This window comes from Peromyscus maniculatus, chromosome 5 (genome assembly GCF_049852395.1).
Source record: "Peromyscus maniculatus bairdii isolate BWxNUB_F1_BW_parent chromosome 5, HU_Pman_BW_mat_3.1, whole genome shotgun sequence".
Taxonomy (NCBI): domain Eukaryota; kingdom Metazoa; phylum Chordata; class Mammalia; order Rodentia; family Cricetidae; genus Peromyscus; species Peromyscus maniculatus.
Genome location: NC_134856.1, coordinates 63,484,716 through 63,545,663, shown reverse-complemented (window position 1 = coordinate 63,545,663; position 60,948 = coordinate 63,484,716). Strand labels below are relative to the sequence as shown.

The 60,948-nt window shown below is 43.2% G+C and overlaps 1 protein-coding gene and 1 pseudogene across 2 annotated transcripts; one reads left to right on the top strand and one right to left on the bottom strand.

Moving 5' to 3' along the window:
- Positions 1–2,701: 2,701 nt before the first annotated feature.
- Positions 2,702–48,025, bottom strand: Itgb1 (integrin subunit beta 1). 2 transcript variants are annotated; one of them, XM_006982513.4, is made up of 17 exons: positions 47,697–47,918; positions 29,822–29,888; positions 27,809–27,894; positions 25,194–25,416; positions 22,726–22,896; positions 21,926–22,164; positions 19,587–19,742; positions 18,571–18,666; positions 18,203–18,292; positions 16,277–16,417; positions 15,697–15,896; positions 13,737–13,975; positions 13,321–13,543; positions 11,377–11,609; positions 10,113–10,279; positions 9,006–9,086; positions 3,232–3,869 (listed from the first exon to the last, which is right to left on the bottom strand). In XM_006982513.4, the coding sequence occupies exons 2-16, from the start codon at positions 29,886–29,888 to the stop codon at positions 9,012–9,014; spliced, it is 2,406 nt and encodes an 801-aa protein (XP_006982575.1). In that variant the 5' UTR covers positions 47,697–47,918; the 3' UTR covers positions 3,232–3,869; positions 9,006–9,011. The 2 variants fall into 2 exon arrangements, with proteins under 2 accessions (XP_006982576.1, XP_006982575.1); XM_006982514.4 differs by lacking the exon at positions 9,006–9,086 and having other exon boundaries at positions 2,702–3,869; positions 47,697–48,025.
- LOC107401876 (large ribosomal subunit protein eL21 pseudogene) lies at positions 46,920–56,356 on the top strand (annotated as a pseudogene).
- Positions 56,357–60,948: the final 4,592 nt, after the last annotated feature.

Genomic DNA, 60,948 nt, shown 5'->3' with positions numbered 1-60,948 from the left:
CTGCCTATCCCGACAGAACCAGCAGGAACCAGCTCAGAGTGAACCGTCTTTCCAGAAACTCTTAACAGTGAGCTCAGGGACTCTAAAACGCTACTAGAGAACACACTGAGTCCCCTCCTGGCCACAGGGAGCTGTTCCTCTACTTCTCAAGACACTGCACCTGGCTGCCCTTCTGTCCTCCCTCTTCATTCATCATGATCCCGAGACAGACACCTGGTCCAGCTCCACACACAGGGCATCTGAAGCCTAACTGTGGACTGCCTCAGCCCTCTGCCATCATCACAACTTTAAAGCATCTGCAACAGCAGTTATTGTGCCAACATGTGAACGCCATTCTTCCAAGAAGAAAAGGCATCCCGCTCTTCACATGTGGAACTCAGGGTCTTCTTTCACCTAGTAGAGTCATTTTTATTCAGGCTGCTTCTGTGTTATTGCCACTGATGCAAGCCTCTCCCCACACTTCCGCTGGGAGAGCCACGGGGGTGGGGGTGGGGGTGAGGGTGATGCATAAACAGGATACTGCAAGTCACAATAGTGGAGCAGACTGAAGGGTGTCCGGGTAGCTGAGAAGTGATCCCAAGATGGAGCTCACTCCACATGCCACCTTGACATTGGAGGTACAAAGACGGACCAGTGGGTGACTTAACAGGGAGTAGTCTGTGCAGTGAAGGAAAAGCAGGATTTGAGTTGAAATGTAACATAAAGGGCAGAGCTAACCAGATTAAACGCTAAGAGGTCAAATAAAGACATCTTCCCACCTGATTTAACACTGGAAGAAAATGAAGACCTTCACGGTGTTCTATTTATTTAATGTGAAGGATATGTGCATGCTATGTAGAGGTCAGAGGACAAGTTAAAGCAATCAGTTCTTTCTCCCCACCAAGTGAACTCTGAGGACCAAACTATGTCATCAGGCATGGTAACAAGTACTTTCACCCACTGACACATCTCACCAGCCTGACAAATTTTTGTGTGTGTACATGTGTGGATGTGCACGCACATGCTAACAAGAGGTTAATGTCAGATGTCTTCCTGAATCATTCTCTGTAGTAGGACAGGCCCAGAGGGTCGAGGAAATTGGCTCAGAGCAGTAGCCAAGGCATACACATAACACACTCCTTAAGAGCCAATCTGGAGTCTGCCTGAGGACCTAGCAACAGTCGATGTGATGTCAGAGTTCCTGATCGTGCCCAGCCAATGAGGAATGACCACACAGACTGGGCGCTGGGAGGAGGATATATAAGGCCTTTCCTGTTATTGAATAAATGAGTTTGTAATTTGCTTTCAACAGACTCCCAGTGTCTGAGTCGTTAACAACTCGCCTTCTTAGCCCCTCCCCCGGGGGAGCTGTTAGAATCCAAGCAATAATTCTCCACTTTTGTTTTGGTTCCAAACATCTCTACAGTCAGAAAAGTGGTTTTTGTTTTTCCTATTAGATGTAATACAAAATGTAAAAAGTCACCATCCCATCCTTAAAAAACAACATGTGTGTTGGGGAGGGGTGGGTGCTGTAGAAAACAAACTTCATTCTTATGGTATGAGATTAAGAGCTGCATTCTAGAAATGAAAATGTATAAACCATATACATATGTGCTTATTATATAAAAGCACAAGGAGATTTGCTAGACTAAGCAGGGGCATGAACAGTAGAACACAGGATCCACTAAAGTAACACAGGGCAAAACATGAACAAGACCTTTCTCATGGATCTTACAAACTAGTAAGAATGTAAATCCTACCATCAAATTTGTTTTTAGTCAAAACTAGGAATCACATTTAAGAGAAATAAATAAAAATACCACTCAGCATAAACAGTTAGTGAGTTTGAAGCTTTTTAAAGTTATGTTTATTTATTTATTTGTTGTGTGCCTGGGGAAGGGGTGGTGTGTGCATTCATAGATTCTCATGTGTGTGCTTGTGGGCACATACATGAGACAGGGGACAACTTTTAGAGTTCTACTCTCTGCTTCTACCATGTGGGTCCTGGGAATCAAGTTCAGGGCATCCATCAGGCTGGGTAGCAAGCATCTCTACCCTAACACCTCAGGGAGCCACGGTGGAAACTTCAAACCATTCCTTCCTCATATATCGTCCTGTCAACTGTTGCATATCCAAGGAGGAAACAGATACTTCTATTTAAAGTTTTTAAAATATATTATTATTGTGTGTGCATCTGTGGCGGGAGGCACCTGCCACAGCACATGTGTGGAGGTCAGATGGTCAGTCTGTGGGGTTGCTTCTCTGCTTCCCCCTTGCATGGGTTCTAAGGACTGACCTGCAATCAATCACCAGCCTCCACAGCAAGAGCTCTTCCCCACCAAGCCATCTTGCCAACCCAAGTCCTTCTAAACCTTCCACAAGTGTTTTTATGGAAATCCAGTTTTACATTAAATAAACTAAAACCAGATGGAAGTAAGACTGATTTCCCTAGTTCTTCCTAAGAACAAAAATCTCACCCCTCTCCTAAATATTAGTTCCCCAGCATCTGGTCGTCTGTGGTGTTCATAAAAAGTTCTGCTTAATATAAGAATGAAACAGCTCCCAACTCCGGGGGACACGAACTGCGATTTGTTCTACAGACTGCTCCCCACGTCTAAAATGAATCACTGTGCCTTAGTAAGCAGATTGAGATGTTTCCCCTTTTAACACATAAAAACTACACACACAAAACTAACAAAAATAGAGAGCCAAAACAAACCACTTAAGTATTTTAGGCCTTTTTATTTTAATAAATAACTTCAGTTAATAGCATTGTCAAAATTAAAAGGCACTTAAAACAAGATTGTGACTAGTGTGAGACAGAGCAAGCTCAGAAGGGAAGGCGCATTCAGAAGGCGCACAGTGGTTGAATCGCTGCTGAGGGGCCTGCCCAGGTCCTGTGGCCCTGCAAGCAGCAGGACAGCTTCGAGTGTTTGTGAAAAAGGCAAATGTACAGCCAAGTAAATGAAAAGGTAATGATACAAAGTCTTAACCCCAAACTGCAAACAGACACATTAAAAGATGAGAGGAGGTGATAAAGGAGCACCAGGAATTAAACAAAAACGGTGAAGTAAAATAAACTCATCCAAAAGGTTCCCGTTCAGCAAATGCTTTGAAAATTATGGCCTTTATGTGAATAGTGCTACATCAGGGACTCCTTAGCAGAGAAGTTCCCAGGACTTTTATCCAAGCTTGGATTTATAGAGAAGGCATCAGAGTTACGGGATCAAGTAACTCATAATGGCACACAGGTTTTAAAGCTAAGTTTTTCCTTCCACCTCTCTGAATTTTCCCAATGGCCTCTGTAGATCAACTGTGTCAAAATTATTTTAACTGGAAACTGTCAGCATACTTGTCTTTCCGGTGCATCATTGGGCATGCCCAGCGGGCAGCAGCAGGCTGAAGCAGGCCCCAAGCCGCCAGCCGGACTGCACTGTGGACTCCGTGCGAGCAGCCCTGGCTGAGCTCGGTGGCTGGGTGCAGACACTTGTGAGGCTGCTGCTTCAACTCTGCCCTGCCTTCGCCCCAGCAGTGTCACGGGATGCACTAAGAGCCTGATCCCAAGGATCCGGGAGGAAGGGTTAAAAAGGCACACTGTGACCTCAGCTGACAAGGATAAAGATCCTTTCTCAAGTCTTCTGTCAGTCCCTGGCAAGGATTATAACATTATTTTCAAAATAATAAAAAATTAAAAATTATACATATTGTACATTTTCCAAACCTGCACGTGAATGAGCCCCTGGCCACAGAGCCCCAAAGCTACCCTACGTGACTAAGACGACGCTGCTGTGAGCTCGGTGTGGCAAGCCCGGCCTGAGGAGGACTCATTTTCCCTCATACTTCGGATTCACCACAGTTGTGACGGCACTCTTGTAAATAGGATTTTCACCCTAAAACAAACAAAAATCACCAGTTACTCTCTAAAAATCAGCGTCCCAAAACAGTATTAAAAGCTGCAGTTTTCTTAAGAAGTCACTTCCAATGTCCAGTGTCACTGTGTTTAGGTGGCAGAGATAATGTCTGACACAGAATAGGACACCCTTGCCCCAGGAGTCCTGGGCTATTGGAACATTGTGCTCTGACTCCAGTCCACCGTCCCTGGAGAGCTGCATCACAAATGGCCTCCACAGCTGCCATCAGAGGCTCCTCGGAAGGTCTGGTACCCAACCTGAAGAAGCACTGAGGACCTGACTCCACACCTTAATGCACAGGAGCACTTGATAATCAAACGGGGCGGCTGGCTTTGTCCCAGGGAAGGCGCTGTGCTCCTGGGATCTGCTACAGACCTGACTGATTCCTGGGCATGTCTGTCAGTGTCATCCACGGCACTGTGCAAACATACGCTAGAATGTTAACTAATTACCATTCTTCGGGAAATTACTAGTCTTCAACAGCCTAAGGATGCTGCGGATCACAGTTGTCTTGAGTGAGGACCGCTGCGAATTCAGCAAGTGACTCAAAGCCACAAACATTCCTCAAGATTGAACAACATACTGACTGTGGTGTCTTAAGCAGAGCAATAGCAATCATAATTACACAATCACAACCCTACCCTGGATGAGAGTATAGTATATGGTGTGTGAAGATATGAAATAAGGTGATCTGACAGTTATATACATGAGAACAGTACTGGAAAGGGTGATTAACATGAGAAGTTTTGGAATACTTTCACAGAGAAACTGACTACAAATAAAGTATTGAAAAACAAATGGAAATATAAACAAAGCAAAGGTATAGAGCAAAGAATGTCATATCTAGGTAGAGATACATACAGTTCATACAACATACATACAATGTGTTCTGAGGTGCTGGGAATGGAGCAGAGACAAGAGAGGAAGGCAGTGTGGACTCAGCCCTGAGGGCAAGGTGAGCACCTACAAGATGGCAGCAGCTCTGTGAATACAGTCAGAGCAAGAGCAACACCTGACACTCACTCCCACTCCTCAAAACCTAACTCTTCCGAGCATGGGGGATCTTTGCTGGGATGCGGGTTAGTTTTTGTCAACTTGACACAAACTACGGTTTCCTCGGGAGAGGGAACCTTAATTAAGGAGCTGTCTCCATCATACTGGCCTGTGGACGTCTTTGGGGCATTTTCTTGATTTCTAATTAGTGTAGGAGAGCCCAGCCCACAGAGTTGGGGGTGAGGGTGGGTGCCACCCCTGGGTAGGTAGGCCTGGGCTATATAAGAAAGATAGCTGGGCAAGCCAGGGAAGTACGCCAGTGTACAGCAGTAAGAATTCCTCTGGTGGTCTCTGCTTCAGTTCCTGCCTCCAGGTTCCTGCCCTGAGTTCTGCTTTGGCTTCCCTGGATGATGGGCTATAACCGGTAAGCCAAGTAAACCCTGTCGTTTGCTTCTCCAGGGTGCCCTGGGTCACAGTGTTTATCACAGCAACACAACACAAACCAGAATAGATGGTTAATGTCAATGTCAATCTAGTGACATAGAAAATCATGTGGGAGATGAGTCGTGTCTGGGGGTGGGGGGGATTATACTGATTCAGTTAATGAAGGTGGGATGCCCACTGTGGGTAGAATCATTTCTTGAGCTTGAATACTGTATAAAATAGAAAGTGAGCTGAGCCCCAGCCTTTGTCACTCTGTCTTGTGGCTCAGATACAATGTGACCAGCTGCCCCAAGCTCCAACTGTGGCTTCTCCACTGTGCAGACTGCACCCTCTAACTGTGAGCCGGAGTACAGCTTTTCTCCGCTGAGCTGCTCATGGAGTGTATTTTATTAGAGCAACAAAAAGTAAGCAACACAAGACCCTGACACAAACACCCCACACTGACAACTAACGCTCAGACTCTCAGATCCTCAGCCCTCGGGCGGCCGGGCCAAGTGCAGCCCTTCACATAGTCACAGCACTCCCCCTTCAGGAAGAGGCTGCCTTCTTGGAAACCCATCTGGGTGGGATACTAGAACTTCTGTTTTCAAATACAGTAAGGCTTTAAAACTTCCATTTAACTGTCTTTAAGTTTATGCACTTAACATAATCTAATATTTAGTGCTTAAGAATTATAAAGGAACAAAACAAAGCAAAACATAAAAAAAGAGAAGTTCAATATTTATTGCCACAAAGTCTAAGGCAGAATTTATACGGGGAAAAAAAAACTTACCTTTGGAAAAGTTTGCTTTGCTATACACACAAACATATTTATTATTTCAAAGTCCAATCACACAAAAGTTTAACATGCAAGTTAGAGATAAAATTAAACTCACTATGTGTATTAGGCATCAGTTTAAATGGAGGTAAACTAAAGTAATTCAGATTAGTCGAGTCACTCAGGGCACAGCCCCTGCCCAGGAAGCCAAAGCACGTTTGCATCTGAGGTGGAGGCTACCCTTGGCCGTGCATCCGTTTGTCCACTCGGAGCAGCTGACAGTGTGGCTGTAAAATGCTATGTACGTGGTGTTTGAGGTATACAATGCACCTGGGGGTTTGTAATCCACAGCAGGGAAGGACAGGCCTGATCATCTTTTCAGTGTCCCCACATGGCAGTATTATATGCTCACATAATTACAGTGTCTCCTGATGGTGTAATTAATTGGTGGGAAGCCTTGGTCCCATATCACAAAAATGTTTTTGTATGATTTTTTCTGACCTATTGACTTTCATTAATCTTTATTGTTAATTTCTACTATAATTTTTATTAAGAAAACATCTTAGGCTATATAATCTATAGCCATAAATTTTCCTACATTTCAATAATATGCAAATAAAATTTAAGAGACCCTTGCTTTTTTAATTGTTTGAAATCCTTATTTTAGCTGAAGAAGGTATACTATAGCTAAAAATTAAATCAAGAATATAAACATTAAGCCGGGCGGTGGTGGCGCACGCCTTTAATCCTAGCACTCGGGAGGCAGAGCCAGGCGGATCTCTGTGAGTTCGAGGCCAGCCTGGGCTACCAAGTGAGCTCCAGGAAAGGCGCAAAGCTACACAGAGAAACCCTGTCTCGAAAAACCAAAAAAAAAAAAAAAAAAAAAAAAAGAATATAAACATTAAGTATAAATAGTAACTACTGATTATTTACCCAAAGTGCCATTAAATGTACAGAAAGGGCAAATATTCACCTCAGTAAAACAAGTGGAAATTCTTCTGTGAGAAGTAACTATATGAAATTGTTAATACTTGACTGTTTCCACAAAGGAAAGAAATAAATAAAAACCCTAGTAATTTGACTAGCTAATCAGTTTTCCTACTTCTGTAAAGTGAGACTGAAAGAACCCATCAAGTTTTCAAATACATGTGAGCTTGACAATAACTTTCTACCAACAAGTTAAACCTTTAATAAAACCTTCTTAGCAATAAAAGAGATCCAGCAAGTCATGATTTCTAGTATTATTGCTACTTCCTGTGTCCCTTAAACATACAAAACATTCCCATAATTGGAGTTTCCTGCAAGTCCATTTTTATTAATTGATTGATTCATGACTGAGTAATTATAGGGCTGGGGATGGAACTGCAGGCCTCCCACAACACATCTGCACCCCTCAATTTTGCTTTCCAAGTTCACTAACAGGTAAGTAATCCTAACAGTAGTGCTGAGTTCTGTGTAGGAAAGTGATCCCCCAGGATGCTTGCCCAGCAGCATTGCCCCAAGTCACATCAGAGTCAAAGCGGGCAGCGCTGTGAAGTGCTCTATTCCTTCCTAACCAGGTAACCCTCTCCTAAAGAATGCGGCTGCTAACCTGCTAACAGGTGCAGAGCAGAGGACAGGGAATAAGTACTGGAATCCGACAGTCTGACTTGAATCTCATTTCACTAACCCTCTGTATGAACTTGGCTTCTCTGCCTTACTCTTCTCTTATATAAAATGGGAATAAAGATAGTTCCCACTATTTTATGATTAACAAAGAATATGGGGTACTGAGAAACATTCCTGAAACACAGGAAGACCCTGTAGCTATCACCAACACTATCACTGTCTATAGAAAGTAGAGACGAGAAAACATGAATCCTCCCAGGCTCTATCCAATCTGAGAAAAGAATTTGATACTAATGCAATCCTTTTTACGGGAGAGTTTTTTGTTTTTTAAGATTTATTTATTTATGTGTAAGAGTGCTCTATTTGCATGCATGACTTTATGCCAGAAGAGGGCATCAGACCACACTATAGATGGTTGTGAGCCACCATGAGGGTGCTGGGAACTAAACTCAGGACCTCTGGAAGAGCAGACAGTGCTCTAACTGCTGAGCCATCTCTCCAGCCCAGGTAGAGTTTTAAGAGAGGCAAAAAGGGGTGTGTCTCTGTGAATTCAAGTCCTGCCTGGTCTACACAGCAAGTTCCAGGCTAACCAGGACTACAAATAAGGCATTGTCAAGCAAAAATTAAATAAAAAATAAGTGACAAAAATTTTCAGTTTTAAACTTGGAAGTCAGAACCATTTAATAACTAGTAAGAAACATACAGCAGTATTTTGCTTCTCAGTAGAATTCCCACATAATCAAGAACTAAAAACTCTCTGAATCTTTCTAGAATGGGTAATATGAATTGTAACTGTGAACACTACAAACACTACACTATGGTTTTAGCCTTGGTTTTGCAATTTTGATTTCACATTCCATTTCACTATTCAAATCCAAGAGGTGATTCACTATGTAACGACCTTCTAAAATAGGACTGTATCGGAGATTGGGTGGACTGTACTCCAACTGCCTCATATAGCCACCCCATGTGACAGTTAACAGCATTAACCCCCCCACTCCCCACCCCAAAGATAAGAAGGGCAGCCCCAGGAGGTGACAGAGCTCAGGGCTGCTCTGTTCACTAAGCAGAAGGCCTAGGGCTGAGCAGGCTGCCTGGCTGCAAACGTTCTCTTCTCTCCACCAACATGGAGGCTCCTTCTCTAGCTATGTCTTGTAAAGTCCTTCCAAGCACTAAGTTAACACATGAGAGAAGCCACAGACAGCCATACACATGAAGGCAAACACGAGCAGCAGGAATGCTGAGACACACAAGGTGCAGTAGTGAAGACACAAGTCCACATGCGAGGATAGAAAGTGGAAGGAAATACGAACGGCAACTCAGAGACCAGCTTTACGTCCATAGTTTGGATTCTTGAAATTATTAATAGGACTCTTGTAAATCGGATTTTCTTGCTAAAGTGAAAGAAATAGTTTCTAGTGATTTCATCAGAAAGAAAATTGGTATGTAGTGTGTATAAATACCATAAAATGAAACTCTATTTCTACACTTCTGAAATTTCTAAGTTTTAAAAAAAAACTAACCTAACTGTAGTAAAAGGCACATGACTATTTGTATTTGCAATTTAAGAATACTGACTGAAGACATCAACTCTTTCTTGTGTCAAAATGTGAATAGATAAGGGCCAACATTTGGCCAACCACCTGACTCTATTCTGAAAGCACTGAATTAGCACACACCAGTCAAAGCCTGTGTTTCTATTAAAGTAAGTTTTACAGACATACAATCGGAACAGAACAAAATATACCTTAAGTTCAGGCCAAGTATTTCCAAATGCACAAACACACCTACTGTAGAACTCATCCCAAGAAGGGCCCAAGAGGGCCTTCTGGTCACCCTCCCATCATTCTATCCCCAGAACCACTGATTGGTTGTGTTTCCCAGAAGTCATGTGAAGAGAATCATGTTGGATGCATGTAGTGGGGGTTGGGAGGTTCTTTCTTTAGTTGAGACACTGGTGAAGTCACTTGAGATTCTATTTTACAGTAGACAAATGAGCAGAGTATATCATACCTATTAAAGAACTAAAAACACTGGCCACTACATATGTAGAATATATATCCTCGCCGGGCGTTGGTGGCGCATGCCTTTAATCCCAGCACTCGGGAGGCAGAGCCAGGCGGATCTCTGTGAGTTCGAGGCCAGCCTGGGCTACCAAGTGAGCTCCAGGAAAGGCGCAAAGCTACACAGAGAAACCCTGTCTCGAAAAACCAAAAAAAAAAAAAAAAAAAAAAGAATATATATCCTCATAAATGTTTTACTGCAAGAAGAAGCTTCTAGTTTTCAGCAAATGCAAACTCTCTGAATAATGAACTCTGGGGAATGAAATATTAAAGAGGACTTTAAAGGTCAGTTTCACCGTTAAAGTTACATATACTTCATGAGCCAACCTACTTCTCAGTAGCTGTTTCATAACTTACCGTGTCCCATTTAGCATTCATTTTCTCCTTTTCAAATTTAGCAAATTCTCTTCTGTCATGGATTATCATTAAAAGCTTCCAAATAAGCAGCAAGGCAAGGCCAATGAGAACAATCCCAGCAACCACACCTGCTACAATTGGAATGATGTCAGGACCAGTAGGACAGTCTGCAAATGAAAAGGTTAAAGGTGAGCATACAAGGACTGAGTATACACAAAGTTCTCATGACCACAAAGAGCTTGCTGGGATCTTAAAAAATTAATATTACTAAAAACTCAAGAGACTGCACACTACCCCCAAAACCTATCTAAAAGCTACTAGGTTATAGGACCAGTGTGGTGGAATGTACCTTTAATCTCAAGACACAGGTGGATTTCTATGAGTTTGAGGCCAGCCTGAACTACATAGTGAGACCCTGTCTCAAACAAACAAACAAACAAACTACTAAGGTTCCAACAAGGGAACTTACAAGACAACAGGAAATACAATCATCAAGTCATTTATTTGGGGGTTATAGAATATATTTCCTTCCCTAAAGACTGAAATATTTAAGAATCCTAACAGCATCAAAAATGATGACAAGCTTATATGTAATTAAGAAGATTATGTTCTCTGGGCAGTGGTGGTGCACACCTTTAATCCCAGCACTCGAGAAGCAGAGCCAGGCGGATCTCTGTGAGTTCGAGGCCAGCCTGATCTACAAAGTGAGTTGTCCCCCGCCCACCCACCCCCACAAGAAATATATTTCTTTTTTTTTTTTAAAACTAAAAAGTTGGACAGTTTTTGTAACATTAAGCAGATGCTTATCATATGCTCTAAAATATGTTCACCAAAAAAAAAAAAAAAAAAAAAAACCAAAACTATGCACTAATAATAAAGAATGACAAAGAATCTACAAAGGCTACTAGGAAAAAAAAGGTAAAATGTGCTTAATTTGGGGGAAGTTGAACAAATTCAACATCAGTAACATCTTTAAGAAAACCTCTCCCAATACCTAAAGCTGAATTGAACTCAGATTTAAGTAAGTATCACAACATTGTTGTGTCTATGGACAGATTACGGCATTTAGTGTTTAAGTGCTCCACTCAGGAAACTTCAAACTTGATCTCTGTCCTCCTTAGTTGTTATATAATTAGCTAAATTCTACCTTAAGCTTTTAGAGAGAACTTCCCAACGTAAGCTTAAATAGTAAGAACCCAGGCTGTCTCTGATGTCAGAGGCCAGCAATAAGCCAGCACAGAAGCAAGGCATCTCCCCACTTCACCTGGAGTCTCCACCACATGCACGATGGCTTCGCTGTTGCCATTCACCGAGTAGGTGAAATAGAACCAGCAGTCATCCACGTCCTTCTCCTTGCAGTGGGTCACGGGGTAGACCTGCACCGGCTGGGGCAGCTTGTCTCTGCTTTCCACCTTCGTGAGATTGAAGTGGGAGCACTCCTGCGCACACGTGTCTTTCTTTTCTCCTTTATTGAAGGCTCTGCACTGAACACATTCTCTAAGACAGAAATTGGTACACTTAGCATGTCGTAAGATGTGTTTAGAGTACTTCACAGGCTAAACCAATGGCCACACCGATCTGAGGGCAACGGAAGCTCAGAGGGAATAGAGGCAATGGGTTCCACAAGAGAGCCCCATTTTCAGCAGCCTCAGCCAAGGCCAGCACCATCCTGGGTGGCAAAGCTGCTGTCCAAAAGGAAGGGGCAAATAAGGTGTTCTCCAGACCCACCCTGGACCAAGTCCACTGGCGGCAAAGCACCCAAGAAGCCTCGGCTACAGAGCTGCCTGCAAGCACTTGTCCTCCACTGGCCAAATACAGAACTTCAATAAAGGCCAGTGCCTGTGGAGCCTGGTAACACCAGGCCTTATCAAGGGTTCACCCAACATCTGACCCACAAACCTTACTTCCTATTGGCTACAGACCTGACGTCCACAGCACAGCTGTGGGTGCTGTGCAGATGCCAGGGAGGCCTGCACAGTGGATTCCTTTTGTAAAGACACCCACATGTCCATGACAAACCTGTAACAGGTATCCCCAAGACCACCAACTAGCATACTGCAGACCTGGGGGACAGATGTAAAAATCTATTTGAGCCCTTGGTGGTGTGAAGCATGGGTCCCAGCAGTCCAGCATGGGGAGCTGAGGCAGAGGCATCTCAAGTTCAAGGATAGCCCATGCTCAATAGCAAGGTCTCTCATTCTAAACTGTGTAAATTTTATAAAAAGTATTAACGTGATTCAACATGTTTCAGTGAACAAACCAGCAGTTGAGCTTTATAACAATTATAAGTAAACCGAATCCATTTTCCAAGTCAATGCTAACACTTGGATTTTTCTTACAATAAATTTCCCATTAATAGGTTTAAAAAAAAATGCCAGTCTCCAAAATGATAATTAAATCACAATAAAAAATAAAGGTGGGGCTGGGAAGATGGCTTAGTTCGTAAGGTGTCTGCCTCACAAGCAGGAGGCCCTGAGTTCAGATCACTAGAACCCACATAAAAGGCCAGGCATGAGGGCACACGTTTGTAATTCCAGGGAGGGAAAAAGAGTAGGTGGATTCTTGTCCTAGCCTACTCGACAAAGCTCAGGTAAATGAAAAACCCTGTGGTAAACAAAGGTAGAAGCTCCTGAGAAACAACTACCCAAGGTTGTCTGACTTCCATGTACACACATATACATGTATGTATACCCACCTCCATGGCATAAAATTAAAGTACAGGTAACAAAACTGGACCTATGTCATACATTAAATATGTAACATAAAACCACAATAACTTATGCAATGTATTATTAGTGTAATAGTTTACTAAGGAGAAAAACCTTCCATTCTCCTGAAACAAAGGTAGCAACTAGGCCAGAGAATGCCTCTGTGATAGAGCTCAGAGCTCTATCCCTGCCACTAAAGCTTAAAAATGAACAATAGTAGTGCCAAGTACATAAAGTAACATCACAGGCTCATCATATAGTGACTTCAGATTAAAATCAGAAACAAAAACCCAGCACACCTCACATGACACTTCAGTGTTACACAATCCACACTCACTATGAAGAATTTTTAGGACATAAAAACTGGGCTACAGGAAAAGCAGCAAATGTTCTCCTTGAAGTGTAGTGTGCTGGCACTCTCCTTTGGCTCTTGTGGTACAACAACAGATGCGGGGTCAGCAAAATGAGTGTAACTATGGCAACAGCTAGGCAGTACTTACTTGTGCTCTGCACAGACACCAAGGCACGTCTGACACGTCTCACAGGTTGGCCCTTGAAACTTGGGATCTGTGCACTTACAGGCACCACACTCACAGACGCCCCGGCCATTGCAGATCTGACCATTTGTTGCTACACATGGAGTAGTGTCCAAGGAACAGTCACATGCACTGCCAGTGTAATTGGGATAGCACTCACACACACGACACCTGCAAACACCGTTTCCTGCAACAAAAACATCGTTTTTCAAAATTATGATAAAATGTACCATCGCAATTCTCACACCACAGAGAAAGCAAATCTAATGGAAGGCCTGCCCTAACTGCTGCCCCTTTCTGTGTGTTCACCCGGTGACTCTGGAGATAGCTGACCTCACCAGAGGACCTGCACTGTGTAGCTACTACTGGTGCTTACTCACCCCCACAAATTAAGCCATTGGATCTATCACAGTTGAAGTTATCACACTCGCAGAATTTGCCAGAGTAAATTTCATTTGTATTATCTCTCTTCCTACACACACACTGTCCGCAGACACATTCTCCATTGTTGCTGCAGATTTCTGAGCTGTTCTCTTTCCTGCAGTAAGCGTCCATGTCTTCACTGTTCACTTCATCTGTGCTACATTCACAGTGCCTCCCAACACGCCCCTCATTGCACCTGTGGGAAGATCCAAACACAGTCACATAAAGCAAAATGTAACAATCTCCTCACACTAGCAAAGTATCAGGTAAAGACAGCCACCCCACATATGCAGACATGAGAGAAGTGCACTGTGTTTACACACACATACACATGCATACACACAGCAGCAACTCAAGTTCTTATGGAACGCAGCCTTGGGGAAATTCATCTTCAGCAAGGAACCATTCTAACCAAAATGAAAACACTCTAGCAACAAACAAGCAAGCAAAACATATGGAAAAGTAAAACAACTCATTTTTCAGGAAATAAGGTTCTTTGTATACTAGCTGGCTTTGAACCCAAGAGATCTGCCTGCCTCTGCCTCCCCGTGCTGGGATTAAAAGTATAACATCACTACGCCCTGCCTAAAAAGACCTTAATTACTCAAATAAGATATATACAATACAGAAAAATACAATATTTACATTATTAGTTAATGGGCAACTAAAAATTGATGGTAGCCAGACTATGGTTGCACACACCTTTAATTCCAGCACTGGGGCAGGGGGGGGGGGAAGCAGGCAGATCTCTGTGAATTCAAGGCCAGCCTGGTCTACAAAACAAGTTCCGGGATAGCCCAGGCTGTTACACAGAGAAACCCCTTCTGGTGGGGGGGGAGGGGGGCGCAACTTAAAACTGATAGCTGTTCATTTTTCTTGGGCCAATAATCAAAACCACAGTGATGTAGGACTGACATTTAGATTTAAATGTTCTATTATTTTAAAGAAAAGGCTGTATTATGAACACAGTTTAATTTTTAATTTAAAAAGTGGCCAAGGGGGCTGGTGAGAGGGCTCAGGGGATAAAGGTACTTGCCACCAAATCTGACAACCTGAATTCAATCCCTGGGGTTGACATGGTAGATGGACGACCAACTCCCAAAACTGTCTTCACCTCCACAAGCCTGCCATGACATGTGGGTGTGTATACACACACACACACACACACACACACACACACACACACACACACACAAATAAATAAATGTACACTTTTTAAGTACTGTTTTCTCCTTATCCCAGCAATACAAAATTAATGCAGTACAAGGTAAACATTGCTTTTCCTTGCTAACTAATTCATAGACAAAACTGTCAGTTACACTGGCAGTATTGGCTTCTGCCTATAACCTAAGTATTAAGACAGTGGAATCATAGACTTGGGGTCATCCTAGGCTACAAAGCAAGATCCTTTCTCAAAGTAAAACAGAATTTAAAAAGAAAGTCGCCCCTACCAGTTTCACCGTTTCTAGGAAACATATTCCTGTCTTTTTTTTTTTTTCCCCATGTGTGTTTTGCTGCAGAGAACTGGGGCTGCCATCAGGAAAGCAAAGCCCAAAGGCTGCCCTGAGAATCTGGGACACACGGCTTCCCCAGCTAAAGCTTCACTGTGGAGAACAGAGAGAGCCTAGTTTTTTTTTTTTTTTTTTTTTTTTTTTTTTTTTTTTTTTTTTTTTTTTTTGGTTTTTCGAGACAGGGTTTCTCTGTGTAGCTTTGCGCCTTTCCTGGATCTCGCTCTGTAGACCAGGCTGGCCTCGAACTCACAAAGATCCGCCTGGCTCTGCCTCCCGAGTGCTGGGATTAAAGGCGTGCGCCACCACCGCCCGGCCGAGAGCCTAGTTTTATGATCTGATTTTCTACAGGCTCCCCAGTCAGGCTGCCTAGAATGTGTGTGTCCTGCTGCAGCAAGGCCGCACTCACCTGCAGGCTCCACACTCGAATGTCCCGTTCCCCTCGTGGCACTTGGGACTTGCTGGGATGCCATGGCTTTGGCAATCGCACTTGCAGATGAACTGAAGAATAACCTCTACTTCTTCAGTGAAGCCCAGAGGCTTAATTTTAATGGTTTCAGACTCCTTATTTGGACATTTATTTGCAGTTATACTTATTTCAAACTGAACCTTAAAGGGGAAAAAATTAGATTAACAAACTTAACAATGAATATAAAAAATATTTCAAAAACTGTTTAATTTTTCTCATATACAAAATTAATTTTTTTAACTTTGTAAGATTAATTTATGTGTATGGTGTTTTGCCCACATGCGTATCTGGCACCATGTACATACAGTGCCCACAGAGGTCAGAAGAGGGCATCAGATCCCCTGGAACTGGAGTTATAGGTGGCTGTGAGCCACCATGACCATATCCATGCTGGGGATCAAACCCTGGTTTTCTGCAAGAACAACCAATGCTCTTAACCACAGAGCCATCTCTCCAGCCCCGAAATTAAATCTTTTTACACATATCTTTTCTTTTCACAGAAAATGCTTACACAACATACCTCATCTCCAATGGAGATGTTGGAGCACTTTCGTCCATTTTCTCCTGTCCCGTTCACCCCATTCTTGCAGTAGGATTTGTAATTTACTGTTACTCCTTCTGGCAACTTGCTGTTTTCCAGAATGACTTCTGAAGAAAGGGACTAAAAGAAAGACTAACCATGAACAGGGAGGTAAAATAAACTATGACTTGAATACACACGAAGAAACCAATGGATGGAATGAGATGTCATAAAAATACTATTGTTTCAATACAATTCAATCTAACAGGGTGTTAGAAGATCTAAAGTAACTGACTCCAAAATAATGTAGACAATGTAAAAGTGTTTCTTTTTATTATTCAGCTAAAATTCGAATGATGTCAGAGCAAATGGCCTGATTATGAGGAATCCTAAGAACACAGAACACAAGCTTGCTGTGTTCACAGTCTCGCACAGCTATCCACAGCTTTCCTCTGGCCTACCCCTTCCAGCTAACTAGAGACCAGACAACAGAACACACAAGTTTACTGGGGACCACTCTTATCTAGTCACCTGGTACAGCCCCTAGAGCCTGAAGAATTGGAGATTAGCTCCATGCTCATCAATGCCCAGCAGCCCAGGCCCTGGGCTTGGTTCTCAGCACTACAAAGATAAAATCTGGCCACAGCCGACAAGCCAGAGTGCAGCCAGTGCTTCTTTACAAGAGCAGACATCTCAGGACAGTGAGCAGTGAGGAAAACAACCTCTCAAGACAGACAAAGGCTGGAATGGGAGGATGTGAAACAACTAAAATCTTCTGTCTTTGCCAACCCCCTCTGAGTCAAGTCTTTCCAAAATGTCTTGGCACGCTAGGCACGAAAGCCGGGAATGATGGAACACACCTGGGAGGTGGAGGCAGAAACATCACAAGTTCAGATCCTGAGGAGTCATAGCAGCCTGGGCCACATGATACTGTCTCAAAAAAATTCTAGGGCTGGCAAGATGGATCAGAGTGTAAAAGGTCGCAAGCTTGCGACCTCAGTTTGATCCCAAATCCACATGGTAGCAGAGAACTAACTCGCACAAGTTATCCTGTGACCTACACACACACACACACACACACACACACACACACACACACGTGTGAGCGCACGTCCTCTCTCCCTCCCCCCTCCCTCCCTCTATCTATCTATCTAGGTCAAAAAAATTTTTAATCTAAATTTAACCTACCAAAGACTGGACACCTAGGAAATGTGCATATAGTGCATAACAGTCACCACAAAACTCCAGGTGCCTGTGGGTCATTTTAAATGACCACTGCTGGTACTTACTGGGAATCATCACAGGCATTCTGACTTAAGCTCCCAAATGGAGAGAATTCTGCTAGTTTGAGTCCCCAAATGGTATGCCTACGTATGTACATACATACGAGAGTGTATGACTACTACTAAAAAAAGAAAAGCATGTCCTTTGAGTTTGTCTTTTGAAAAAGAAGTAAAAAAAATCCTTCTCAGGCATCATCCATCAAAAAAGGAGAATTCAGCCAGGCACAGTGGTACACGTCTTTCATCCCAGCACTTGGGAGGCAGAAGCAGGTGGATCGCTGTGAGTTCAAAGCCAGTTTGGGCTACATAGTGAACTTCAAGTCAGCCAGGGCTATATACAAAGACCCTATCTGGGCGGGGTGGGGGTGGGGGGCTGTGTACATCAAAATAGTTGTGTTTTACTCTTGTTCCAACTAGGAGATAAATGGCCTAAACAAGAACTTGGAAATTACCCATAGCCTTTACCTAAATATTATTGTTTTGTTTAAATTACGCTTTCATAAGACTAAGACAATATCAAGTTTTTTCCTCCAGGCATGGGATTTAAACCACGTTTTGCCCTGCCCCTTCAGCTTGCTGCAGTATGTATACAGGTGTTTCCTTAGGCACGGTGTGATGCTGCCAGCGTTTAGAGTACACTCACATTGTAGGCATCAATGATCAGCTGGATCACGTTACTGGAGTTTCCAGACAGTGTACCCACTGCTGACTTAGGAATCAAATTCTTCAATTCCTACAATTAAACATAAATATTATTTACTCAACCAAGTAGAATCCACTGAAAAGTAACAATTCTTTTGACACCTTGGGTCTCTATTCATTTCCTAAGCATCTTTCAAAGTCAAATCAAAAAAAGGTAACAATCCTAATAATATGAGATTAAAATGAACATAAACAATGTTTGTCAAATATAGTCTGGCTACCTGGTAGCATTTTCCTACATTTCAAAGACATAATTCTGCTACTAATAACTAAACAATAGGGAAGATCTAGAACTTTCATTCTTTTTACCTTGTAAACAGGCTGAAACTCTTCAGTAACTGCAAAGATTGTCTGAATGTTATTTTCGCTTAGTTTCTGGACAAGGTGAGCAATTGAGGGGTAATCCTAAGGAATCAAGTAACATAATTTAGTATATAAATACACTGTATAATCAGTGACAGCCCAGGCTGGATTCCCAACTGCTAAGATTACAGTATTTGAGTTGATATGCATTCATAACCAAATCACTCACATACAACTACTTTTAAGTAAGAATATCAAACATCAAATATCAAATAATTGCTGCGCTGGGTCGCGTGTACATTTAAGTTCCTCTCTTTTATGTATGTTTGAGTACTTCCATGTTTTAAGAGATTGTATATAATTTATTTTTATGTTCATTGGTATTTTGCCTGCATGTATGTATGGGGTGGGGGGCAGGCAGAGCCTGCAACTGGAGTTACAGACAAGTGTGAGCTACCATGTAGGTGCTAGTAATTGAACCAGGGTCCTCTACAAGAGCGGCCAGTGCACTTAACTGCTGAGCCATCTCTCCAGACCCACTTTAAGAGGTTTTAAATGTGAGACAATCTATGTACATTAAATGTGAGGACGGTGAAGTTAACGAAAAATAAAGGATTCTGTTATCTAGCACTTAAGACCAAGATTCACCAATACTGGATTACTCCTAGACCATGGGTGATTTGTCTGTATCTACTTCCAATGAAAGCCAGAGTGCATATTTTTAAGTGATATACATAAGATATAGAGGGTAAGCCTACTTAAAATGTACACTTAGAAACATGACCAGGAACTTGACAAATGATGTATGCAAATGAGGAACCAGATGGGTCTCAGCACCCCTGCCACCCAGACAGAACAGCACACTGCCAGAGTTTCACAAACAGCAGTGCAGCTCTCCCGGCAGTCAGCAGGGCCCACACTTGCCAAAATAAGAAAGCTGCAAACCCACTGTCCCACATGCTCAGTATTACACACTAAAATCCACCAGAGCCCACTCACTAGGTGAGGGCTTCAGTACTTACATAGTAATGGCTCATTGTGTATACGTTATTTTCCAGGTGACACTGTCCATCGTTTGGTAAAACAATACCACCAAGTTTCCCATCTCCAGCAAAGTGAAACCCGGCATCCGTGGAAAACACCAGCAGTCGTGTTACATTCCTCCAGCCAATCAGTGACTAAAACAAGAAGAGGTCAACCGTCAACACTGCTCACAGTAACTCAACATAAATCCTTTCAGCTGCACTGCACTTTTAACCTAATTCTGTATCACTGTCTTTCTCGTCCATGCTAATGTTGCGATCAGAGCAGAGCCTACGCAATCCTCCTCCAGCACTTCATAGCTGCCTCTTGCTGGTCATTCATCATGACATCTCAGTTCAGAGCCTGCCTTTAGGGGGAACTGAGTATGTGATGAATTTACACAGAGAGACAGAGTCCACACCTGCCGGTCCCGTCTCCGCCCACCCTGATGTGCGCCCCTGCTGCCTACTATACCGTATGATTCCTTTACCGGCCCTCTCCTCTACACTAGGCTTTACTGAAACATGCTTTCATGCAACCCATGCTAGCCTCAAACTTACTACTTAGCTGAGGATGGCCTTGAACTTTCAACCCCCCCCCTACCCCTAACTCCCGAGTGCTGGGGTTGCAGACTTATGCAACCATGCCTACCTTCCTTTTCTTACTGCGGGAAAATCTGTTAAAGAACTTGACCTGCTATACATCTCTTCATTCTAGCTCATGAAATCAGTTCATTTATGTAATTTCACTAGCTTATTCAACAAATAATGTAAGTAATATGAAAATCCTCTTCTATTATGGGAAAATACATTTTTTTCCTAAATTTAAACTGACTCAATACGTTTGTAAATTCTTTGAAGGTAGAAATTAAGTTTCTTTTTTCTTCCTTCTTTTTCTTAATTGTTGTTTTTTGTTTGTCTGTTCGTTTGTTTGAGACAGGGTTCTCTGTGTAGCCCTGGCTGTCCTGGTCTGTAGACCAGGCTGGCCTCTGACTCACAGAGATCCACCTGCCTCTGCCTCCTGAGTGCTGGGATTAAAGGCAGAAACTTCCAAAGGCAGGCTACCTGCTCTGTCCCTGAAGTACAACAACTGCAGAAACAGCAGCAGCCGGAGTGGGAGTGGCGTGGGCACTAGTTTCATCCTGTTAGTTAAAGCAGAGGCAGCCCAGAAAATGTTTACCAACAAAGAAAGCTTTTGAGAGAGGATACGTGGAATACTACTTCTTTAAACTACAAGCACTCCACAGACAAGTCCAAAGTAAAGACAGTGGTCAGTTACGTGCTGAGTGTCTCTGCGGACTTCACCTAGATCACTGCAATGGTATCTTACCACTGTCCTATGAGCTGTCGTGATCCTTTCCAGAAGACACAGCTCCAATGACACCAAGTCACTGCCTGGGAGCAGGAAGGACAGAAAAATCCTCCCTCCACACTCCCACAGTGCTTTACTTACTATCTGGGATACCCACACTCCCCCTTTACTACAGTAAAGTACTCCAGACTAGCTTTCTTGACGTAACAATGCTTCCTACTCTTGGTCTCAGTTCTCATTAAGAGATCACTGAGGGTCTGGAGTGGTAGAGCACACCTGTAAACCCAGGACTCAGGCAGCAGAGACAAACACATCTCTACAAGTTCAAGGGTAGCCTGGGTTACACAGCAAGACCATGTCTCAAAAAAACAAAACAAAATCAATCAAAAATACCCATGGATGTAAATAGTGGTCCCTAGTCCAATAGAAAATAGGCTTACTAACCCTGAAAACCTTACAAGTAAACCACAAACATTTCATTTCTCCTTTTATTACAAGCATACGCTGTCATATAGCTCAATCAGGCCTTTGAAAGTTCTTTCCTTTTATTATTAAGACAGAAGAGGAAGATGTCTCAAAGGCAAAAGCAGAGCACAAAACTGCCCTGAGGAACATGGTGTGATGCACTATTCCACACAGCATGTTCAGTGCATAGTGCCACCCAAGGCAATATCAGTGACATCTCCAGTACGGAGCCACCAAGTTAGGACACCTCAGCCTCTTCCAAAAACCCAATCAGCTAAAGTCTATGCTCCAGTTTTGAATTATGCTCCAGTTTTGAATGAATAAAATACTGGCCTTGAAAGCTCCTTAGGAGTGAACTCCTACCTGGCACAAACAGAGATGCACTGATTAGGGAGAGCCGAGAAAGCAGCAGCGGAGGGGAACCTAAAAGACTGACAGCAGTACCCCAGGGCGATCGTGTAACAGCAGCTTAAGGTCATTCTGTTCTAACTTTTCACCACTGGTGAAAACACACTTAAATCTCAGTAGAGAATGCCAACAGTCCCCTGTAGAAAACACTTACTCCACACACGGCAACCTGCATGATTGCATCAAAACCACCTTCTGGAGAGTCCAAGTTTCCAGATATGCGCTGCTGACCGACCAGTTTATTGAAATACTCTCCTCTGTCAGTAAGACTGAGCACATTCTTGTAGCTAAATGGGCTGGTGCAGTTCTGTTCACTTGTGCAAGGGTTTCTGAGCTTTGCTGGGGTTGTACTAATATACGGCATCACAGTTTTCTCCACAAATGAGCCAAAGCCTAGAGAAAAGAATGCACTTGGATAGGTGAATGGGCAGACAAACTCACAACACTTTTAATTGATGTTTATTTATTTATTTAAGGGGAGGACGCGCACACAAAGACCACAATGCACGTCTGGAGGTTAGAGGACAACTTGCAGGAGTTAGTTTAGAGACTGAACTCAGTCACCAGGCTTGGAGGCAGGGCCTTTAACCACTGAGCCATTTGACAAGTCTAAACACACATCTTTTTCTAAAGCCCGGGATGGAGGCTGCAAAGACTGTGCCATGGGCAGGAGCTCGTGCTGAAGCAGCACGAGGATGAGATCAGATCCAGCACCCAGTAAAAGGCCAGGTGCGGTCACACACACCTGCACCCCAGCACTGCTGCAGAAGAGGTAGGAAGAATACAGGCCACCAACCTAACTTAGCAGTGATAAACCATGTCTCATGGACATGAGACAGACAGTGATAGAGCAAGACACTCAACATCCTGCTCCGTATACATGCAGAAGCCTACACACACACACACACACACACACACACACACACAGACAAACTATGTTCCAAACATTCCTACCAATTCGGAAGTCTGAGGTAATCCTCCTCATTTCATTCATCAGATCTGTCCCAAGACTCTTCACATTCTCCAGATCATCTTTCATAGAGTAGGAGAGATCCATAAGGTAGTAGAGATCAATGGGGTAGTCTTCAGCCCTCTTGAATTTTAATGTAAACTTCTGTGGTTCTCCTAATTAAACAGATTCAAAATTGAGATTAGGTAGCCAGTAATCAAAATCAATTAGAAAAATAGTTAAGTCCAGTTTACATGTTCAGAACTGGTCCCTAAGAATTCTGTTAGAGCCTCAACAGGCACACACTTGATTTCATTTAACAAACTACTTAAAACACCAAGACTTGGGAGGAAAAATGAATGCAACACCCCCTACCAGTAACCCGTAAGACACTAATAATTCTGCTACAGCTTAGATCTGCCCATGTGTTGGCACCAACAGGAGGCAGTTCGAAGTTTGAGAGGTGGGGACCAGCAGGAAGTTTGGGTTACAGTGATGTGCGCTGGAGTCTACAAGACCTCCTCGCTGTAGTATCACCTCCCAGATGCCTCACCACAACATATCTATCACCTCAACACGAGCTTAGCACCAGGCCACTCCCCTAGATGGAAACTTCTAAAACTATGGGCCCAAACAAGCTTTTTCTTCTTACAAGTTATTTCAAGTAGTTGTTACTGTAATCACAAGCTGATCCAAACACAAATTTATGAGGAAAGCAGAACACCATAAACACTGGCAGAATGAAAGCAAAGCACACTATAGAGTCCAATAGACAGGTAGAAATTAAAATTAGGAGCGGGTGTTCTCTGTGTAAAAAGACACTGTTAATGTTAGGTGAATAACAATCTAGTTTTTTCTTTTTTGGGGGGGCAGGGGTTTCAAGACAGGGTTTCTCTGTGTAGTTTTGGTGCCTGTTCTGGATCATCGCTCTGTGGACCAGGCCTGCCTCTGCCACCCAAGTGCTGGGATTAAAGGCGTGAAGCCCCCGATGCTCGGTTCACAATCTAGTTTGACTTTAGAGTTATAAAAATAAGTTACAGGGGCCAGGTGGTAGTGGCGCACGCCTTTAGTCCCAGCACTCAGAAGGTAGAGCCAGGTGGATCTCTGTGAGTTCAAGGTCAGCCTAGTCTACAAAGCGAACCAAAACTACACAGAGAAACCCTGTCAGAAAGAAAGAGAGAGAGAGAGAGAGAGAGAAATAAGTGACGGTAAAGAGGTTAGTTAGAAACTACAGGAAGGTCAACTGCAGGAGACGAAGGAAGGGGAGAGGTAAAAGACGTTCCATGTTCCTCACTCACAAGCACAGAGCTGAGGCAGTTAGTGGGGGAGCATCTGTCCAGCACCTGAGAGGCCCCAAGCTCTCTCTCCAGCACACAAACAAACACAGCCATGGGAGAAAATGAAGGCTTGGGTGCAGAGATCAGTCTGTCTGGGTGAAAATCTACTAGTCTTTTCTCCACGGTCTGCTGGCAGGCAGCTGGAAGGGGGTGCAGAGCTGAGCTGAAAAGCCTGTGTTGTTGCAGACTATGAATGAGTTTCAAGGACTTGAGAGGAAAACCAACTCTTAAGTGAAATGCAGAGGGATGAAGAAGAGAAAACACAAAAAGGAATCTGGAAGCCATGGAAGGAACTGAGAAAAACAAGGAGCAACACCCTGAGCAACTGAGGTCCAAGCACAGAGCCTCTTTCAAGTACCCCATAGTGTAGAAAGGTTTGAAAGGAATAATGATGTGGGGGGAGCTGAAGAGAGGGCTCAGAGGTTAAGAGCACTGACTGTTCTTCCAGAGGTCCTGAGTTCAATTCCCAGCACCACATGGTAGCTCACAACCATCTGTAGTGAGATCTGGTGCCTTCTTCTGGCCTGCAAAGATACTTGCAGGCAGAACACTGTATACATAATAAATAAATCTTAAAAAAAAAAAAAATGATGATGTGGGGCTGGAGATGGTTCAGAAGTTCAGAGTACTTGCTGCTCTTGCAGAGGACTCAGGTTTGTCCCCCAGCACCCATATGGTGGCTCACAACCACCCCTAACTCCAGTTCCATGGGACCTGATGATTTCTTCCTACCTCCACAGGCACCAGGCACACACATGGTACACATATATATTTTCATACAGGCAAAAACAAACATCTAAAAAACGTTTTAAAGTAATAATGATGGCCGGGCTGTGGTGGCGCACACCTTTAATCCCAGCACTCGGGAGGCAGAGCCAGGCGGATCTCTGTGAGTTCGAGGCCAGCCTGGGCTACCAAGTGAGTTCCAGTAAAAGGCGCAAAACTATACAGAGAAACCCTGTCTTGAAAAACAAAAACAAAACAAAAAAAAAACACAACAACAATAAGAAACAAAAACAAACAAACAAGCAAACAAAAAGGTTATGTCTGCTAAAACTTTAACTTGTATCATCTCTTAGACTGGAGGAAAGGCTTGTATGAAGTTGCTATGGAGACTCAAGTGGGGATGGAGGTACCTGAGCGCAACTTCAGAAGTAGCTGCTGTGGTTGGATCTGAGTTATGTCCTCTGGCCGGAGCTTCTCTGCCATTCCTTTGCTGCGGTTGGTGACATTTTTATTTTTCTTTATCGTTTGGGAGCCTCTTGGGTTTTCTATGTCACTTGGTTGGCAGCCCTTCTTTTTTAAAGCTTCTAAATCATCACAACGTGCAGAAGTAGGCATCCCTTCTTGTAAAAATGTCTAAATGACATGTAAAATACTGACATCAGCAAAAAGTAACAACCATTTTGACATAATTATTATTGCATGTAAACAAATTACAAAAATTGTTCATTTCTAGCTTTTTAACAAGATTTTCCCTTTATCCACATCATAGTAAGTGCTTTTATACAAAACCAAGTAAAATCAACTCTGAGAAAGGACTATCTTTCCCCAGACTAAGTCCCCCCTTTCAAGTTCAGAGTGTGTCATCACTAACCAACAATACCCTTCAGTTCTCAGGCTCAGCTTCGAAGGCCCTCTTATAGATGAGCCCAGACACCAGGCAGACTCTTTTCTAAAACTTTCTCTTAGAAAAGTCCTCAGAAGGTCTTTCGTATTATGTACTACCTTCTCAGTAGAGCATTAAACAACTAGGTATTTAGGAAAAGCACATTAGCCTAAATATACCCCTATCAATAATGGGTGTGTGTGTGTGTGTGCACGCGCGTGCGTGCATGTGTGTGTGTGTGTAGAAAATATAGCACAAATTTTCCTGATTGAATTTTTTTTTTTTTTTTTAAGGAGATGGGGTTTCTCCTGTAGTTTGTCCTAGAACTCACTCTATAGACCAGGCTGTCCTGGAACTCAGAGATCCGCCTCCCCCTGCCTCCCAAGTGCTAGTATTAAAGGTGTGCCACCACTGCCTGGCTGAACATTTTTTAACTGCTGGCTATTAAATGGGCTTTTTTATTGCTTTTCTTAACTTTTATTTTACTCGTAAAGGAGTTTTGCCTGCCTGTGCATCTCTGCATTGTAGTGCCCACATAGGCCAGAAGAAGGTGTCACATCTGCTGGTACTGAAGTTACACATGGACTGTAAACCACCATGTGAATGCTGAGAATAGTCTGTCTTCTGGAAGAGCAGGTAGCGCTCTTCTCCAGGGCTCTCTCCAGACTTTTATGTTTGACCTTGAACTCGTTTAAATTAAAGGTCCTGACACTTTACGACTGAATACACAAAACCTACGGTGGGGACTAGGGAGGTAGGTGGCTTAGTGGGTAAAGAGCTTGCTCTGCAAACATGAGGACCTGAGTTCTGATCCCAGCACCCACACAAGAGCAGCACAAGGCAGTGGACACCTGTGACCCTGGCTCCCAACAGTGGAGCACAGAACAGTGGGTTCTCTGACCCACTGTCTGGGACCCCGTGTTCAGCCAGTCTAGCTCCAACAGCAAGCTCCGGGTTCAGAAAGAGATCTTGTCACTAAAAAATAAGCTGGAAAGGGGAAGACACCCTGCTGTTTCCTCTCACCTCTAATGCAAACACCTATGTGACACAAGACAAATGTAACATAGCAAGAGCGTTTATACAAATATAGAGACCCCTGGAAGGGCATGACCAGGGCCAAGGGGTCAAAACTGAAATACATTATTTCAAACCTCAAAATCCAACACAGTACAAGCTCCTAGGGAATTCTTCATTTCCAAGTATTTAGCCAATCCAGGGAGCCTCATAAAACCCAAATAAAATTCCACTGAACACTTTCCACAAGAACCTTAATAATTGAGAAGTTATGCCCCAGATTTCAGAAGCTAAAGTATGCAACTTTGGTTAGGTAAGTTTCAACTACAGATAAACTTGGGCCCATAAAATGGATGCTGATGTTGTCAGTAGCTGCCCGATCAAGAGAAACTGTGACGTGAACCTGTCTCTTTTGATCCACCATTTCTAACCGCAACAATTGGTAAAGCATGAGTTATGTTCCTCATTTTCTGGAGAAGGAAGGCAAGAGCTTCCGTTAGCCTTTCCTAAATGTCCCCAACTTCACCCCCAGCATACCATTCTGAAATAAAACAAAAACTTCTCATTTTATCTTTCACTTTGTCACATCATCATGTCGTATCTGACATTTGATCAGTTAGGCCTTTTGGGTCCAAACACCGGCATGAAGACATACACAATGACCCTAGCATAACCTAAAACTGACTCACTGTAGTTTTAGTAAGCTTTCTTTAAGGGATCACATCAGGCAAAGTACAAAAATCTTTAAAGGAAATAAATGCAAATCCGAAAATCCTGGACTCAGATTTGCATTTATTTCCTTTCACTGAGGCTACGTCATTCCCAGTCAGCTCTCTCTGCCTCATACTATGGATCAAGATGTGAACTCTCAGCCACCACTCCAGTGCCTTCGAGCCCCAAGTTAAATGTTTGTTTTATAAGTTGCCTTGATCGTGGCGTTTTGTCACAGCAATAGAAAATTAGCAGTGTCTAGTGGGTATTGTGTCAAACAGCACAGTTCTGACCACTACACACTACTCAATAAATGTTGTTTCAAATGTTTATCTTATCAAGTACTTCCCAACGATAAGGCTCTGAATGTGAGACTCAAAAATCAGAGAAGAAATCAAACAGTAGCAGAAACCTTACCGTATTTGTACACCACCCACAATTTGGCCCTGCTTGTATACATTCTCCACAAGATTTGGCATTTGCTTTTAAACATCTATTTTTATCTGTAAAAAAAAAAAAGGGCAACTTTAACATTTCAAATAAAAAAAAAGAATAGATCACAATGAAAGACAGAGACAGACGATATGCAGATAAATATATGTGTTAAATATGAACACTCAGTCTAGTTACTAAGCTATAGTAGCCTAGTCCAAAGAAAACCTAATGGTCTGGGATTCCCTTGACACTGAGAGTCACAAAAGGGCAGTCACTTTGTCTTTTGTATGACAGACTAGGAACCATTAGCCTAGCTGAATACCAGTGGATCATTCTGTTGAATTTCAGCCTCTATCATTCTGAATAGCTATAGATGTTCTGGTATTCTTACACCTAGGTCAGATTTCATCTATTCCTACTACTTACAATCCCACACCCATAAGTATCTTCTGGGCTTCCACTCCACTTTTAGCATGTAAATAACTCAGAGTCCATATTCATCCAATACAAAACCTGCTGTGGGATATCTTTCTGTATGCTGTGAATATGTGTGGCTCCCACTGGATAATAAATAAAGCTGTTTTGGCCTATGGCAAGAAAGTCTACAGCCAGGCAGGAAATCCAAGCAAAGACACAGAAAGAAGGGCGGAGTTGGGAGAGACTCGAGCCACCGCCCTAACTAACAGATGCTAGCAGACCAGTAATGCCACGGCCACATGGCAAAACATAGATTAATAGGAATGGGTTGAATGACGTTAAAAGAGCTAATTAATAAGCCTAAGCCATAGGCCATACGATTTGTAATTAATATAAGCCTCTGACTGATTATTTTATAAGTGGCTGTGGGACCACGGGGCCAGGTGGGACTGGAGAAACTCCAGCTACAAATCTTCTTGAGTTTGCATTTCTTTGATTCAATCTAGACTGGCACACCTTTCTTGTAGTAAACACTAGTAGGACTGTCTCCAGTTTATCTTTTCTGATTAGAATACAAACTATGCTTGAATTAAAAACAAATTTAGAGATCTCCCACAATCAACTCACTAAAAGAAAATTCCTCTAATAATTTTTTTAGGTGTGGTCCTTGGGATACAGGTTTTGGGTGGTTGTAGATTTTCTGTATCCAATGTATCAAGTTTCCTATTCAGTATCTTTCATCATTTTCACATGTCCATCCTGAGGTCAGACCATTCTAATTATTCTATTTACTATGCTTTTTTGAGATTTAGACAGTAGAACCAAGCATCCATTATTCCAGATGTAGATGGTCATGATTGCCAGAGAAATGCAAAATGTCTTCAGCTTGCCCCCTGCTCTTATAGATATGCTAACACTACTCAAGACTTCTTGATCACAAAATAAAAGAGTATCTTCTAGAAAGTAAACTGCTCCTGGCTTTTCTTTTCTTTCTTTTTTTTTTTTTTTCCCTGCCTGCTCAGAACCTAGAGCTTTGACTGAACTATATCCCCAACCCTGTGAGGGGGAGTGGCTGTGTCTGGCCCAGGCTAGCCTAAAACTCATGATCCTCCTGACGGTCTCTGCTTCCCAAGTGCTGGGATTACAGGCATATGCCCCTATGCCCCATCTAGTTTCAGTGTTTAAGATGCCAATGGACACTCACTTCATAATCCACCACTGTCCATGTTTATCTTATTTGCTAATGAATATATTACATGCCTCTGCCTTCATTCTGGCCCCCTCAGCACTCTCACGTTCTCCCAAGTGTTGTTGTGTGTATGACATGCTGTCATCTGGGATCTCACTATCCTCACAGTGAAGTGAGGGGTGATTAAGTGATGGTGAAAACCCCTACAGACCCCTTGGAAACCTCTGTCCCTCACTCACAGTGACACAGCCTGCTACAAAACTTCAGGAGTAGTGTGATCTAATGGAGGGTTGTTTTCCCACCCCACTCCCCCAGGAATCTAACTGACCAAAGACTATTGATACAAGATGCTGAAATAAAAATATAAGAAGAAAAACAAAATTTTTTACCTGTTTGGCCAAATACAGAACAAATCAAGCTGATGAATCCAATCCAGAAGGCCAGTTGCAAATTCATCTATAACAGAAAAGTGTGCATCATTACTGAGAGAAAATATCAGATCTATTATGTCAACCTTCCCTTCTTTCTCCTCTCCAAACTTCTCTACACTGTCATCTGCCTTTCTTCCCTAAGTGCTTACCACACCTTTCACCCACATCATCCAACACTTCACACACTTGCAGAATGCGTTCCTGTCTTCTCTAAGTGAAATGTCTTAGCATTCAATTAAATATCACAAAATTATACATCAAGCCAGGCAGTGGTGGTGCATGCCTTTAATCTCAGCACTTGGGGAACAGAGGCAGGTGGATCTCTGAGTTCAAGGCTAATCTGGTCTACAGAGCTGGTTCCAGGACAGCCAAGGCTACAAAAAAGAAACCTTGTCTCAAAGGAAATAATAATAATAATAATAATAATAATAATAATAATAATGCGTATGTCCTAAAGGAACCAAGTTAGTATTCCTAAAAGCAGAAAGCTACAGCAGATTATCCTGTAGATTGTCCATCCTCACACTCTCCTGGGGCTCTTAGCCCAACAGGCATATCCAGAGACCCAGTCACCTCAGAACTGATGTGATGGTACTTTCCAGAACTGAATTAGTCATCTCCATACTGACATCTCCTCTATAGTTCTTATTTCTCCTCAAGCTAAAACACATTACATGCAAGACTCTGACTCAACTGTTTAGTTTGCTTTCTTGTTATTTTTTTCTTTTACAAGAAAATCAACTATGCATGGAATTGGTAAAATATTAAACTTGATTCCCTCAACTTTCCACAACAACGAAAGGCCTCATTATAGACCCCGAGTCTGTAGTGTCCTTCAGAATCTCTATGGGGGGGGGGGCGGGGGGAATGACACAACACTCAGGTATTAGTCTGTATGCTAACCAGGCAACTTCTAATCATTACCTATACTTCTTTTCTTTAAGATTTATTTATTATATATAGTCCTCTGTCTGCATGTATGCCTGCAGGCCATAAGAGGGCACCAGATCTCATTACAAACGGCTGTGAGCCACCATGTGGTTTCTGGGAATCGAACTCAGGACCTCTGGAAGAACAGCCAGTGCTCTTAACTGCTGAGCCAACTCTCCAGCCCATTACCTATACTTCTATTCGACCAATGTTTTCAGTTCCAAGATTCATTCCTAATCAAATATACTCAAAGATGGCTGAGATCAGAGACTAGTCAGCTAACACTTTAACTGTCTGCACCTCATGGACACCTCTAGTTTAGTATACATGTATATGCATCTGCCTCACCCAAAGAATGAAAAGGGAGCAAGGAATGTTGGCATGAGCATAGTCCCAAAACCTAAGAGGCAGAGACAGGAGGATTACATGAGTTCAAGGCCAGTATGGTCTACATGGCAAAATCACCGTCTTGAGAAACAGAAAGAGAGAACACCGAGAAGGTGGAGGTAGGAGGACCAGCAGGAGGATCAGAAGTACAAGGTCATCATCCTTCCCTACATAACAAGTTCAAGACCTTGTCTAAAAAAGAAAAGTTCTTTAAATTCCATGTTAACACTGAGTATTTTTTTAAAAGCTCTTCACCTTCAAGCCCTTGTATCTCGAACAGCTCTTCCCAAAGCACAGAAAACTTTCTGTTCTGGTCACAGGCCTCTTTCATAGGAAGAGTAAAGACAGGTATATTACTGTGCCATGAGACCTGGTCCTAACCCTGGGTTGAACACTTGTGCTCCTCTGCTCATGCCGACTTCCCAGAGACATGAGAGGGGTAGCTCTAGGAGCCATCCACCTGCAATCAGGCTTACTCCAAGAAATGAGTTCTTCTTGGAGCTGACAGGTTGCTGCAGACGGCTTGGGACTGCATCCAAGTGGTGACTAAAACCTGAGTGTCACAAAAGCACGATATTCTAAGGTTTGTCTAAGATCAGTGTAATTCTCAACAGTTCAAATACTGCCACTGGTGACTAAGAACAGAGAACATGCCACTCCTGTGGAAGCAGATGATCAGTATCTGCATGAGGATAAATACATTCCTTCAGGCTACTTTGATACTTGCTGACCAGCCTTGAGAAATCTTTCAAAATACCATACAAGGCAGAGAGACACACTATGATCCAATGAAAATGATGCTTCCCAATATACTGCACTTTAAGCCATTACTGTGAGCTGATAGGTCAAAGAACCTACTAACGCCCTCTGGAAGTGTGCCAAGCCCAGAGGCAGACAAAACCAAGTTCCAGTGCTCAAGAACAGCTGAGAGAACACGGGCAGCTCTGGACACAGCTTGGAGCCAGCCATCAACTCTCCTGTAAAGGTCTGTAAGCTGGCAGAGGCGCTGTTGGTGCTTGGCATCCGTGAATGCTGGGTTTTAGGGACAGGAAGTAGTTAGGACTCCAACAGGCTCTAAGGACAATGGCAGTAACCAGAAAGAGCACGCGCTAGGAGCACGAGGCTGGGACCACACTTGAGAGTGACCCCGAGGGAGGCAGCACGACCGGCTTCTGCATGAGGCGGAGTGGGGGAGGCTTGAGAAAAGCAGTCTCAGTTCACCTCGGTGTCCTTCCCAAGCCTAAAGCCATAACCTTGGGGTAGCAAGGCCTGTTCAGCAGGGGACCCTTATGCTGAGAAAAGGGGGGGATTAAAGGTACCCTATCAATGGCATCTCACTGAAGACAAATCATCATCAGAGGGGACAAGAGAAAATGCCATGAGACGTGGTCCTAATCCTTGGTCTGCTTTTCTTAGACAAAGGTTATTAAGTGGTCTGATCTGCATTTCATCTCCTGAAACTGCTACAGCTGACAGATACTCCTTACCACACATGAACTAATCCTGAAAAAGACATCTTCTCAGGCCTTATCTTAGAGTCTACAGTCGTTCACTTATAAACTTGACTATAAGGTACACCCTTCCCCAGACTGCTTTTAGTCAGTGTTTTATCTCAACAACAGAAAAAGGAAAAGAGGACAATCCTTTCCAGGCTTCCTTGCCAACACCTCTTCTCCCTGGACTCTACTGGCTCGTTCTCTTACTGTCTGAAGGTCCTTCTTCAGATGGTCACATCAGGCTTTGCGTCATCTCCAAAATACAAATCCTCAAGGAACAACAGTTCACAGACAAAAATGCAAACAATTACAATACAGTATGATCACCTCTGTGAAGAGGATGAGTATGGATAAAGTCTCCAGACAGCGCTGCATTTCAAAATGAACCCTCTGCAATGCTGATTAGAACTTTAACAACTGTGGAGGGCTTGGAATGTTGCAAGTTCAGAGCCAAATTATCTTGAGCCAAGTTTTTTCCTCGTAATAGTCATTTATTGCCCGATATTCTACTTAGCTTTCTATTGCTGTGTAAAGACCATGACCAAAGCCGGGTGGTGATGGCTCACCCCTTTAATCCCAGCACTCGGGAGGCAGAGGCAGGTGGATCTCTGTGAGTTCAAGGCCAGTTTGGTCTACAAAGTGAGTTCCAGGACAGACTCCAGAGCTACACAGAGAAACCCTGTCTTGAAAAACCAAAATATATAAATAAAAAGACCATGACCAAAAGCAACTTAAGAAGAAAAGGGTTTATTTAGCTTACAGGTTACAGTCCATCATCAAGAACTCGACAGGAACTGAAGCAGAAACCATGGAAGATTGCTGTTCACTGGCTTGCTCTTTGTAGCTTGCTCAGCCTGGTTTCTTATACACCCCATGACCACCTGCCCAGGGGTGGCACCCCACATACAGTGGGCTACACCTACCCACATTAATCTCTAATCAAGGAAATGCCCGCAGGTGGGGCACCAATCTGATGGGAGCATTCATTCCATTGAGATTCCTTCTTCCTAGGTATGTCTAGGTTTGTGTCAAATTGACAAAAAGCAACCAGAACGCCTTCCTCTATCCATGACTTATCAGTTTTGTGACCATTAGGTAAATCCTTCCCAATGGAGAAAAAGGGCACTATTATCTCTTAGAATGTATTTACTTAGCAGATTACTTCAACAAGCCCCAAAACTAAGTGTCACCGTGTATCCGTTACTTTTCTACTGTTGTAATACAATACCATGACCAAGGCAACTTTATTTGGGGCTTAGGATTGCAGAGGGTTATAGTTCATGATGGCAAAGCAGAAGTTATAATTCTTCCTATCAGATAACTGTCCTCCTTTGCAATGCTCAACTCTTTACTCAAAGGATTAAGAGGGTGATGTATATTTATCTGTGTACTTTAAAGTATGTATGTGTATACACATAATATTGTAAGCATACACATACAAACATTAAGGGTATTTTTTACCAGCACTTCCTCTCAATAACAACAAAAAGGTTTTTCAAGGTCTCTATCATAGCCTATGTAAGATACAACTCTAAACATTCAAAGGAAAAAAATGGTCATTTGCTAAGAGATGGTGGAGTACACCTTTAATCCCAGCACTTAGGAGACAGAAGCAGGAAGATCTCTGTGAATTCAAGGCTAGCCCGGTCTCCAGATCGAGTTCCAGGATAGCCAAGACTACACAGAGAAACACTATCTTGAAAAAAAAAAAGAAAGAAAGAAAAGTTTGAACTTTTGCTGGGTGTGGTGATGGTGCATACCTTTAATCCCAACACTTGGGAGGCAGAAGCAGGCAGACCTCTGAGTTCCAGGCCAACCTGGTGTACAGAGCAGGATCCAGGAAAGCCAGGGCTACACAGAAAAACCCTGTCTTTTGGCTTGGGGGGGGGGGTCAGATCTGGATCATAATGGCTAGTAGATTTTGATGATATAATTAATCTAGATTCTTTTTTTTTAATGGCTTTTACCAGGTGTCTGATTTGCTTTCTGTTGCTGTGATAAAACACTGACCAAAACCAACCTGGGAAGGAAAGGTTGGCTTACATTTCCAGGTCCAACACTGGAGGAAATCAGCACAGGAGCTCACTCATATGGGAACCAGGAGGTAGGAACTGAAGTAGAACCATAGCTGGGCTGCTTCCTCTGGCTTGCTCAGCTAACTTTCTTATGTAGCCCAGGTTTACTAACCTAAGGATAGCACAGTAGACAGTGGGCTGGACCCAACTACATCAGTTAGCAATCAAGAAAATGCCCTGAAACACACCCAGAAGCTAATCCAATGGAGGATATTCCTCCATTGAAGTTCCCTCTTTCCAGATGACTCTAGGTTTATGTCAAGTTGGCAGCTGAAGCTATGACACCAACCATTTCTCTCCCCTGAAGAGTGCTCACCTGCCTACTATTCAACTTGATCTACATCAGATTCTATCAAGCCTTTCCTAAAGATGGGAAATGTGAATAATATTTAATAAATAAAATGTGGCTACCACATATACAAAATGTGATGCCTGCCCAAGAAGAGGAACTGTAAGTTAAAGTCTCCAAAAGAAACTGCATTTCAAACTGAATCATCTGTGAGGCTGATTAACTGATCAGTGACTATGGAGAGTCTGGAATGCTGCAAGTTCAGAGCCAAAATATCTTGTACCATCTTTAGCCCTCTTAATAGCATCTATTGCCCTTATGGTGGTTTGCTTTAGAAATGCACCCCCAGGCTCAGGACACTTGGTCCCCTATGGTGGTATTTTATTTGTACTGAAATATGATTTTAATTGTATGTTAATAAATAAAGTTGCCCGGGGGGTCAGAGCTATTAGAGCCATAGCAAGAGCATGGCGGTGGTGGCGCACGCCTTTAATCCCAGTGCTTGGTAGACATAGCTAGGTAGATCTCTGTGTGTTCAGGGATACAGCCAGTATTGGAAACATACGCCTTTAAGACCTGGAGGGCTGTACTTACAACGCAGTCATGTGTTTGGGTTTACAACCAATGAGAAGGCAGAAGAAAAAGACTGTATTAAAGACAAACACACAGGAAGTAGCTCTTTTTCGGAGAAGTAGGAGCACCGCAGGAGGAAGGGTAAGATTTAGCTCTGAGCTCTGACCTCTTGGCTTTCTCTTTTACATTGGTTCTGTGTTTATTATTTAATAAGACAGTTGGTTACATCTACAGTCCCCATATGGTGGAAATGTTAAGGAACTTTTAGTCTTGCTGGAGAAAATGCATCACTGAGGGAGGGCTTTGAGATTGAAAGACTTCCACCACTTCTGGTTCGCTCTCAACTTCGTGTTCGTGGTTGAGGATATAAGTTCTCAGCTTTTCTATTCAAACTACCATGCCTACTATTTACTGCCATGCCACTCTGGCTTGGTGACTCTTACTCTTCTGAAACTATGAGCCAAAACAAACTCTTCCTTAACTTATATTGGTCATGGCATTTTATCACAGCAACAGCAAAGTAACCACTACAGTTCTCCAAAGTTATCTTATAGAATGTATTGACTTAGCTAATGACTAGCTTCCACCAACTCAAAAGCTAGAAGAATCACCAGCTAGCATCTGAGGCCAGCTGAGATTTCCCTGCTTTGCTATAACCCATCTCTCTAATGTTTCAACCACTGTACTTTGAAACTATCTTGATTTACAGTTTTCTTTGTTCTGTTACATAAAACTATTATCACACTGGAACATGGAATCCAGAATAACCTAAAATCTGTGTTGCCAGGTCATGGTCACTTGTATTTGATTCTGGAATACACTATCCTTTTTGAGGTCAAAGTTGTGTTTTACATCAACAAAGGACATGGTGCACAGAGCACAGGCAACTGTCCAACTGCATGGAGATGTCAGGGTTTCAGCCAGAATGCAAGGCTAAGGGAGATGTGCAAAAGACGAATGGCGAGGAGACATTTCAGCAAGCCTGCACATGCAATGCTGGGAGGCCTGGGGAAAATCCATACAGTCTCTTCCTAATCCTGGGTCTAAGCATGTATGTGGGGATGTCTCCCTTACACTGGAACTGTCACTTTTTCTCCAGTATTTATGGTTTTGTTGTTACATGTTGTTGATGAGATTATTTATTTTTTTAATTTTTTTTTCCCGGAGCTGAGGACCAAACTCAGGGCCTTGTGCTTGCTAGGCAAGCACTCTACCACTGAGCTAAATCCCCAACCTCACAATTATTTTATTTTTAAAAGTTGTCTTAGGGTTTCTATTGCTGTGAAGAGACACTATGAACGCAGAAACTCCTATAAACGAAGGAATTTAATTTGGACTTGCTTTCAGGTTCAGGGGTTTAGTCCATTTTCATCATGGTGAGATTGGTGGCACACAGACAGACATGGCGCTGGAGAGGTAGCAGAGTTCCACATCTGGATCAGCAGGCAGCAGGAAGAGAATGACACTGGGCCTGGCTTGAGCTCGAGCTCATGAAACCTCAAAGCCCACCCCCAAAGACACACTTCCTCCAACAAGGCCACACCTACTGCAACAAGGCCACACCTCCTAATTGTGCCACTCCCTATAAGCCTATGAGGGGCATTTTCATTCAAACCACCACAAGTCTTTACCATAAACATACATTGTATTTTAAAATCTTAAAGTACTTCTGAGAGTTGAATTATGAGCTAACAATAGCAGGAACTGAATAAGAGCAACCATGCAGGCAGGAGCCAGATTACAAGAGGTTCAATTCTGTTTACTGTCATAGCAGACAAACAGAAAAACCTGGGATAAGATAGAACATGATTATATAAACACAGCAAGAAATTAGTCAGGACTAGGATGGGGGGCAATATAGATGCCTCACAGACAGGCAGAGTTGACTACACAGTACAGGTATGTGGTGACTCATGCCTATAATCCCAACACTCAGAAAAATTGAGGCAAGAAGAATGCAAATCAAAGGCCAGTGCATAATATATGGTGAGTCTGTATGTTAAAAAGTACAATGTGTCCAAATGTACACAATAACAACGGAGGAAACACAAGCAAGTCTACAACTGGGTGGCTATTTACAGGCTTTGATATTTGCTTAGTTAAGGAAAGTGGGAGAAAGAAGAGTTCACTTCTAAAGCAACTGGGTCAACAATGGGAACGAAGCTGGGGGAGGAAGTGATACAGTTGTTTTAGAAATGTAGAATGTAAAAGGTCTGGATGACCTAGGAAAGCCACCTCTAGGGAGGAAAGACACAGATACGGATCTCAGGAGATAAGTTGTGTTGTGGAATATTACTTTAACTAGGCAAAGATGTGTTACATTTGTTCATGCTGCATTTAATTATGTAAAGATGTTTTGCATTTGTTTATGTTGCATTTAATTATGTAAAGATGTGTTGCTGTTTCCCCTTGCCTGCCTAAGGCACCTGATGGTCTAATAAAAAGCTGAAGGGCCAATAGCTTGGCAGTAGAGGGATAGGCAGGGCTGGTGGGCAGAGAGAATAAGTAGGAGAAGAAATCTAGGCTGGAGACCAAGAGAGAATGAGGAAGAAAGAGAGGGAGAAGCCCGGGGTCAGACAGCCACCAGCCATACCCAAGAGGCAGTGAAAGTGGGGCACACGGAAAGAAAAGTAAAAGGTCCCAAGGCAAAACACAGATGAAGAGAAACAGGTTAATTTAAGTTACAGGAGCTAGTGGGACAAGTCTAAGTTAGGGCTGAGCATTCACAGTTAATAGTAAGTCTCCTTGTCATGATTTGGGAGCTGGTTGGAGGCCGAAAGAAAGCCTGCTACAAGGTTGGGGTTAGAGACAGTCACACTAGAGATCTTCATCCAGGTGAAATTATGATGAAATGAAAACCCAGGAAAAGGGGGGGTGGGGTGGGGCTGAGGGCAGACTTAAAGGAGCAAAGACATGGAAAGGGAAGAGACAGAAGATAAAGCAGGCCTCCCTGCAGCAGAGCAGTTACCCAGACTATTATGAATGGACCACCCTGAATATGGGCACTAGTCTTTGCCAAAGCAGAGCCACTGCTCCATCAATTCCTTCTCAAGTTGGAAACCAAGATAACCGAGGACACAGGAAATGGGTAATAGCATTATGGAGCAGAGCTGTGAGCCCAGCAGCCACTGTACACCCTAATTTATAAAGGCACATTCTAACATTTTGCTCATCTGTAACTACTTTAATCCCTGGATCTTCCCCGATGATCTGGGGCCCCAAGAGAACAAGAACTTAGGGTCTTATCCAGATACAGCGCCAGAAGTACTTGGCTCAAAGATAATGCTCAACCTGAATGTCCCCACCCTGAGGACTACCTTTCATGGTACCAAAAGTCACCATGCAAGCTTCCAAAAGAGGGAGGCAACCAACAGTCCTGCTCAGCTATGGTGCCTAAGAAACACAACAACAACCAGGATGGCACAGTAACTCCAGCGCAGTAGTGGCATGCATACCTTGGCAGTAATCAGCAGCTCTCTAATTGAACTTAACACTTCACAAGAGGGAAACCATGCCTGGTACTGGAAACCTAGCAAACTACTCAGTCCTAGTGAAGTCATTCACTAGCACAGAGTTATTGGAGGAGAACTTACAACCTCTAATTTACTAAACCTACATAACTCCTACGAACAATCTATAAACATCTGTTCTTACACCCACAGATAAGTGTAGTCTTCACCCCTCACCAAGGAAACTTCCCTTTGCAACAGAGACCACTACAGAAAACAAACCAAAATATAGAGTTGCAGAGCCCAGTCTAAATGGATACATCTACAAAACACTCACACATAAAGGAGTTCCAGACTGGCTAGAGCTACATAGTGAGGCACTATCTCTCCAAAATAAACAAATAAATGATGAATGGATGGATAAATGGGGAGGGAAATAGGTCAATAAGAGATTTTAATACATAAAATTCAGCATTCAAGAAAAATAACACAGGAAACTAAAAGACTCTAAGAATTAATAAATGACTCCTTCTACTGTCACTCATGAGCAATAATAAAACAGAAAGACCTTGAAAAGAAGAAACTAGCCTTTTGAGCTCTGCATCATCTGAGGGTGAGATATGGAGATGAAGTCAGATCCTGGCAAGATCACCTTTCTCTTACAGGAAGAACAATTAATACTCAACTTTTTCTGTCTAACAGGAAGAGGTGTAGTGATGACTAGGGAATCAGTCATTGGCCCAAACATTAATAATAAGAACAAATTAAATATTAACAAAATTTAACAAAAAGAGCCAGGTGTGGTGGCACACACCTTTAATTCCAGCACTCAGGAGGCCGAGGCAAGTGGATCTCTGTGAGTTTGAGACCAGCCTAGTCTACAAAGCAAGCGCCAAGACAGCCAGAACTAAGAGAGAAACCCATTCCCAAACAAGCAAACAAAAAATTATCAAAAAGCACCCAGAAGAAGAAAACAAGAATAGAAAAGGGGGGCTAAGTAATCCAAAATGGGAATATTGGTAGCACCTCACCGCAGCCTACCACCCTACAAGTACACAATAGTCTCATTAGACAGCCTCCTAAAAAACAGCCACAACTCTACCCTAACTGCAGAAAAAAGACTTCTGAAGAACTCAATGAAAACCCTTTCTAACCAATAAAACATTTGTCTGGGCCTAATAAACTCTAACAATGAAGGCTGTTTGCGGCTGAGCACAGTGAATGGTTCACGCTTGTAATCCCAGTTCTGTGAGGCTGAGGTAAGAGGATTTCTGTAGTTTGAGGCTAGTTTGTTCTACACAGTGGTTCCGGGTTGGTTACGCTACAATATAATAATAATAATGAGGAGGAGGAGGAGGAGGAGAATAGTAATAATGATAATAGTAAGTGTTTGATCCAAAGCTCACAAAGGAATCTGAAAACAGTTCACTCATAACACAAACAGATGCCTTAAGAACAAGTAGAAGCTGACACAGCAAGTCTGTAATACACAGCTAGTGATGATTCCACCATCCCAAGGAAAATCAGAGTATGGACGCCCGCTTCTGCAATCATCAACTCCAGGAATATGATCAACACAACAAGATCAAACCTGAGATGTCACACCAAACACAAGCCAGCAAAGGAAAGGAAGAGCAAACACGACCGTGTGCTGACTCAACAGACAACTGACACCTCCCCATCACCCTCACCCAAAAGGGCAGCCCCAGGTTGGAAAGCTCAGTTCAAATCAGACACTAAAAAGTAAACCCACTGACTGCCAAAGGATGGATTTTGAAAATAAAACATTTTAAGCAGAGCTATTAAGCCAAAATATGAACAGCCAATCCACAGGAAGAGAAAGACTGCCTTCCTTCCCAGCACCATCTGCCATCAAGACTCTATTACCTAGCAAATGAGACTTTCCAAACTAACCTAGTAAGCTGTCCTTTATACTTTCTATATATGCACATTTTTCCTTCTTTCTGCTTTGTTGTTGTTTTGTTTTTCCCTATGAATTAGGAAAACATGAATTATCAAATGTTTCAGTTGGCAAAATTTATTTTTGTTCCCAAACATAAGTGTGAAGAGATCTTGGCAAAAGTTAACTACCTGAGGGCTGGAGAGAAAGGCTCAGTGCTTAAGAGCCCTTGTTGCTCTTGCAGAGAACTCAGGTCCTGTTCCCAGCATCCCAGCATCCACACCTGGTAGCTTAAGACCATCTATAATTCCAGGACCAGATCACAACACCCTCTTCTAGCCTCTGCTGGCAGCAACATACACGTGGTACACATGCATACATGCAGGCCCATACACATAAAAATAAAGTTAACTACCTGTTAGTGGTAACAACAGCATTTTCATTCTATATGTAATTCAAATAGAAGGAATTTCAATTCAATACATTTCTACATTGCATAATCTATCTACTGGTTTAAACAGATTATTCCAAAATGTTTTCTTGATCAAATTCATTCTGACCACCACCACCTTTTATCCTATCTTCTTTCTCTCTCCCTGCAGTGGATGGAGCAAGCACAACTGAGGCATACTCTATGCAGCAAGTGTTCAAAACCAAATTACAGAAATCACTTCATTTCTCACGTTACCCAAGAGCAGGCTGGGAATGAGTAACACCAATTTCAGAATTTTGGAAAGGATAAAACATGACCCTGAAGGAAAAGTTTTAGCAACAAGTATCTTTGTACTGATTTTCTTACTGCTGGCAAGTATTTAGTGATCACAGGAGCAAAAAAAAAACTGAAGCTGGGTAGTGGAGCACGCCTTTAATCCCAGCACTTGGAAGGCAGAGCCAGGCGGATCTCTGTGAGTTCGAGGCCAGCCTGGGCTACAGAGTGAGTTCCAGGCTCCAAAGCTACACAGAGAAACCCTGTCTCGAAAAACTAAAAAAAGATTGAAAAAAAAAAAAAAAAAAAAAAACATTTTCACCCCTCAACTGAAACTACATTCCTTAAGCAAATGCAATGCAAATTTTCTTCTACCATTATGACTTTTACTTATTTTTTGTTTTATTTTATTTGGGCCATTAATCTTCAACAGCCACAATAAACAGAATTTATTCTTTTCTTTAAAAAACATAATCTTAATGTTGCCTAGCACAGAAAAAAAAATGGACAACTTCCAGTGACCCTCAATAATGTGTTGTTACTTTTACTATATTTTAACTGATTGTATTCATGCATGTGTCATACCTTGAAAAGAACTCAGGCCTTTGTTTTACGTTTCCATGATATACAGTCACAAACAAGTAACATTGTCAAATTTGTCAAATTAGACAGGACTCTGCCTCCCAGCTACACTGTCTTTTGGTCTCTTTTAAACACATCATTCATGTCATCCATATCTTAGCTCAGCCCATTCCTCATTTAGACCTCATCTTCTCCACCAAACCTTCCAAAACCACCCAAGCCACGGCTGACCTTTTAGTCAAAAACCCAGAGTATCATCTGGCATGGTACACTGACTGCATAAACAACTCTTCGGTTTTGTCATGTTTTCCTGAGTGGAACAGAATTGTCCCAACTAGGGAATTCACTCAAAGTCAAAGACATGCGGACCTCTTGGTTTTCACTCACTGAGTACAACGCTCTCAGTCTCAGGACCCTGACATGCACAAGTAGAGGCGCCCAGACAAACAGCTGCTCGCAACAGGTTTGACCACTCAGCCCTGGCAGATCCCCCAGGGTCACCTGCACCACAGTCACACTACTTATGGTTGCCCGGGGCTGGAGATGGCTCAACCATCGAGATCACTGCTGCTCTTCCCGACAACCCAAGTTCAGTTCCCAGTTCGTATCAGGTGGCTCACAACCACCTGTAACTCCAGCTCCAGGGAATCTAAAGCCTCTGGCCTCTGAAGGAGCTCGAACTCGTGTACAAATTCATATGCAGACACACACATCTACATATAATTAAAAACAATTTTTTAAAAATTTAAAGGAAATGGTTTCTCATGAAAGAACAAAAAACTGTATCCTGCAGTGCTTAGATCAGGCAGCCACTACCTCTCATCTCAGAGTGAGAGCAGAGTGCAGATGTGAAACCAAAGCCTTCGGGAGTGCCGCACCAACGTCACAGAAATCCAGGGCAGAGACTTCTCTGAAACCACGTTTCCCAGGGAGAAGCCTCTCCTAAGTCAAACTGGGGCTCTGACCACTGCTCTGGGGAAGGAATGTAGAAATAGGACAGTCTTTCATTTAAACACGGTAATTGTTGGAACACCCCACAAATCCCTACATACTCTCTAAAATGGCTGGCAAAGGAAGCAAATGTTCAGAGAAGAAACTGGGAGAGTGAACTGCTTTCCCTATTCCTCTTCCCCCAGCCACCCCGGAAGAGTCCCCTGATTCTCCCTCAGGGGCCCCCTTCCTACTCTACACTCTGGTGCTTTTATCTGCAGCCTACACTGTCAACCAGTATTGGCAGATGAATAGTTCCCAATCCCACACTACACACCTCTACCTATGCCCTGGGGTTACCTTTAAAAAGCTCAGCATTGCAGAGCCTACCCTCTTGTGGTCCACTGCCTCCCTGGGTAAATGCACCCCTAGCTGTCAACATGAACCCATCTCAGCAATTCTCCTTCCTAAACAGTGTCATTCTTGTTTCCCCACCTGCTACCACTTGGGATCTCAGTTTTTCAATCTTACCTTTGTCACCAAAAAAATTAGGAGTATCCACATGCCCGTTATTTTTTTATAAATTAAAATACACCTATTTCTATAGCAATACAATAATACAATCATAATGAACACTTTGAACTTTTAGAAGCTTTAAACAGATTGTCTAAAATGTTCTTCCTTACAGTCCAATGAGTCATTTTGCATATCCCTGGGGTTAAAAAACCTGTATTTTGAAGCGTTGGTATATGAGACTGCTCCTGTAAGTAAGAAATGTATGTATACATATCCATATATTCTTATATTTATAAAAATTCTTACAATATATAATATGTACATGCATGTATATCATACAGATATGCATGCGTGTATGTCTGTGTACTGGCTGGTTTTATGTCAACTTGACACAAGCTAGAGTCAGAGACGAAGGAGCCTCAGTTGAGGAAAGGCCTCCAAGAGATCTAGCTCTAAGGCATTTTCTCAATTAGTGATCAATGCGGGAGGCCCCAGCCCATGGTGGGTGGTATCATCCCTGGGCTGATGGTCCTGGGTTCTGTAAGAAAGCAGGCTGAGCAAGCCATGGGAAGCAAGCTAGTAGTAAGCAGCACCCCTTCATGGTTTCTCTATCAGCTCCAGCCTCCAGCTTCCTGCCCTGTTTGAGTTCCTGTCCTGACTTCCATAATGAGCAGCAATATGGAAGTGTAAGCCAAATAAACCCTTTCCTCCCCACTTGCTTTTTGGTCATGGTGTTCAGTCACAGCAACTGAAACTCCATCTAAGACAGTCTGCTGACGTGTAAATGTAAATTTCAAAGAGCCTCTTTTCTCATGTACACATTTCATGATGATATGCATTGGTAAAGATAATTATTATCTTCTAAAGCCACACACAAAAGCAAAGTTTTCGAACTGCGAGAAATTTACAAAGTACTACAGCTTTGTTTTTTCATGCAGCTCCTGAAAGTGAGGTACACTGCTCTCACCTCCCTACTGCAGTCTCTAACCTGTCAGTATTCTGTGGACTGTCCCTTAACCTCCGCGCTTTCTGAGACTGGATATTGCTACCACTCCAGAGCTGATCCAGAAAACTCACTTATTCTTTCCTCCCCTTACCCTCACATCCTTGACTACCACCTAATTGACACATGATAAACTCTGAAAACATATAACTAACATCAGGATAAACAGTAATATAACAGAAAACACGAATATAATCATTCTTAAACTCACTAATGTGCAGATAAATGGTAAAAGCTTATTTTAACATATTCACAGAATACAATCGTGGGTCCCACCCACAACGAATCTCCAAATGAGCCGGGCTTCTTACACATTAAGAATTTTACATTTAAATCATTAGGGAAAAAAAATCCTCTGAAACTCACACCAGTCACAACATGTTTATCTCCTCACTCTGGCAGCGCAGTTAAGAGCAGGACATTCACAGAACACTAGTCAAAGTATTTTCTTCAGACAACATGCTGTGTTATACACCTCCCTCTCTGCCCGTAAGCCAGGGCTGGTTTTATTAGCAAAAAGCCAAATAGTAAAGGAATTACATTAGGCAGCAAGCATTCTGGACAAACTTATTAATTTTCAAGATAATCTGTCAAACCAATTAATTTTCCTTGTAATAAATAGTGATGAGAGGTGATCAGCTTAATTAACACAGAACTACATTTTCATTTCAGCGATGTTGATTAAGGACAGACTCAAATTAGGCTGATCAGAAAATTAAAAAGACAGTTGGCAGTTGGTGTTAAAAGCACTAAATCCGGGGCCCAGTGGTGGTGGAGAATGCCTCTGATCCCAGAACTAGGGAGGCAGAGGCAGGTCGATCTCTGAGACTTGTTCAAGGCCAGCCTGGTCTACAGAGCAAGTTCCAGGATAGCCAAGTCTACACAAAGAAACCTTCTTGAAAACCAAAAAGAAAAAAGAAAAAAAAAAGTTCTACATCTGTGCTTTTTCAACTTTGTTAATTCTGTACTTGTACTCTGCATGTACAGAATTCTGAAGATTAAAGTGGAGGGGGCTGGAAAAACAGATGCTCAGTGGTTAAGAGCACTCACTAGCTGCTCTTTCAGAGGACCTGGTTCTGTTCCTAGTACCCACATGGTGACTGAGAACCATCTGTAGTCCGGGTCCAGGGGATCTGACTCCCTCTCCTGTCTTCCACAGCTGCTGCACCGCCCACCCGCATAAAAATGAAAACTTTATAAAGGTAACAACCTGGGCCAATGAGATGGCTCAGGACATGAAACATTTTCCCGAGCCGGGCAACCTGAATTCAATCCCTAGAATCCATGTTTGATGGACAAAAAGAACAAATCTCACAAATGTATCCTCTGACCTCCACACGTGAGTGTCCCTACACCCACACACAAAAATAATTATAAATTAAAGAAACCATCTCAGTGCACAACTTCACATCCTTTTAAAAAGACTTCCACAATGCAGATTCTTCTACGGCAGTCCTGTGAGCTCAACACAGATAAGCTAGAATTTGCTTTCTACTCTCCCCAAGTGCTTACATACCAGTGTTTCATCTGTTTTATATTTGTCATTCTATCACCTTCAGTCATTCATCCTTGATGAATCACAATCACTCATAAACATGAATATCATACTGAGATTAAGTCATATAATCACTCATGAATATAAATATAATATGTTCTATATAAATATGAATATATAATATATAAATACGAGTAACATAATCGCTCATAAATATGAATATCATACTGAAATTCTTCCCTTCTGGTCTTAATGTACACAGATGTGTCATAGTTAACTTTCAACTCAAAGTTAGCCTTTTCTACAGGTTATCTAGGATATGACCTATTGCAATGGCTGTGTGTGAGTTAAAAAAGAACTCTAGCCGAAATTCATCTAACATTTATTTCTGTGCTATGCGAGCACCAACAACAAAAATAAAAAAATAAAAATAAACTTAGTCATACTACCCTCTTCATATCCACGTGGAATAGCAGAGCCAGGAAACCTTCCTAGTTACCAAAACATTCTAAGAGGTTTGTAGACCTTTTTAATGTACCAAGGAACAACGAAAAGGAACCAATACACACGGAGCATTATTGTCTAAGCTTGAGGTTTTACATTTTACTTACTGTGTCTTGTATTTTTTTTTTTTTTAAGTCCACCCTGGCACTGCGCTGGAATCCTTTTGTCCTATGCCATGCCTAGTTTATTTTACATTAGGTGAGGTTACTTCAAGTTCAAGCATGGGCTCTGGAGGTGAGCCCATGAACTCGCCAAACTACTTAAAACTCCTGCACGCACCTCAGTGTCTGCATTTGCAAAAGGAGATAAGCAGCCCCGATACCACCACGGATCGGGGTCCCTGCAGTGAGGTCAGTACATGGAAGCTGGCTCTGACCCTGTCACTCATATCACCATTATTACTATCATTAGTGCAGGAGCTCCTTCTCTCTTTTACAGATGAGGAAACGGAAACAGTACAATTTATTACTCATTTTTACCACCGAGTGCTAGGTTTCAAATTAAAAGTTCAAATTCACTGTGGCGTTCGGGATCAGGGCGGTCATGAGCCCAGCCTGTCACTAGGAGGCATGAGAAAGGGTAGGCAGCCACACGACACGAGGCTCCGGGCGGGCACCGCCTCGCGGACCTCGGACGCCGCGGCCTGGTTCCCGGGGTCCCGCGCCTCGCTCGCTCGGGAAAGGCGCCCGCTGGGGGACCGGCGGGCAGAACCCCGCAGGGGGTCCCTGGGCAACGCCACCCCGGTCCCAGCCCCCCGTGCCCCGCCACGCCCCGGGGTGACAGGCGGGGCTCGCGACCCTCCCTGCGAGAGACCCTCCCTTAGGCAAGGCCGGGCGGGGGCGGAGAGCTGCAGCCGGACGTGGCGGCCTCGGCCGAGTCCCCGAGACCGGACTCCGCCCGGCCCAGGCCGCGATGAGACACGCCGGGACAGCCCTGGCTGCCCGGAGCCCACGCCCGCACGTCCGTCCGCCTGCCAGCCCGCCCGCCCGCGGCCTTACCTTTCCGCAGCGTCCGCCCGGCACGCGCGCGGCCGGAGCTCCGCCGCGTTCCGCCTCTCGGGAGGGTCTCGGGCGGGTGTCGGCGGGCCTCGGCCCTTCGGAGGGTCTCGGGCCGGGGTCGGAGGGGCTCGGCTTCTCGGCTGGTCTCGGGCGGTGTCGGCGGGGCTCGGCCGCTCCGGCGGGTCTCCGCGGCTCTTCAGCGCGTGGGCGGAGACTCGGGCCGCCGACTCCCTCAGGAAGCCGGGCCGGCCCCGCCCCCGCCGCGGAGATCCTTCTCCCAGGCCGGCCGCCAGGCCTTTCTCTCCCTCCGGAAACGCATTCCTCCGTGCCGCGTCAGCCGCGCCCGAAGGAGGGGGAGGCGGCAGGAAGAAGGGAGGTGGGGCTGGGTGCAGACAAAGGAGCCTGGCCGCCGGGCCCTCTCTGCAGAGGGCATGGCGATGCCGCAGCGAAGGCGCCGGCTGCCCGGCGGGAGGGACCAGCCGAAGCCGGTGTCCCGTCGCCAGGGACCCCGGGCCTGACCTGTCCGTGGGCTGAGGGCCGAGGAGGATGGAGTGGTAGCGTTCTGCAGGCAGCTCTCGAGCCTCCCGGGCACCCTGTGGGTGCAGCCTCCCTCCCGCTCCACCCCTGCTCTGCCACCCTGCCGGCCAGGGAGCTGCTTGTGCATTTGTATGAAAAAGGAAAAATGCTTGTGTTTACGGATTTATTTTCCCTTCTCTGGGAAAAAAAAAATAGAATTGAGAAGTAGCCGGCCAGTCTCAGAATCTAAATGAGAAGCTTGAAGTTTGGGTCTTGCCACATCATACCGAAAGCCGTGTGGCAGGCAGGCAGGTGCCAGCAGCTTGCCCGAACAGCGTGAGCTGCCGGGAGCAGGGCGCCCTGCCGCAGACACAGCTCTCGTTGCCAGGTTTATGAACCCTAGAAGCAGTGTTTCTGTTCTGGAAGAGTAAAAAAAAATGAGCTGCCCAAATAAATACAATAGAAAATGATCACTATGGAAAAGTTACATATTGCCCCACCAGCCAATCAAATGTATTGTTGAACTAAACTCTCAAGAAATGAGCATCATTTTTCCTAATTAGTAAATGACGGAGCTTAGAGGCTACTTCTGCATCATCAGCCCAGTGGTAAAGCTCCATGCCCTTGCCTTTAAAGGTATTGATTTTAACCACTTCAGAGTTAAACCCTTCGCCCAGTCTCTGCACAGGAAACTACTATATAAACATATTTCATCCATGCTTGGCCTGCACTGCGTGGGTGTTTGATTTGGGGAGGCGGTAACAATCTACCACAAGATCCTAAGCAGGCTTCACAGGCAGCTCTAAAACTCAGTTCCTCAAGAACAGCTATCAACAGCTACTTAGGAGACACCCAAGTAAATGGTGCGCTTGTTCTGCTCCCCACCCCCCGGGGGGGGGGGGGTCAGCCTAAGCTGAAGGAGTCCAATTTCCATTGCCGAAGTCGTGAGCTTTGAAGAAGGGAGAAACTGATAAATGCAACAATTGCTCAGAAATGTCGCTGTGCTTGAATTCATACAGATGTTAAGAAGCGGACAGTTACTTAGCTATCGAAAATGCACGGGCATTGTTCTAGTTTCTTGTCTTTTACTGGGACAATACCTGACAAAAGCTATTCAATGGAAGAATTCATTTTAGCTCACAGTTCCAGGGCACAGTCCACCTTTGGCAAGGAAACTGTGGGTTGTAGTGGCAGAAGCTTGAGGTCATATTACACCCACAGCCGTTTACCCTGTGCCTGGGGGGATTGAAGATACCTGGGCAGGGAATACAAACGGCCTCTGGCCTTCTCAAGGCCCTTCCCCCACTAGAGCATTACTGCGGTGTTGGTTATTCTCAGCAATAGCTGCGGCACCTATTTAGTAATAATTCAGGGGTGAAGACAGAATCCTTTTAGTGAAAAGTGATGTACAAGAAACAGTGATGTGGGCCATCAAAAGTTCCTGTCCTACAGTTTCAAAACATATTGTATTTTTTTTTTAAAGAACAGTCCCAGCTGGGCAGTGGTGGCGTACACCTTTAATCCCAGCACTCAGGAGGCAGAGCCAGGTGGATCTCTGTGAGTTCGAGGCCAGCCTGGTCTACAGAGAGAGATCCAGGACAGGCACCAAAACAACACGGAGAAATCCTGTCTCGAAAAAAAACCAAATAAATAAAAGAACAGTCCCTGCCCTGCCCAGCATCCTTCATTGGTTGCATTTCTCTCGGTGCTGGAGTCCTTTCTTCCAAGTCATCAGGATTTCTACTGGCAGGCACAGGCCCAGCCTCGGGCTAGGAGCGAGGTGAGCGAGTCCAAGCTTGGACACGTTCTCACCCTGCAAAGGTTTGAAGTCATCCCTCAGTCGTGTTTTGCTGCCCCTGGACGTCTTTGCCGTTCTTCTATCCAGTTCATGGACTGTGGTGTCTGAGCAGTGGTGGGATTTGGAATTATCAGACAGTTTCTATTTGAGGTGGTCGCAGATGAGACGTGCCAGTATTTTCCAAACCACAGGTTCCCTTTCTTGTTGAATTCCAGTCAGAAACAATCCACATTTTTCAGATAAGGGATAAGTCCTTCTTTAGTAGCTGTACCCACCATCCCTGTACTGGGGCTCAGCGTGATCTCTGGCACCAGAATCTCCCATGCAAGCAGCATGGTAGACTAATGCTCCATCCCGAAAACCAGGGTACAGGGGAAATGCAAAAGTCATCTTGCTTGTAACTCACGCACAGTGTATCTCCATGTCTCCATCTCTATTAAGATGAAGAACACTCTTTATTTTCTTGTAAAGAAGACAAAATTACTCTTTGGTCACCTCTGGATGTGCGTACAAATTTGCAAAATGAAAACAGGTTGCTCTGTCCTAAATATGACACTTTTTTCTTTATTAAAAAAAAATTGTACGTGCATGGCTCTTTTGCCTGCATGTGTGTCTGTGTACCACATGCATGTCTGGTGCCTGGGGTCTCCACAAGGTATCAGATCTTCTGGAAACTGGAGTTATAGTGAGTGCCATTGGGTGCTGGGACTCAAACCCAGGTCCTCTGGAAGAGCAACAAGTGCTCTTAACCGCTGGACCATCTCTCCAGCCCTGCCACCACTTTTTTGTCTTTGAGTCAGGGTCTCATGTAGTCCAGGCTGGCCCTGAACTCATTATGCAGGCATGGCTGGCCTTAAAGTCCTAACCCTCCTGTCTCCAGAGTACAATCCCTTTTTTAAAACTGTGAGAGTCGAGCATAACTCTATAGAATACCACCATGGGATCCATTCCCAGCACTGAGGGGGAAAAAATGAAAACACAACTATGAAGCCGCACACACTGTGAAAAAAACAGCCCTGGGAATTACTGACATTTTGCAAAACTAAAAAAGGTGAAACAGTCCTCTCAGTTCCTGCTTTTTCTGTCTCCAAATAAGTAAATAACATACAAAAAGTCATATAATGCACAGAAACTGGAAGTTTCTTGATTTGGCAAGTTTTTGACTTGGGCTTGAAGGTCTCCTCCATTGAGTGATAGAGACAGTCAACAAGAGAAACTGTGGATTGTCTGCGGTACAACCACCTGTGGGGCATACATCCTATGTGTCAGGGTACTTGGATAACTTTTTAAACTTTCTGTTTATTTATTTGGGGGTAATGGTGTTTGTTTCATTTTGTTTTTGTTTGTTTTCCATCGTGGAGATAGAGCCCAAGGCCTTGCTCATACCTTAAGGCATTAGGCAGTCCTTCATTTCTCTGCATACCGAAGAGCATGCTGGGAAGTGGCAGCCGCCTGCTCCAGTCCTTGCAGCTTCAGCAAGCCAGTAAGTCTTCCCCCTTCCCAGGTAAGTTAGTGGTGCCTGACTCAAGGCTTTGTATATGGGTGGCATATGAGTAAGGCTGTCAGCTCTGGCCCTGCTTCCTGGATTCCATATATAGCATCCCTGCTTTTCCTTGGCTCGGGCCACAGAGTTTTGTTTCCACTGGGTGTGAGCATTCCTTGCCAGCACTCAGATGCTGAACATTTTTAAGGGCCTAGAGGGAGCAGTGTTTGGGGGCAGCTCTCTGCAAACACTGAGTTTGTCCAGCTGTAGAAGGGAATGTGCCTTCCTAAATAAGAAGGAATATGCCAAACATGAGCACTTGAACAGCACTGAAGTTATTTTGGGAGCCAGGGTCACTCATTACAGGAAATGAGGACTGTAGAGAGGGCTACTGACTGTGAGACAACGTCCTTTCTTCCTTCTTTTAACTTAATATTATCTGGGAGAAATGGAGCAGTTACAATCCTGAATTAGAAATGGCTTCTTTTTAGGATAGATTCAGTGAGAAGTAGGAAGGTTTGCTTTTCCTAAAGAAAAAAGAAAATAGATTTGTTAGGAACATCTCCCTACATTCACTGCCTCCAAATTAATCCTCACATCTTATATTAGTGAGAATTCTTGTCCCACCAAGTCCTTGTTTCAGACCAATAAATAAAATACCATTGAGGCCTCGAAATTTGTAAGCAGAATTTCATATATACATCCATATCTTCATTATTTTGATTTCAGCTACATGTTAGCTTCAAAATATTAAGAAACATTATTTTAAGCGCAAATATAAATAGTCCCTTCTATAAATAAGGTTCTTAAATAAACATCTTTGCTACTTGCCCTGGGACTTTGAGCTATATATATATTTATTAATGGTACCTGAGAAAAGTTTCAACACATTAGCTAGGTCTCCCAAATACTTCTTTATAATAAGAGTTTCATTGCATATTATTTATATGTAGAAATTGAACTGACCTCTGATCAAACTACATAACTGAGGAACTGTTTGTACTTTTTTTTCCCCAAAGTTAAAAAAGAAAAAAAAAAACTTCAAAAGGAAACTAGAGATTTTTATTTCAGATTCTCAGTTTAAGGGCCATGGGTGTGGCTCAATGGTAGAGCAACTTCTTAGTATGCACAAGGTCCAGGGTTCAGTCTCCGGCACTGAAAAGAAAGTCGTCATTTTAGACAGTAGAAGTGAAATGCCTTCAACAAATTGTATCTAAAAATGATCCAGATTGAGGGCTGCAGTGCATGGCTCAGTAGAGTACTTGCCTAGCAAGTGAGAGGCCCCAAGCTCCAGTCCCAGCACCACCAAAAGAGAAGTAAAAAATAAAAAAGAATAAGAACTGGAGAGCTGGCTCGGTCGGCAAGGGCACTTGCTATTCAAGCATAAGGTCCCAAGTTCAGATCCCACCACCCAAATAAAATACTGGGCCTGCCATGCCCACTAGCCTGTCACCCTAGGACTGTGGAGGATGGAGACATGAAGATAACTGTGGATTGCTAGCCTAGCTCCAGGCTCAGTGAAAGGGTCTGTCTCAAAGGAACAAGGTGAAGACTTGATAGAGCAGGGCCCCAAAATCCTACATATATGAACAGGTATGTGCACGTACACACACAACACATGGATACAAAAAGTTAAAATAAAAGAAGAGCAGAAGTCACTTATTAGACTTTTAAGGATAAATGGAAATTCCATGCCCTGGTATTTTCACCCGGTTCTTGGCACCACAGGCTCTGAGACATTCTGCTTTAAGATTACTGTGGCTAGTGGCTGATGTCACCAGTCTCTCCCTCTTCATTCACTAGCCTGCCCTGGTTAGCACTGCTGCACAGACAGCTGGGGGGGGGGGTGTTAAATGGAGAGAATATGGCTCTGTGTGTGTGTGGTTTTACTGAGCTAGGATGAGATGGTCTCAGCCTAAAATTCTTGATAGTTCTGTTCAACTCTTGACTATCTTCATATACCTGACTCGCCCTTGTTTAACTGCATTTATACTAAAATCCTCTATCACTATTCTCCATTTATAATAAAAGATAAACCTTCCATTGTCTATAATTACCCGGTGTGACTGAAATATCAATTAAACTGGTTTTTTCTCTTTACTTTGGAGTTTGGTTACTGAAATAAAAATTCTTTAATCGAAATTTCATGCTGATGTACAATACCCACTTCATAGAATTGAAAGAACTAAAGTTTATACTTTTTTAAACTTTGTATATTATTGTGTGTGATATGGGAATGGTAGACACCATCAGTGTCATGGTGCCTAGGTGGAACAGAGGACAACCTTATGGAATCAGTTTTCTTCTACATTTACATGGACCCCAGGAATCAAACTCAGGTCTTCAGGCTTGCATAGCAAGTGCCTTTACCTGTTAGGCTATCTCGACAGCCCTGAACCATATATATAAGTTATTTATTATTTTTACTTATGTATATGGATGTATGCCTGTTTTGTGTGTGTGTGTGTGTGTGTGTGTGTGTGTGTGTGTGTGTGTGTGTGTGTGTGTGTGTTGCCCTTGGAGGCCAGAAGAGGGCATAGATCCCTTGAGGTTGAAGCTGCAAGTTTTGCGAGCCTCCAATCGAGTGCTGAGAACTGAACCCAGATCCTCTGGAAGAACAGCGAGTGCTCCTAACTGTTGAGCCATCTCTCTACCCTGAATCTTCTATTTTTAAAACATGCTCTTGTGATTGATTGAATGGATTCAATAATTTGAATAATTAACTACTTTTTTTGTTGTTTTATTTGACACAGGGTCTCATGTAATGTAGCCTGGTGTCAAAGTTGCTATGTAGCTGAGGATGACCTTGAGCTCCTGATCCTAGTATACCACATGTCCATCTTCTGAGGTGTTAGGGATCAAACTCAGGCATCATGCAGGCTAGTCAAGCACATCCTCAGCTTGTTTTTTGTTTTGTTTTATATGGAGAAGCCCAAGTTAGCTTGGAACTCACAGTCTTCTTGCCCCAGCCTCCTATGGGCTGGGATTTCAAACATACCATCATGCTGGGCCAACTGTCTCAAATTCAAAAATGAAATTATTAAAGTGTAACAAGATAGAGAAAATGCCCTGCAGTGATATAGGACTAGTGATATATGACCTGCATTTTATCAGCCAGGAAAAAAGAGACAAGAGAGCAATACTAAGTTACTGAAATCAGAACCCAGACAGCCTGACTCCAGAGTTCACATGCTTATCAAGGGCACTTACCTCCCCTGATCCTCTGGATAACTTTGCAGAAACAATGTCTGCTCTGCTCCAGCACCACTGTGGAGGCCAGCCTGGCCATTCTCCAGGGAGGAAGAATGAAAAGACACTTTATCAGTATGAGTAAGCTCAGTTTCCAGGATCAGCATTTGCAGTAAAAATGATGTAATATCCCCATCTGTAACATGAATTTTAAAAGATCTTATAATAAAAAACCCAGAGCCAGATATTGGGGTGAAAGCTGAAAGATCAGGGAAACAGAACAGCCAGCCACAAGTTCTTACCTCCATGAAATCCTCAGTCTCAAGAGAGCAAGTTCCTGTTTCCTCACGCCTTACCCTTCTCAGTGTTTCTCTGAAGAACTGAGGACATGAGCATGCTGCTAGGACATGGACCCTAAAAACATGTAAAGGACAATGTTATAATTGTTACATATCACTGTAAAAGGACATACAACCATCATGAAGATTATTGAGCCTAATCATTCCAGATTTTGTACTTACATACATTTTTTTAGAGACCTTATACGTACCAACTTTCTCAAGGGCAGTGACCATCCCTTATGTGTCTAACATAATTTTATGCCTACAATTATATTAGTTCTCTCTACACTTACTATAAAGTCACAAACTCTTTTCCATTAAGATGAGTGTTACTAGGACAAAACAAACCCCCAGAACATAGCAAGTAGGATAAAGAGGCAAGGAAACTGGGATCATTGTATGGTTGGTGGGCACAAAGACAGGACAACTGCTATGAAAAACAGTTGTTCCTCGAATAATTGAGAATAGAAATAGGACCCACAGGTTCCACTCTGGATAAACTCTGAAGAGAACTTTGTCTATCTGTCTATCCATCTACCTGTCTGAGACAGGGTCTCATGTAGCCCAAGCTAGCTTCCAAGTTCCTGTGTATCTGGGGCTGGGATTACAGATGTGTGCCACCCTTCTTCATAGCAGCATTACGTGCCATGCCTGTGGAAGCAGCCTGTGTAGCCACAGTAGATGAAAACAAAAGGAAAATGTGGTCCATGGCAAATTCAACTGAATAATATTCCATCCTGATGGGAAAAGAGATCTTGACACATGCCACAACATGAATGAATGTGAAGATATCATGTGTTGTAAGTAAACATTAAAAAGCTAGTTATAAATAAAACAAGTTAAGCTAGTTACAAAACACATAAACACTGTGCAATGGGACCTGTTCTCTGGGCCTTTTAGGAAACATGGCCTTGTTCCTTTGGCCACTTACATTCAAATCTACAAGAAGAGTGATATTGTAGACATCAAGGGCATGGGCACTGTTCAAAAAGGAATGTCCCATAAGCGTTACCGTGGCAAAACCAGAAGAGTCTACCATGTCACCCAGCATGCTGTAGGCATCACTGTAAACTAAGGGCAAGTCTCTCGCCGAGAGGATTACTGTGCGGATTGAGCACGTCAAGCACTGTAAGAGCTGAGGCAGCTTCCTCAAACGGGTGAAGGAGAATGATCAGAAGAAAAAAGGAAGCCGAAGAGAAGGGCACCTGGCTTCAGCTGAAGAGCCAGGCTGCTCCACCCATAGACACACACACCGTGAGAACCAAAGGGAAGGAGCCTGAGCTGCTGGAGCCCATTCTGTACAAATTCACGGCCTAATGTGCAGAAAGAAACAAGGGACCTAAACTGTAAAGGGTTTTCCTAAAAAGGAAAAAAAAAAAAAAAGTGAATGTGAGAGGTATTTTCATAAAATGTATTGCCACCAACAGGCACTAGTGTCCCTTCAAGAATAAAACAAAAAGGAGGACCCTCCAAAGTACTTCTTTGCATTTATTTCCTGTGTCATGTTCTTCCAAGCTCCCACCGATCGTGACCCTATCTGCCCAGAACAGCGTCAGTTACACTGCGTACATACAGTGAGGACGCTGGAGAAGGCTGTTCTTCCTCACTGCTGAACCACTTAGTAAACTCGAAGCTGAAGTCTAAGAAACATGCTAAATGGTTTCTCATCTCTCCTTGAGTTTTTTGTTTTGGAATGACGGATGTTCTCTTCCTTTGGTTTGAAAGAGAAATGTTTGAGCTGGTGCTCCACTGGCAGAGAGAATAAAGCTGGTGCCACACATCACAAGAAAAACAAGGATATCGTTGACATAAAATCGATACTCGAAGCCAGTTTTTCTTTCTTTCTTTCTTTCTTTTTTTAACCAGAACGAGTGATCCAAGACAGGTTTGCCATGTAAATCAGAGTCACCAACTCAAGCACATGAAAAATCTTGCAGCTGGGCAGTCAGGGTGTTATGCAAAAAAAAGTGGAAGGAAGCAGTTTTGAACTAACCATTCTGTTTTCGTGTGATTGGATGTTGCCAGTGTCCTGTTGAATGCCTATTCTCATCTTTTGAAAATCTGAACTTTCTACAGGCCATTCAAAGTCATTTAGTTTCTTCTTTTTTGTTTTTTTCTGTATATCTAAGTTTTGTGTTACTTCTAAAACAAGAAATATTGCCACTGTTTCCAGTCAATTTTCAGTTTAGCTTTGAGCTTTCTATACTGATGGGGAGTTTTAGAAGACTGCTTTGGGGAAGGGGCAGAGTCTCAAGTAGCCTAGGTTAGCCTCTTACTTGCTTCGTAGCTGAGAATGGCTTTTAACTAACTGATCCTCCTGGCCTCTGTTTCCCAAATGCTAGAATTCTAGAGATGCTCAACCACACCCAGCTAAAAGTTTCTTCTCCTTTCGATGTGGTCCCGGGGACCAACCCACACCCTTGCACATGCTTGCCAAGTGCTGGACAACCGAGCTACATCCCCAGCCACAGCAATGGGCTTCTCAAGAGCCACCTAGACTCAAGGTCTGAAGCTGTGACTTCAGAACTATTCAAGCATTTCAACGTCACAGCTGAGAGAGATAACTGGATCAGTTTCAGATCAGAAACAAATATCACATGTTAACACACAGATACACACTGAGGAATAATTCGCAATTATTTAATATGCCCTTGATGATGTATTCATGGCCCTAAGAAAGAGCACTAGGAGCTGGAGAAATAGTTTATCGGGGAAGAGTGCTTACTGCTGTTGTGAAGGCCCCAGGTCCAATCTCCAGCACTCACAACGGGCGGCTCACAACCTCCAGTAATTTCAGTTCCAGGGGATCCAGTGCCTTCTTTTTTGCCTCTTTGGACAACTGCATGAACATGGTGCACACAAACTCACACAGGTGTACACACAAAAAAAAAATAAATAAATAAATCTTTTTTTAAAAAAGGAAATCACTATAAATAAAAATATTAAAATAAAGCCTGGGTATGTGGTTCAGTTGGTAGAGATCTTACCCAGCATGCACAAGCCTCTGGGGTACATCCCAGCACTGAAAAATCAGGCTTGGTGACTCACATGTGTGATTCTGGCACTTGGAAGGTGGCAGTCAGAGAACCAGAAGTTCAATGTTATTTTCAGTTATATAGCAAGTTTGAGAACAAGCTGGACTTCACAAGACCTTGTCTTTAAAAAGGTGGTAGTACATTCTGTTTTGCTTTATTTAATCTTCAGAAATTAAGTATAACTTTTAACCAAAAACACTGAAACAGTAATTCATGTAGACCCATGCACTGATAGTGTTGTGGAAGTTAGACGTGGCTAACTCAGTCCACCGCTGAACACCCTGACATCAATCCATGTCACCTGAATATCTGCCATCAAATCTGTCGCATGGCATTACCCTCAGTAGAAGAAGACCAGGAGGTCTTGTTACTTTGATGTCTGTTAAGGAACACAACACAGCGCTAAGGGGACACAGTCTGGGTACTCTGATGTTATCCCATAGCTCCTCCGTACATTCCAGATCCTCACAGGCAGCATAAACTACTCCTCCCCTTCCAAATTCTTGCAGAGAATACCTAGAATAGCACAGAGGTGCCTCCTTAACATTAGACTGTGTCTTTGGTCCCTCTCCTCCATCCATAGCAGGAAAAAAATTAAAAAGATCCTTGAACTTGGAGCTGGGAGAAGATTCAGAGTAAGTAAATCCTGTTGATCTTCCAGAGAACCCAGGTTTGGTTCCCACACCAGGCGGCTCACAGCTGCCTGTGAGTCTCTCCTGGCTTTCATAGACACCTGTACACACACACAAATGAAAATAAATACTGAAAAAAAAAGGTGCTGGTGCATGGCTTTAATCCCAGCATCCAGCAGGTGGATTTCTGTGAGTTCAAGGCCAGCCTGGCCTACAAAGCTAGCTCTAAGCCAGCCAGAACTACAAAGTGAGACCCTGTCTCAAGAAATAGAAAGAAGGGGGCGGGGGAGTGGTACTTGGTTTTGAATAAGAATGGCTCCCATGCATGCTTTATCTATTTGGTGAACTGTTGAACTGTTTTGAGAGGATTAGGAGATGTGACCTTGTTGGAGTAGATGTAGCCTTGCTGGAGGTGTGTCATGTGTTGCTAGGGGTGGACTTTGAGGTTTCAAAAGCACGCACGCAGGCCCAGCGTCTTCTCTCTCGCCTGCTACCTGTGAATCAGGATGCAAAACCCTTAGCTGCTGATCCAGCATCATGCTTGTCTGCTTCCGGCCAGGATGATCATGAACTGACCCTCTGAAATGTAAGCAAACCCCCAATTAAACGTTTTCTTTCATAAGAGTTGGCTTGGTCATGGTGTCACTTTATAGCAATGGCACACTAAAGCAGAAAGAAAGATTTAAAATAAAAGCATTAGGGACTGGGAAAGTATGTTAACGGTAGAACACTTGCTTAGCGTATGTGAAGTCCTGAGTTTGGTCCACAGTACTGGGGGAAAAAAATGCAGGAAGTTTGCTCTCGGGACCAGGAGAAGACAGTTCTCCAGGTTCTTGGCACAAAATAAGGGGTTTTGTTGAGACGTTTTGAATGGTCATATATCATACCTGGGTTATATCCATGCCCCATTATACCTTTGATCTCTGCCCTCCATATTTGAAAATCAAAAGTGACACTTAGCATCATGGTTTTTCAATTTCTTGGCATTTTATATGCATGAATGAACTATTTTAATTCAAAAAATAGGTCACAGTCTATCTATGTGCCACCCATTCAGGTCAAAAATCTTAGTAGATCGTCTCAGAGCCCATAGACTGTCACTCTTTCCCAATCATACCAAAGGGCCTGAAAAAACAGGGAAACTACAGAGGTTCTGATACTGCACTGTGAGTTTCAAATCACGAAATCACACATCTCACAAATGTGAAAACACAGTGTGGTCCAACGTTACAGGGGAAAGTGCAAATATGAATACATCAACTTTTCGTTTTCAAGCATCACTTTAAAATTGCGGGCCAGAACTGACTGCGTGTTGTTTGGGAGGCTTTTTTCTTTAGCTCGTCATCTGTGAGTGCTGTCCACTGCAGGGAGCAGAGCACAGGAACGTCCAGTCTCCCACACCTAGTCCTCAGCAGGCATCTCCCTCCTGCTTCACTGGGTTCTCTTGGAAGTATCTGGAAGCAATGTTCTTTATAGTGCATACTTTTTCAACACGGGTGCCTCTCACTCCGCCAAGATGTCTTCAGCACAACTGGCAGAAGTAATGTTTTCTGTTTTCTCTTAATATCCTTCCTTCCTTTCTTTTCTTTCTTTTTTTTTTTTTTTTTTTTTTAAAGATAGGATCTCATCAAACCCAGGCTGGCCTCAAACTCCATATGTAACTGAGAATGACTTTGAATGGCTGGTCTACCTGCTCTGACCTCCCAGGTGCTGGAATTCTGGTCATGAACGGAACCCAGGACATTATGCATTCTAGGCAAGCCATTCCCCAGCTGAGCAGCAAGCCCCAGTTCCTGTTTTCGATGAATATATAATGCCAAATCTATACTCAAATTTCTCCGAAGGTCTAAAAAGATCTATTTTTTTTTTAATGGCTGGTCTATTCAAATCAGAGCCTAAACAAATAAAAAACCCCAAACTAACCCTGCATTGCCTGTGATTTTATATGTGGTGAGTCTTGTTTATCTATTTCACTAATCCCTTTCCATTTCTTTTTTTCTCTGGAGCTACCAGGTTGTGGAGAGGCCAAGTCAGTTATCCTGTAGAAATATTTGTTTCAAATATGCAGCTTGAAAGCTAAATAAGAATCTAGTCTCGTGGAAGGAAACACTTGAAACTTTGCCAAGTAAATAATTGAAGCCCTAAAGGATTTTATTACCTCCCATGGAATTAGTCCTTAGGGTACTTATTTCATTCCAATTTACAAATGAAATCAAATCAAATAGGCTCCTTGTGAATTCGCTGAATGTATCTTACTT

Excerpts from the sequence above, each read along its gene's own strand:
- Itgb1 (XM_006982513.4), bottom strand. The coding sequence starts at position 29,888 with ATGAATTTGCAACTGGCCTTCTGGATTGGATTCATCAGCTTGATTTGT. Across the intron at positions 27,895-29,821 it reads TTCTGTATTTGGCCAAACAG|ATAAAAATAGATGTTTAAAA; the intron begins GTAAAAAATTTT and ends TTTTTTTTACAG. Across the intron at positions 15,897-16,276 it reads ACATCTCCATTGGAGATGAG|GTTCAGTTTGAAATAAGTAT; the intron begins GTATGTTGTGTA and ends TTCCCCTTTAAG.